Genomic DNA, 71,453 nt, shown 5'->3' with positions numbered 1-71,453 from the left:
CCAATAAAAATAAAAGAGAATTTACCAAAAGTAGCTTGAGCAGGAACACTAATCTCACGCTGGTAAGACCCATGAGAGACCTTGATTTTAATCATGGGTCCCAAAGCCCCAACAGCATCATCCCTTTTCTGGACAAGCATCCCACCAGGCCTCAGTTCCCAATCTATCTCCTCCTTTCCATTTTCTAACAATCCCTTTCTATTTGATCCTTTCATTGTCACCAAACCAACAAAAACTGAAACAAAATAGTTGAATAAAAAAAGGTGGGTTGGGTGGGAGAGGTGAGATTTCCCTTCAAATTAAGCAGTATTGAATAAGCAAGCTATAAAGGGCTGATGAGATTTAAAAAAAGTATGAGAATGTAGGCCTAGAAACCCAACAGAAAAGAACCTGCTTTTGCTTGGTGTGAAATCCAAGAGAACTTTTTCTTCTGGAACATATAAATTACTGGTCAGGTGATTATATAAGAGGTCAGAGCAAATTTTCTTAACTGAGTCAAGTTTTCCAAAGAATCAAATAAATTTATGTTTGAAAGCTACCCAATTACAGATTAGAGAGGTCAATGGTAATTGGGCAATCCTCAAAAATGTGTTTCTTACCATTTCCTAGTGGAGCATTGGTGGAAGTGTGGAACACATGGATCAAATGGAGGTTTTTAGACTGCAATTTAGGGGATGTAGTTGTTCTATTGCTCAAAAGTAGCTTTTGAAATTGCAAGGTGTGAAGATAATATGGTCCCAAGTCCAATTGGATTGGGGACATTTTAAAGTACACCTAGCACATGTTTGGCCTTTGGGCTCACACTATTTAATGGGGCAAAAACATGGATGGTCCATGACCTTGTAAATCTCATTAATGGGTGAGGCGCCCCAAGTCCAATCAATAGGGCATTGGATACCGACATTTGATCACTGATTGAAAGGCTAGGACTACTTGTTACAAAGAGTTTTTAATCATGGGCCATCCATGTTAGAATAGTGAGGTTCCACAAGCATAAGCATGACATGTCACAAATAAAAATGTACTTATGAAGACACTTTTACGATCAATGGTATAAGGTAATCTCAAGGGCCATGTGTGTGAAATCAATATCATTGATCTTGTAGAACATCGCGAGCCGACCCACATGGTCTTGGTATGATTAACCAAACCCTACAATATTTATCCATAATCATTCCTCTAACCACATGATCCCTAATCACCCCCCTTAAAATTTTAAATAATGATTTTATTTGTATTAAAATGATTGATTGCAATGTTTTTTTTTAGTGTTTAACAAGTAATAATTTATTGAAATTTGGAAAACACTTGTAAAATGGAATCCCGTTCATAAAATAAAGACGGACGTGGAAATTTCTGATAATTTGCTCATTTTCACAATGTTTTTGGTATTTATGGGGATCGAGCTCTCTTCGTTGTTGTCTTGCCCATGTGTCACGGTAACAGAGTTCCGTTTTGCTACCAGTCCTCTAATTTATTTTTTTCAATCTTAAAAGTCATGGTTGTGAGGTTTTCTCGAGTTAGTGTTATAGACTTCACTTATTTTTTATTAGTCCTAATAAAATTGAAAACTTTCATAAGAAACTTTGTTGTTGGGCTGAATCATATTTTTAGTATCAAGGTTGCTTCTGCTCTCAAGTAACCCAAAAAAATTTTGGGGATCCAACAAATGAACGGTTTGGATCATCTAACAATACAGCCCCACTAAGTTTTTTGGGTGTACTTTTTATATACGAGCCGACACCATATAACACCTATAACCATTGTTTTTCCTATTTATTTCCTTTCTCCTGTCTTTATGTCCCTATGGTTGTATCATTGACTCCATTAATGGGAGTAAAAAGATTTTATATGGTGTGTGGTCACTCGGTAAAGTCCAGTATTTTAAAAAAAGTACAGTGGGGCCTACTTCTCAGGACAATCCAAACCGTTCCCAAAAGTCATTTCCATAGAATGATCCTAATCCTCGGATCTAAGAAGGGACTACATATTATATAAACCTCTGTAGGATTATCCTGTGGAGATGATTTATGAGGTACGTACAGACCATTTATGTTGTGGCCCAACAAATGAGCGGTTTGGATCGTCCTACGAAGTGGGCCCCAATGTACATTTTGAAAAATACTAGACTTTGAGGCACACAACATATAAAATCTAGTCAGAGTAACGAACCCTCCGTGTCTAGGTCAGAGAATGTAAAAGAAAAAAGTAAAAAATAAATAAATAGAAGTCAAATTATGAAATTAAGTAAACCATATTATCAAGATGGGAAGTGATATGTGCGCCTTTTTTTATTACTTGGGACACCAAAATAAATAAATAGAAGTCAAATTATTGTTAACTTACCAACTTCTCCAAAAGCTAAAGGCGTTATTTATCTTTTATACTTTAACACTCCCCCGCACGTGTGGCCCACTTGGCAAACACGTGGCACATGTGGTCCCACTTTGGGCCGACCATCGCATGTAGGGCTGCAACTCGAGCCGGGTAAAACCCGACCCGCATCGACCCGACCCGAAAATAGCCTGGGTCGGGTTCAGGTTTCATGGGTTTCGGGTCGAGCCGGGTTCAGCATTCAAAAGCCCGCATGAATCTCGGGTCGAGCCGGGTTTGAAGGGGCCCGACCCGACCCGACCCGAGTTACATAAGTTATAGTATGTACATTTTTTTCTATTGTTAGTTAAAAGTTAAAGGGATAATTACATTTACACCCCCTCTAGTTTCTGACACATCCACTTCCACCCCTATAGTTTAAAACGTGACAAATACACCCTTGTAGTTTCAATTTGTTTAAGGTAGGCCCCCTCAGCTGAAGGTTCGTCCATAGATTGAAGGGTTAGGATGATCCGATGGAGCTGATTTTTTGGGCACACCCTAACTATGTCAGGACCCATCAAATGAACGCTTTGGATCATCCAAACAATGTGGGCCCACATTATTTGGATGATTTTTTGCTAGTGTTTGGATTCGGGTAGGGGCCCACATTATTTGGATGATCCAAAGCGTTCATTTGCTGGGTCCTGACATAGATATGGTGTGCCCAAAAAATCAGCTCCATCGGATCATCCTAACCCTTCAATCTATGGATGAACCTTCAGCTGAGGGGGCAAACCTTAAACAAATTGAAACTACAGGGGTGTATTTGTCACCTTTTTTTTTTTTTAATTCCCTAATATCGTACATCTTTTATTGACCCTACTCTAAATCGTATCTACCATATTTGTAGATATCCATCATGTTCCCCAAGTAGATTATCTTGAGCCACCCATGAGTTGGGATAGTCTTGTTTTTTTTTTTTTTGAAAAAAAAAAAACAAGACTATTTTGGAAGCTAGTCAATGATGACCCTCCATGGATTCACCTATGTAAGCCGCAGCTAAAGTCGCAAAAATAAGAGCTTGAATCCCGCTTGTGAATAATCCAAGAAACATGACAGGTATAGGAACCACCAATGTTTGATTACAGCATTGTTTGATTCAAGTGTGATGTGAGTGTAATTACATCATTGTTATTGTTTGATTCAAGTGTAATGTGAGTGTAATTGCTGCTTCTATGAGTTGAGTTGCCTTGCCAAACAAGAATTTTCCTTAAAAATTTGCGTCAACGTGAAAAAACCCGACCCGACCCGAACCGACCCGAGATTTATCATGGGTAGGGCCAGGTTTGGGAATCGTGGGTTTTCCGGAAAAAAAAACCCGACCCGACCCGACCCGAGATATTTCTCGGGTAGGGTTGGGTTCTCCAAAACCCGACCCGCCCGACCCGAGTTGCAGCCCTAATCGCATGTGGATTTTTGCTATCGGGAGGTTTGAACTCGAGACCTTTGGCTTTGATACCATGTTAACTAACCAACTTCTTAAGCTTTTGGAGAAAGGCGTTATTTATCTTTTATACTTTAACAATTATGAACTTAAGTAGACCATATTATCCATATGCGAAGTGATATATGCGCCCCTTTTGATTACTTGGGACACCAAGATAAATAAATAGAAGTCAAATTATGAACTTAAGTAGACCATATTATCCAAATGGGAAGTGATATATGCGCCCCTTTTGATTACTTGGGACACCCAGCAGTGGTGTATGTGGCAATTGATGCTTACTTGACTGAATTAGATGTTAGAGGATTCCGTCTAGACGAAACGGCGAGGAGGAGCTGCTGATCTGCGAGGTTCTGCGGGCCTTGAGGAGATTGGTTAACTTATAGGAATTCTAGGCCCCTTGGTTTATAGTTGATGCGCTTTGCGTCTTAGAGAAGAACACAGAGGGAAGGGAGCGGAAGCGACTCGCCCTATAGAATGAATAGTTATATATCACTTCCCTATCCAAATTTTTTGACTATCTATTCTCCAGAATTCACAAAATTGACAAATGCCTCTCATTAGCCATTATGTTATCTACGAGAAAGAAATACCAACCAGCCAACTAACAGGGTGTGTGTGTATGTGTGTGGCGGGGTGGGAGTGGGGGTGGGGGTGGGGGTGGGGGTGGGGGTGGGGGGTTAGGATTCTCCTATGGAGATAACCTATGGGTTACAAGTAGGCCGAACGGGCGGATTGGGTTACCTGAGGATCATGTGGGTGCGGGTCAAATGGGTTGGATAAAAAATGACCCGCATCCCTAAGGATCAGCACTTCGGTGACCCGCACCTACTGCGGGTGGTAACCCGTAATTTTTTGTCAGAGAGTTTTTTTTTTGGTCGAATAAGGAAATTATAGCAACAAAAACAGAACAAGGGACTTAGAAAAAATGTGAGTACCCCCATTGCAAACGAACCCTTATCCCTTTTATACTAGGTTGCATTTCCTCTTAATCTAGACCATCCATTTCTCTTTTTCTTTTATCTCATGGTTCTTATGAATTGCTTCTCAATGAAGTAACACAAAATGCCTGAAGTACCCGACCCAGCCCATGTTTTGGCGGGTTGGGTGTCCTATGGGTCAATTTTGACGGTTCACTCAATTGCCAACCCATACCCATAAATTTGCGCGTGGGTTGGGTCGACCCGCGGCACGGGTCCATTTTGCAAGGTCTTGTTATAGTCTATTTATGTCGTGGCACATAAATTGAACGGGTTGGATCATCCTACGAAGTGAGCCCACATGAGTTTTTCTAAGGGAAAAATACACTTAGACCCCCTGTGGTTTTGACACATTCAACTTAACCCCTAATGTTTAAAAAGCTACAAGGTGGACCCCCTCAGTTGACGATTTGTCCACAAATTAAAGGGTTAGGATAATCCGATGGATCTGATTTTTTAGGCACAACCTATCTATGTTAGGTCCCATCAAATGAACGCTTTGGATCATCCAAACAATGTGGGCCCATACCCAAATCCAAACACTACCAAAAACACATTGTGCCCACATTGTTTGGATGATCGAAAGCGTTCATTTGATAGGCCCTGACATAGATAGGGTGTGCCCAAAAAAAATCAACTCCATCGGATCATCCTAACCCTTCAATCTGTGAGAGTATTTTTCGCTTCTTTTTTTTCAAATAATGGACTCCAATCCCCTCGAAGACTCGATTTTTTTACTCTCGGCCGAAGATAAAATAACAATTAATAATGGAGCAACGATACGTGCAGATTCGTGTTGGCAATGAAGGAGTCTGTGGCTTTAAATGAAACACCTCTTTAACTTTTAACTAATCCAAATTCGGCCATTGATTCGCAAAGGACGAAACTTAAAAGTTGGAAAGACTGATTTGACAGCCACATGTGGAAAGAGTTTTGAGTTCCGAGGCTTGCAGCTCGACCTTCGATGATTCCTTTTCAGCCATCAATATATATTATATCTCTCATGCGTCCACATGCACTTTCTTTCCACCTCGTTCTTTTCTGGGTTTGAACTTTGAAGAACCACTAGAATCCTTTGCTTGTAACTTGATTATCTTGGACTTTGGTGAAGGAATCGAGAGTGATTTCACAGAAGAAGGCTATATTTCTGCCCTCAGGCTATATTTCTTATTATCCGACCATGTGGGTCATCCCATGATGGCCCACGAGATCATATTTTCTCAACCAAACATGCATGTAGTTCAAAAGCTTAAGTTGTTAAGAGTTGGTCTTATCTTAATCATTCATACTTCAATAATCCCCCTCACCAGTGGCCCCTCTTTTTTGGGTCGCCGTACATGTGGCATAGGTGGGCCCTCTTTTCTGTGGGTCGTGAATTTTGAACATGAAATACTTGTTCGGTTAGAACCCAAGGCCAATAATTTGTATTTCAACAAAAATTTACTTTATTTCCCAGGAAAGACAACAAAACAAAGGCGTAAAGATACTTGTTTTTAGAAAAGACAAACAAAAGAGGATGGAAATATCATTTCCAATGTATATATCCTTTTAGGTCCATGGTGTTTTACGCCCCAAGTATAAAACAGGAGTGCCTATTTTTATCATGACACATTCATATCATAAATGTCTTTAGTGGAATTTGACCAATAGGGGCGCCCTTTGCTCCCTTTTGCAAGGGCGCCTGTGAATCTAGCATTCCTCTATCTAAATATATCTTATCTCCATGTTGGGAAAGTTAACTTCCCACATTTTCATGGGATTCAGTATAAGAAAAAATAGAAAGTTATGCCCTTTAGTTTTTATTTATTTATTTAGAAAACCTATATATTCGTTTGTATTTTGTTTTTCTCATAGTGGAAGATCGTATTCTTGCCATGGAGATAGGCATCCATGCCGAACCACGTAAAACCTCAGTGTGCATCATGTAGTTTGCTTCTTGTTACTTTTCCATGGATTTTCTCAACACATTGGCATGAATTCTATAAAGACGCCAAAAAATATGGTCCTTGTACATTTTCTCTGTTACATCCGAAAAAGATGCTCCTTGTACATCTTCTCCATTACTTCCATAAGATCGAAAAAATCATGGATTTGTAATATATTGTTCTGTTATACACTCCACATTGGCTTAATGTTGACACTTCAAACAATTGAGAAATAATTTTATTAAACTTGTTCATATGATCAAATGACTGGCGTAACTTCTTTCATATGTAAAGTACGTACATAATTGCTACTTGACATGTAGCATGTTTGTGAGTGATTCCGTCATGTAGAGGTCCTCGAGCTTTATGCTTTATCTAGAGTTTCTCATCATACTCGTTATTTACAACATTACGCAGCACATCAATCTCAGGACCTAAGCAAATCACACTCTCATAGCCCTCAAATATTAATCTTTCTAATTATCCTCTAATCTAATAAATTTTTTTTTTTTGAATGGTTCCTCTAATCTAATAATAAGTACTTAGATATAGTTTAAAGCCAGAAGATTAATTAGATATATAAAATCTCAACCATAGTCCAAAAATATGAGTTTCGCCCAAATATGGAAACCATGTGATTTTCACAATGCCATCTTAAATGGGATTTGACCAATGGGGGTACCCTTTGCTATCTTGTTTGCAAGGGCGCCTGTGAGTCTAGACTCCTTCATTTAGATAACATAGTTGATTTGCACACCTATGGCTGTAGTGGAGAAGATGTATAATATATAAGCATCTTTTTGGCATCTTGACCGAATTCATTTATGATATGCTGATGATCATTTCTGTGTTATACAACTCTGATGGATCGAAGATGTATCAAACACAGCAAGAGAATGTTAAATTACTAATTGATTGCTTCTGGTAAAGAAATCAACCAGTCTAAAAGAAAGAGATTTTGAATCTCCAATTCAATGCTTTCAAAGATAATCAGTCAATTTGAGTCTAAGCAAAGGAAACTCAACAGAAAGCCCATATTGGTGCTACTATCTCCAATGACCATTATGCTAACATTCCTCTTGAAAGGATGAAAAACCCTTTTAAGTCGATGAAATCAATTTCATTTTCTACTTCCCTCCACTATTTTTGCTAATCTAAATTATAATACATATCAAATTTATATAGTTAATAGCCTGAGCTATCTAATGTTTCTTTTCTTTTGCTAACTTTCTGAACAAGAAACTTACCTATAAAAATGAAAACAAAAAATAGAAAATTACAAAACCCAGCAATCCACTATATCTTTTAACATAGACTAAAATCCTCTTTAGATAAAAGAAGTGAGAATAAATCAAAAGACTGGACATATTCATATTGATATTCCACATAAATTCTTTCCTAAATTGGGTCCTTAATTTCTAGGATAAAATACCAGTGCTTGTTATGCATGAATATATCATGTTAAATAATAAATAAAAGGCAACATGAAATTCTTTATTATATGATTTCCTTCACTAATAGCATAAAATTGTCAAAACTGGAAAAATGAATATTTAGTGATTAGTAGAGTGTCTTAGAAACAAACTCAAAAGCATTAGTGAGTGCAAAACTGAGTATAATATCTAATATATGCCCAAAATTAAGATTATGGGAAATGATAGAGAAGATGGGAAAGAGAAGCAAATATTAATAAACATTTGAAACTTCAAGAATGCAGTTAGAGATACTGAAGTCCACACCACATCTTGGATTCTTTGTAAGTCCATGGCTCAAGCTCCATGCCTGGAGAAGTTTACTCAAACATCTTTTTTTTTCCTTGACTGGTAAAGAATTGGATTAATAATGAAACTCAGGAAACACCCCCAGGATTGAGATGATCAAGATGCTACAAGCAAACAAAGAAAAATGCAAGAAGAAAAAACCAACCTGGACCAAAACGTCATGGGGCAAGAAACTTGAAAGTCTACAAAGACGCCCTAGCTACCCCTTCCCTAGCCTCACTATTCACCGATCTTCTTACGTGATGAAAAGAGACGAATGATCCCTCCACTCAGTCCAAAATCTCATCCACTGTGCAAACCTCCAAGGATGAGAAACACTTCCACTTAGCCATTTTATTACATTGAAGTCACCTTCCGCTATCTGCTAATTGAGAATATTCGGGGTGAGAATCCTTAATCCTTGATGCACAGCTCTAATCCCCGCCTCATTGGAATCTGTGATTCCAATGGGACTAGAAAACACCCAAATCGTTGCAGCCTTATGGTCTTGAAGGAGACCCCCTATTCCCGGGGCCCTCGATTTCCCAAGCTTGAACCTTCGAAATTCAACTTGAAGACCCCTCTCCCAGGAGGGACCCATGCTTGTGCCACGATCACCCTGCGCTCCTGCATACCTCGGTCCAACCACTCCATAAATCATGAGCTGAAACAAACTTGAAACCGAGAAGATCCCTAACCACTGAGATGGTAATTAAGTGCCATCACCTTGAGACACAGGAAATTCGGGTCTTTTACTAAACCTCTAAACACCCCAGCATTCCTCTCTCTACAAAGCACCCAAATTGTAGTGAGTAGTACTACATTCTATAAAAATCTTACCATTTTTCTGCCAAGGAGCATATGCCCAACTTTCTAAAACCTCTGAAAGTTTGGATGGGAACATCCTGGACTGTACAAACCTACCTACGTAAACATCTATCATCACATAAATGTAACACCTCATTTTTGTTTGAAATACCTTCCAAGACAGATAGATTCCCAACCATTCAAATTAGCCATGTGGATACCTAGGTAAAGTGGAAAATCATTAAAGCCTATAAATCAAACCAGGTTGATATTGCTTCTTCCATCAATTCCTCAAAGAAACTTCCATGTTATGCCAGGGTTTCAACTTCATGCTTATTTTATGGGTCTAAATCAGTCTGCAAAGCAAAGAATGACAACTCCGATAAATTAGAATGGCCTCATCAACAATCCAATGAAAGATTCCTTCCAAGACAACAGATTTATCTTTGGGATGCCCTTCCATCTCCAAAGCATGCGTGACCATTCAATAATGGTTTCTCCTCACTAATATATATGTTGTCTGTTTTCCTAGTTGAGAATCATCTGAACTATTGAACGACCAAAACCTTTGATCACTTAGTTTAGATTTCCCTACAGCCCACCTCCATTCTTCTTCTTGGGTGTTTCCACAAGGTAGAAGTTACAACCTCTCATCTGACACATGATGATTTCAATCTTTCAACACTGGCACCTCTTCTTAATGATCCATGGCAATCAACAATATAACTTTTGTTGTTTGAGTGCACCTGAGAGTCTCATTCTTTCATAACTGATCCAAAATCACCAAGAGTGATATGCATAACTCAATCCTATATCTGAATTGACACGCCGACAATTTTACGAAAAAAAAATAGTTTGACAATTACACTAATCCATATACATACTGTAAGTAAATCCATATAAAGCAGAGCCCATAAACAAGTAAAATATAATTACTCTGATTTGTGCATGATATATATTTTATGTAATTAGAGGCTAGTATTTCATGAAGAAAAGAAGACCAATCAATTGTAATTTATCCAAAGAAGAAAGAAATACTAAAATCAAAGAGAATGCAGCACCATTTATGCTCAGCAGAAGAATCATTCCTTCCATTTGTTTCTGTCATGATTAACTTGGTCGAAAAACCAGATAAGAGAATATTATTCAATTACACCTAAAGCAATAAATTATCATCACTACAAGAAAAACAATTTTTACGGGCGTTTGAAGGAAGTTCATGAGGTGGGTGAAAAAAGACTATTTTCAACCCTCAATATGGGAAAGCAAAGAAACCTAATGCAATGAAAGAAAGGTCTTAACATTCACAAATCAAATGGAGAAATGGAATTAGTATTACCATTTATTGATTGATTTGAATGAAAAAAGGTAACCCTATAAACAAGGAGTCAATAACTTCTCAAACTGAAAATATGCTTGCTTGAAAAATCCAAAAAGGATTTATTCAAAGGACCCAGAAAAAAAGGACAGAAAAATAGAAGAAATTAAAGCATGTTTAAGCCCACATACAATCGGGAGAACGCATAGTGTGCAGAAACACAAACATCATTCTTTTTCCCATTACATGTAAATAATCCATGAAATCAATCTATATGTTCTTGTAGCCCAATCTCGTCCTCTTCCAAGATCTGCACCATGCAAGAGGCAATAGAAATAGAACCCCTAGAGATCTCATCCATATAAGGTTGGAATAGAAAACATGCAATTGGTGTAAGATCAATTGCACTAAAAATAACCATATGGGCTTGTTCTCAAATGGAGAACCATCAGAAATATTACACCAAAACAAGATAACACCATGCATGCATGTAGAATTAAGAAAGAAGCAAACAAACAAACAAACCCACTTGAATGCTCTCTTCATCATCTCACAAATAGGGTGTAGAGGGTTAGAAATCAAAGGAGAAAAACTCATTGTCAATATCCCAAAGAGACGAACTCGGGTAGTCCTCTCCGGCGTACGGCCACACCGACGGCGAAGGTGGGCCCGGGGACTGAGCCTGAGGAAAGGAAGAACTGTTGTGGGAAAGACCTGGATTAGGGTTTACAACTTGTGTGGGTCCCACTGCATTATTTTCAACGGCTGTATCATCATCATCCACGTTTGCATGTGGGTTTTGATCATTTTGTTCTAGTTGATGTTGGTTTATAAGAGGAGGTGGAGGAGGGAAAACGACAGGTAGGGCTGACGTGGCACTCGCCGGAGGGAAAGTGAAAAAAAATCCGGTAGGAGGGCGAGGGAGCAAAGGGCGCAAAGTAGTAGTACTCGAAGAAGAAGAACAATTTTGGTGGGGCCCAGAAACAGAGGGTTGGAGATTGAGCTGAGCACGGGACCCATAAAGAATAATAGCAGCACGATCATAAGCTCGAGCTGCGTCTTCAGCAGTGGCGAAAGTGCCTAGCCATTTTCTAGTTCTTTTTCGAGGCTCTCGAATTTCTGCAACCCATTTTCCCCAGCTCCTTTGACGAACACCTCGATAACGGAATTTACTGTTATCAGGACCCCCTTTTCCTCTACATTTTCTGATATTAGAAGACTCTTCTTCTTTTATTGGGCATTTTTCTTCTGATCCACCGTCCTTGTCTTCCATGAAATGAGTCTGTAATTTTTTTGCCTCGTTGTATGGGAAGAGAAGGGTTTTTTTTTTTTGGTTAGCTTTTTTTTATGGTCTTTGGGTCTATTTCTATGGGTAGAAAGGCGGTGGTCATGTATAAAAAAAATGAGAGAAAGGAGAGAGAGGAAGGTGGTGTGCTCTGTTATTAAGAGGTAGGATTCTCTGAGAGCATAAGACCTAACTCGTGCGTATATTGGGTTTCTATTTTTCTATGATTTTTTTAGTTATGGGGATATTGAGATGGTACATTGGGTTTCTATTTTTCTATGTTTTTAATTTTTTATCGTTATGGGGTTATTGAGATGGATGGTGCAATTGTTACCACGCAGTTGCTTCCTTAGCTGTTGACTTGTTGTGTTGTTCTTTCTTACATAGGAAGTTCTTTGGTTTCTTACCATGTAAGAAAACAGGAATAAGAGAATGGGAATTATATCTCCATCCCCCCCTTTTCTTCATTTTCAGCCCCTCTTTTGTTTGTTTTTTTTTCCCTACATATGGCGGCATTTCACCTGTGGAAATGATTTTTGGGGCACAACCTATTTAGGCTGTGACCCATCTAATGGACGATTTGGATCATCCTATGGTGCGGGCCATACCTAACTTTTTAATAAAGTGAGTAGTGCGATCATCAAATCTAGTAATGCGGATAACATTTCCTGAGATTTTATAGTTCAGTATTTTTTTAAAAGTACTGTATGGTCGACACCATAGGATGATCCAAACCGCCCATTTGATGGGACACGATTTAAGTAGGTTGTGCCCAAAAAATCATTAACATATGATGATCGTAGCCCTTCGATCTACAAAGGATTTTCATTATGAAACCTCTATAGATTGGAGGGATGGGATCATCCTATGGAAATGATTTTTAGTGCACAACCTATTTATGTTGTGGCCCTTCAAATGGACGGTTTGGATCATCCAATTGTGTGGGCCGTACAGTATTTTGAAAAATACTGAAGTTCTAAAATAGAGGCTTACACCATATGAAAAATATCGATAAAAAATGACCAAATCAGTGGTCATATTCACTCCCGTCTTTATTTCCAACACGGAATCCCGTTTTACAAGTGTTTTCCAAATTTTCCTCAGGGGATGATATTTTCACCCCCTGCATTACCCATGCGCTCCTCTTATAACGTGATTTGACGTCAAAAAGTGTTAAAATTGCCCACTGTTCACTTCAAATCACATTATAAGGCTAGCGCATGCGTAATGGAGGGGGGTGAAAATATCATCTCCCTTTTCCTAATTATAAACTGATCTTCCCTTTAAAAGACCTGATCTGCTATGGTTCAGGTTACGTTTTTTAATCAAGCAATAGGAGAAATGATAAAATGAAGGGCGCCCTTGCAAAAACAAGCTGCAAGGGCACCCCATTGGTCCATTTATACAAAGTGGGCACAGAAAATTATGAAATGGGATCAATAAATGCACTTTGTTGATTTTCTGTGCTCATTTAGTGGAGATAAGCCAATTTGGGCGCCATTGTAGCTTTTCTTTTGCAAGGGCGCCCTTCATTTTATCATTCCTCCAATGGAATTTAGAATTTTTTTTCCCCAAACATTTCCATAAAAATCCTGCAACCCGGTTTGGATTTCAATAATTTTCTGGAAAAATTTGGAAAAGAAAAACTTTTTCAAAATTTCGTTGCTTTTCAATTTTTTTACTACATGAAAATTGGTTTACTTCAACTTGATATCCCTGCAAATAAGCCATGACTATATCACCTCTCTCTAAACTGTGGAAATGATTAAAATTTATAGGGAAAAAAAAAATTCCGGGAAATGCTTTTGTAGGCCTCGCTCGATCTGATGATCCTACCCAATGTGATCGTAACAAGTCTGGTATTGTTGTAGGCCTCGCTTGATCTGATGATCCTAGCCTCCCAATCTAACGAGTGAGCCCACTAAACATATGCCGCATGCACATAGACCTGGCAAAATGACCCGTGCCCTAGGTCGACGCAACTCACCCGCAAATTTGTGGGTACGTATAGGTTGACATTTGAGTGACCCGTCAAAATTGAATCGCCCGGTCACCCAACCCGCCAAAACAGAGGTTGGGTTGGGTGAACCCGCAGGTACCCGCAAATCGCTTTTTCTTGTTTTTTTTTTTTTTTTTTTGGGTTTGAGCGGCTGGAATAGTGGAATTAAATTGAACACACCCCCTATTTTTCAAAATGGACGGTACAGCCCACACCATAAGTTGATCCAAATTGTCCATTTGATGGGCCACAACGTAAACAGGTTGTGCCCCCAAAAAATCATTACCATAGGATGATTCTAACCCTCCGATCTAAAATGGGACTCACATTTTGGAAACTCCTATAGATCGGACGGTTGGGATCATCCTGCGGAAATGATTTTTGGGGTACAACCTATTTATGTTGTGGCCCATCAAATGGACGGTTTGGATCATCCTATGGTGTGGGCTGTACTGTCCATTTTTTAAAATTAAGGGGTGAATTCATATATAGAAGGGGGTGAATTTATTACCGCACAAAACAAAACAAAAAACTCTTCAGCAAAAAATTGCGGGTTACCCACGGGTTGACCCAACCCACCCGCAGTGGGTGTGGGTCACTTAAGTGCTGACCTGTGGGGATGCGGGTCATTTTTTACCCAACCCGTTTGACCTACACCCGCATGACCCACGGGTCCCGTTTTCCAGCAGGGATTCTGTCATTTTTAAACGTGATTACTTCATGAACAGAATTTTGTTACCCTTTATTTATATCAATTATACATAGGCGGAAATAATGAAATTGGGTTTAAATTCATAAATGATAATAATACTTCCCTTAGATTGGCCATTTGCAAAAACACTCTATGAATCTAAGAACCATCTGAAAAGATACGTCCATCAACAGATTGCAACAGAAGAGTAATGGTGAGTTATTTTTGTTATGTTTTTACTGTCAATTCTTTTCTTGGACATTATTTTTTGTTTAGGAATCTAAATACATGTTAGTGTTGCTGGTATGAAAGCATGCATAAATTTAGAGTTTGGGATGATGAGAGTTTTTCTCACTTCTAAGCAGTTTTTGTCTTATTCATTTGATTCATCCAAGGTGACTGACCGACTGACTGTTCTCTCTTGCAAAAGCAAAGTTGCCTAGCAAATCCCCAATGTATTTATATTATTTGTAAAAATTTAACTTCAATTTTTACTCTATGCAGTTTGAAGCAACTAATAATAAATCTGCAAAAAATGCCATTACAATGGAGTTTCAATGATCCTTTCAATCTCAAAGTTGATTTACACCACTATTTGGGTATAAATGCCATAAACAAAAGCATTTCTTCTCTATAAGGAGGTCACACTTCATTCCAAATCATCATAGTACAAGCAAAGCCCAAGGCAAAAAAGAAAAACATGATGTTCTTTACTCTTCTTTCAAAATTGGCAGGGAAGAACAAAATTCCAGGCAACATAACAGCAGCCACCACTAACAATAATGCTAATGAAGCGCCTTCAACTGCTGCTACTAATACCTACTAGTAGTACTGCTGCTAAACAACATCAGATTTCAAATGCATATATGGAGTTTATGAGGATTCAACATCTGAATGATCTGGGTTTTCTCTATAGACTTCGACGTCCTCGGGGCTCCACCGGCAGATGAGGAAGAGGCGAAAGGTAGCCATCTTCACCCCAAGCAAACGCTGCAAAAGAGAGAAAAGAGATCACATTTCAGTTCAACATAAACCAAAAAATCACACAAATTCCATTATGCTTTTTTTTTTGAATGATCACAAATTCCATGATGTTATTTCGTAAACATGTACACTTCAGAAAAAGAAAATGTTTGGACTGTAAGATGGACAAACCAGTATCCGAGATGATTCAGGTGATATAGGCTTTCCTTCTTCACACACAACGAAGTCCGAAACTAGCTCTACCACCCCTGCATATCATGAACCAAATCCTCAAACATAAGGACTCAGCACTTTGCGCGTAAAACTGAACAAAATGGCAGTAAGCATACACCTTTGTTCAAGCGAACAGGCATTCCCTGCTTGCGCAAGAAGGGCTCCATTTCATGTGTGAACTGTTCTAAAGGGCCTTCTTTCAGCTCCACCTGAACCAATCAATTATTTACAACATCAACTTTCTGTAGAAATTGAGTGAAATTATTTAGTCGTGACAAGTTAATAATTTGCATCCATGAATACATGAACTCATGACAAAAGTCAAAACGGCTTGGTACCTTTAAAATGACCAGAGAGGAATATGCAAGAGACATACAATGCAATTCTTGTAAAAGTGCATGCTCCCTTTCTTTTTCTTTTCCTTTTTGGAGAGAGGATAACTTAATTAAAAACAGAATGAGAAAGAGGAGTAACGGGATTAAGATGGACCCTACAAAAAAATTGTAAACTAGAAGCATGCTGATGCAAAAGGGGTGACTCACGTCAAAAACATAAATCGCTCATATCTATCCCTTAGCTAGTGATCTTCCATATCACAAGCTAATGCAGGACCAATAGGGAAGATAAACAAATTCTAGTTGAAACTGACATCCAATATCATCTCCTTTTGTTTTGATACCAAATATGATATATAATTATGATGTAGGTGTATCTACGTCGTTCGATGGTCAAGATCATCAAATCTATGATCGGACCAATTCGAGACCTAAGATCAAGCAACGGGCAAGCCAGATCGATGATCGAGCCCGGCATGTTGCCAGATCATGTTTGCTAGATGCCAAACGTCCACATATCAGATCATAAGAGATCAGACGACGCCCAAATCAACAGTCTTTGTTTCACAAGGATCCAAAATTATTAATTTGTTTTAGTTAATTTTATTAAGAGCTTTCCTATTGGCTAGAAAATAGCCTTTTAGTTTTACTTGGATTTTAGTTGGATGAATTTTATTAGGAAGAGTTAGTCGTCCAAGTGATAAGAAGTTTTTGGAAACTTTGAATTTAGAGATGTTTTAGGATGTCATTGTTTGAGTAGAATGAGAGTTTGGTTTAGGTAGGAAATGATCAAAGTAAGCTCTATAAATGAAATTTAGCCTTTTGATTGAAATAAAATTAAGTTTTCGGAATTGGTCCCTTCGAGATTGAATCAAGAACTTTACTTCTTGATAGTTTTATCCCTGTGGAATACAAGGTTCACCGTCAGCTATCAACAAGCATCGTCTTCCACTACTGCTGATCTTCACCTTCCTTTCACCTATAAACCATTCCCAAGATCGCAAAACCCAGCCCTCGTTCCTTCCTTTGACCACCCGAAATCCCAACCTTCTCCCTTACAATTTAGCAACCTTAAAACCTATCCGCAGACTCTCTAAACCCCAGCCCCTTTTCTCACAAATTTCAGCAGCATCCCACCTTTAAACCTCTTTCCAAAACCGCCCCCCTCCCTACACATCTTTCTAAGCAAAACCGCCACCCATTCTTACCCTTGTTTCGACCAAACAACCACCATAATTCTCTAAATTGGCCGCTCAAGATCCCATTCAAGTAAACCAATCCTACAAGTCTTGATTTTTGTTCAACCCCTTTATCTTGTAACCAAAACCCATCTTGCTTAATCTCCTTTAACCAACCCCTTCCTTACATAACCAATTAACAACCTCCAATTCTTGTTAACCACCTCTCCTATGTTTCACCGACCACCTTCTTGACTTTCTCGGAAACAACGCAACAAACCGCGAAGAACCACCTTCTTGCTTCCCATAACCACCTTTAACGTAGAACCTCAATTAATTACCCATAGGATCCCTTCAATAAAGATTTCCACTAGTTTCACATCATTTTCATCCCTTTAAACTGCCCTTTTCATTCCCCTTTCCTCCCGTTTTCCTCTTATTTTAACGAGCCTAATCCCATTATCTTACCCTTAACCTTACCCTTATACTTAAGCTTCCGCTACTGGCCTACGTCAGATTAACAAAGGAAGTCCAATTAAATCTTTAACTTGGGCAAAATTACTCAACAATGTGGTACAAATTGAGTTTTCACACTCTTTCTAAAAATAACTCAGATCTAACCATTAAATGTCTCGAAAATCTCCACTTGGGTTAATCTAGTTGATCTAAGTTGAATTCAAGTTGATCCGAACATTGGAACTTAACATTACTCAAATTAGAAATTCAATGATTGAGATTGAATTAATCCAACTATCAGATTTCATGTCAGATCATATCAAAGTAGAATAAAATTTTGTAATTAAAAATCAAAGATCCAAGAAAATTTCAAATTTTGAGCTAGTAAGAAAGTCGATGGTTTAAATATTATCTTAGGAGGGGATAGAGAAGATAGGGATGATAGTTTCCAGTGTATCACACTAGTGGGCCAAAGGTATCACCCCAAAGGTGGTGTTCAATTCAAAATAAGAAAGAATTGGCCAAATTCTGCTAACAGTATTCCAGTCTCAACCATCTGACCAAACCTTTTCCGTAGCAACGCTTCCTGTCCTTGCAAAGTCATGTTCTTCATATTCTTCAAACAACCTGCAAAAGAAAATGAAAAGAAACACAAATTAAGACAATGGAAGAAAGCATCCATATCCAACAGTGTTCATATATGTACATGCATATAGAGGAATTCTAGCCACTTTCATACTTAGTAATTTAGCATGGTGGCTTTGGATATAGAAACCAGTGAAACGGTTTCCATATGCAAAACCACAACTCAAAAGTTGCAAGGTGGAGTGTGCATATATGGCACTCCCACAATTTGATACATGCCCTCCTGCTATCTGTCGTTTTGTAACATTTAATTTAAATGACCAAAACATAATTAAATATAATGTATCCTGTCCCGATTCCCTTTATGCCATCTTTTGTCCTCACTATACCACCACAAAAGACGTCATTATTGACTTATTGTTGAAAGCTGCTGATTCACTACTATGGCAATGTTTCAACTATTGAGAAGATCTTTGAAGAACTTGGGGTTGATTTTTGTATGAACTTCGTTTTCCTCCGATCAAATGCTCCAGATTTTATGAAATTTAGTAAGTTAGGTTTGGTAGCTTGAAATTCTCTTATATTCCTCAGCTTCGAAGGCATTTCTCTGAATTTCATTCCAACTAAAATATATTTCCATCAATCAATGTGATAAAAATATTCCAAGTCTTGATCAAATCTTCAATATCTACCACTACCTTTAAGGCGAGCTCACCAGTGTTGCTTAGCAGCAAACTCCATTGCAGAATCGTTGCAAACATTGCTGGAGACATGAAATTGAAAGGAATCTCCCAGCAATGGTGAGGTCTTGAGGCAGTGATGGGGTGACAAAAAAAGAATAGTGGTGGCTGTGGTGGCGAGGAAGAAAGATATATTTGGGTATCAGACCAATCAACCAATCATCATAAGTGTATGTGCGTCTAGTGTCATAACATATTGCTTCATATTTTCATATATCTGGGTATGTTAGGTGCTAGGAGAGCTATGTGTAGGGTGTCTGAGTCTTTTCTTCTTTAGATTAGATATAAAGTTAGTGAGGGCATTATACATAGGTTTGGGAGAATTAATGGGGTAGTTGAAGTTGTCTTTGCAATGTTTTGAGTGGCTAGTAAAGAGAAGGCATTAATAGAGGGGTATTTAGAGTGGAGAGGTGGGAGAGTGGTGTGGACTTCGGTCTTATGTTCCCATCTTAAGGAGGATGATTCAGGAGTATCTGAGGTTGTTTTCTCTTCTAGAGTCGGGCCTATATTTATAACTCAAGTCGGGATAACAAGATATGGTGGTTTGGATTTATTAGTCTGATGAGGTTTTCTGGTCTTTTTATAAGGTTTTTTGGGGGTTGGGGGTGGGGAGGGGAACCAATTAGTTGCGCCTACTTATAGGTAATGGTATTTCCCAACTCCTGCAAATCCGTTGCCTTCTGTTGGATTTACACAATAACCAAAAGATGAATCATCCGATACATTGTAATTGGTAGATGCCCAACAGTTGCGCCATGTGCTTCTTCGCCGTAAAAAAAAGGGGTAACAATTTGATGATCTCCTACCCCTTCCCATTGTGGGCTTGTCTTCCCTTTTTTGGCATTTTCTGGTCTATTTCCTCGGTTCAGTTGCAAAACTTCTTGATGCATGGCAAGCTGATCTTTTTTAATGCAATGGTATATTAATAAAAAAAGGAGGAGCAAAGCCCAGGAACCGAGATGGCCGATACAAGCCAAACACAAAGAAAAAGAAAATAAAAGGATACAGAACATAAAAGAATTGAGGGAGAAAGTCAAACAGGTCCAAGGTAAGTCTATTGATACTGAACCGAGCTAACTGATCCATATCATTATTCAAGGACCTTTATATATATATATATATATATATATATATATATATATATATATATATATATATATGTTGGAATTTAACTACGTGACCCCAACCAAGTTAAGGATCTCCTCAATTGCATCTGCGAATCTCCAAGGATAGGTCATGATCTTGTTCATCCAACGGATCACGTGTATGGAGTCTCCTTCAACGATTAGGCACTCTTAATCGTTTGCCTCGACTAAGCAAAACCCATCCAAGAGCGGCTGCACCTCCGCAATGGTTGCGGCAGTCTGGTCCAATGTGCCACATGATAACTCTGTCAGCCTCGCGAAGGAGACCTCCAAAATCAGCCAGCCAAGGGGTCCACAAAATGGACCCGCCAGAGTTTAGCTTAAGGAACCCAAGAGGGATTTTGAATGTGTGTGTGTGTGTGTTTGGGCGTGGGGGGGCACCACCTAGGGGTCATCTTGCACGAGATAGCTTTGTTGTGTGCCTAAGCCGCACCACATCCCAAGCTCTTCTGAAGGTTGTTTTCGATACGAGCATGAAATCCAGGACACCATCCCACCACACTATCAAGGAAAGAATCTGATGACGCAGGCTACAACCACTCTAAGGTAATAAGTTGTTTCCTTATGATGATGCAAGCCGATTCTTCCTACCAATGGAAGAATCTTATGGAACTTAACCCTCATAAAGATGTGGAGGACCATTAGATCGAGCCTCCTATGGAAAACATAGTTGTGGTCAAATAATTAAGGAGCTTATACGGTGTTACATTTCTTGGGTACAGCAAAATCGAAATTCATTGACTTGAGCGGTGATAATTTCAAGAGGGGTTGAAAGCCACAAAGTCATGAGATCTGAAGGGTGTGCTTAGTGGAATGGCTTCTCAGCTAAAGTGTAAGCTCGATCTGATGGCTCGTCCATTGGTAATCCAGGTCCGACAAGGGTAGACGGTATTTATAGATACTATGAAAGAGCGATGACTTGGTTTTCTCTGATCCGATTGGAGTAAAAGATTCTAGAATAAAGTCGGGCTCTTGCTTTGCTCATTGGTTTGAGACTTTGTTCTTCAGTTATTGAGGTATGTTAGTAATGGAAGATGACTCACAAAACGTGAATATGTGATTAGTAGGGGTGTTCATTATTCAGTTATAACCGAAATAACCAACCGAACCGAATTGGTTCGGTTATTTCGGTTTTGTTAATCGGTATTCGGTTTGTTTATGTCCATAACCATTTTTTGGTTTTCGGTTTCGGTTTACGTAAAAAAATTCGGTTGTAACTGAAAAACCGAACTTTGGTTTATTTTGCACCTTTTATAACCGAAAAACAGAAATTTCAGTTATTCACCCCCTTTTTTTACCTGGTTCGGTTATTTCGGTTTGGTTATAACCGAATGAACACCCCTAGTGATTAGCAAGGTTTTAAATTTCGGTTTCGGAGGTAATTTCGGTCCTATCCAAACCGAAATTTTAGGCGAAATCCCGAAATTCGGTAACGGGTGCTCGAAATGTCATTTTTTGGGCAGAAAATTCGGCTGAAATTCTGTAAAGGATTAAAAAATTAATGTTTTGTCTTAAGTTTCGATGAAATTTCGCCTGAAATTTGGTACGTTTCAGGAACGTTTCAGTTTCGGTGTTGACCGAAATCCGAAATTTCGGTCGAAATTTAAAACCTTGGTGATTAGTGGATTTCTGAAGGTAGTAGTTATCCATGGAGATGGGGGAACAGATCAAGGAGGAAAAGATTTGTTCCAGTATGTTTTGGGACATGCCAACAATATTATGGGTGATTTGGCTGAGGTTGAGGATTGGGATTGCTTGGTTTGTTGGACACCAATTCCATTTATAATCCTAGTTGTTCGCCGATGGCGGGTGTTCGATTTATGTTTTCTTTTTTCAATTTTTGTTTAATTGTAAGCCTTATGACCATGTTGTTGACCAAGTCAGTTATCTTGTTTGTAGGTTTTTAGGTTTCAATAAATTGGTTATCAATCAGATTTCAATCAGACCTTACTATTTCTGATTCGATATCAATTTCCTGAACAATGCTCTCAACAACCTGAAATCAATTTTGAGAATCCACCACATGCACTCTCACAATCAATGTCTCAATCCCCCACGGGTGCAATGCGATAAAACAAAAAATTAACTAGATCAAACTAAAGTGAATCACATGAGGGAAATTCCATCTAGCAAGCCAAATTAGGGGCCTCCTAAATGCCAACTAGCATTGTCTAGAACCCAAAGGATCACATACTCGGATGCATAGTTTTAAAACTCCCCCACATCATCACCCTTTTATCTTGCCCGTGTTCTGCATTTTGCCATCGCGTTCCATGATTTGATCCTTCAAATTCGATAAAAAAACTCCTTTGGCCACGTTTCGTGCAGCATCCGCGTTTTTTTAGCACTGCTCAGATGAATGGACAAATAACCAATAATGACCCACCAACGGCTTCAGGGGGCACAAGCATCTCTACTCCAATGACACAGAACCCACGCCATCAAATCTATTTAGAAAACACCGTCCATGACTTGACCCAGAAAGCAGTTTAATACAAACCTCCTTCCAAATGAAAGCCTATCTCCACAACCAAACTAGCAAAGACACCTCTTCACTGAGTCTTACATGCACTACCCTCCAATGGCCAACCCAAATCAAAATCTCAACTATAGTTTTGAACAAAAGGACGAGAGGCACCGCGCCTAGAAAAGATTCCGCCAAATTCATGGGTTCACCATATTTGCTTTGTACCCAGAAGAATCCACATTTGCCCTACAACTCTCTAAGTGAGCATCCTTCCTAATCATAACCTCATCGCTGCCCATGACATGTTCTTTGATCACTACTACAGCACCATTGATTTCAAAGGCATCATCATCAGAGCAAGTCAACACAACCTCTACATTATCCCATGACATGACACCTATTCATTGCTCCATGGTTCACATAGCCAAAATATGAAGACTTCCATTCATCCTCTCTCAATCGAAATCAATCAATGAGAACAGGAAAATTCCAAAACAATTATCTCTTCTTAAGAACCAAATACCTTACTGAACCCACCCTTACTATTCAAAATAGCTCCACTGAATTTCCCTATATATGTAGGCAACACCACTTCTCTTTTTTTCTTCTCTTTATTCTTTCAACCCAAATCATTTGTTTGACATCCTTCTAATCTTTAATCCAGCTCAAATAATCTCTAGAAGCAATCAACTGGCTCAATTACCTATTGACTTAGAAGATCATTAGTTGAGAACTACCTAAAAAGATCTCCACAGGAACACACATACAAGACAAAGAAAAACCGCTTTGATCATTTGTGGAAATAATATAAAAATAATTAATTTTTTGCTAGTGTTGAGAGGGCAAGCCTTGGCGCAACGGTAAGGTTGCTCCATTGTGACCTGGTGGTGACGGAGTCACGGAAACAACCTCTCTACAAAGCAGGAGTAAGGCTGCGTACATCTAGCCCTCTCCAGACCCCGCAATGGCGGGAGCCTCGTGCACTGGGCCGCTCCTTTTTTTAGTGTTGAATATAAAAAAAAATTAATCGCCACATCAAACGGTATTCATTGTAAAATTTAATCAGAAATAGCTTTGAAAATGCTCATGCATTCATGGTGATGAAAAGGACAAACATTAACAGCAGAGCATAGTTTAGACAGGATGAATTGGAACCTCCAACTCAACATATCGGCATAGACAAAAAAGCAACAGATCAATGCAAGATTGGACTAGTAATTCATGGAGACAACACTCAAACATCAGATAAAAATACTGTTGCAATCAGAAGTTGAAGGACTGATACTTCTAATTCATAAATAAATAACAAAAGAAACTTCAACTTTTTAAGTGCGTTATAGCAGAACTTTATAGAGTTACCTTTGGACCTCCTCTTTTGGCAAATTGGTAAAACAAAGCCCAGCATCGCCACATAAAAGCTGAGAAAAATTACAAAACTGCCCATAAGCACTCGAAAATGTGATGCTGATACCTGAAAAGTGGAAACATGGGAGAGAAGGTCTACCTTGGAAACTTTATGAATGCCTGGTTTGACTTCATCAGCAACCGATCGACCCAAGGAAATCTGCATGACTTTGTTTGATCCAAGGAAAAATCTGAAAAAAATAATAGTGGATTCAATTAAGCTGCCCCTGTAATGTGTCATCCCAAAAGTGGATAGACTTAAAACCTATAATATTTGAAAGAAAAGGGAGAAAACTCTCAGTTTAATGACCGCATCATGATTCAATCAGGACAAAACCCTAAAATCACAGGCTTACATTAACAAACTCCATGCATAATAAAGCAGATAAATTTTCACCATTATGCCATAATGTTATTTCAAGAGGAATGATAGATTCACAGGCGCCCTTGCAAAATAAGGGGCAAAGGGCGCCCATATTGGTCAAAAACCATCAAAGACAGTTATGATCATGATTTAAATTCAAAATTTCGACGGGACTGAACTTTAAAACTGAAACTGAAATTTAAAATTTTCAGCAGAAATTATAAGATTTTCATCGAAATTTCCACCAAAACCGAAATTGCCACTGAAATTTTGTTTTCTGCTGAGGCCGAAACCGAATTTTCAATCCTTGGTTATGATTGCAATTTTCTGTTCCATCTTTAATGGTATTTGACCAATGAGGGCTCCCTTTGCCCCCAATGTTGCAAGGGCGCCTGTGAATCAAGCATTCCTCTTATTTCAATTGATTCAGTACACATAATCATGAGATGAGTGCAGGAATGTGATCTTTTGATTAAGTACAAATATATTCATCAATACCTGCTACTAGACTTCTGTCGCTCCCTGAACTCCTTGAATTTCAGATTTCTCATATTCTTGAAAGAGAAGACATAAACAGAACAGTAATCTTCTAATGCTTCCCTTATCGAATTCACTATTGACTCTTTGTGATCCCTTCCCTTTTTCTTTGTCTTTGACAATGTCACTGCGTTAAGTAGATCAAACATTTAAATTGAAATGTTCAGCCACTAGCTATAAGGAAGAAAATGTTCATACCTTCAATATAACATCGCATATCTTCAGCTACTAGCTCATAATGGAAATCAAAGAATTTACTTGTTCATACCTTCAATATTTACATCACACCATTCAGATGTTGGGCATCACAACATGAAGTGCTGAGAATCACTCTCAAAAATTGCATATTTAATTTCTACATGCGTAAAACTATCAAAATACAGCAAAAGAACATTTTGCATCTCCTCCCAATACCCTACTAAACCAAACTCTTGATCTCAACCCTTGATCTAGGCTCCCAAAGTATCAAAGCTAACTCAAAAGAAAACTCAAAAGTTCACATAAATTACAAGTATTGCCCCAAAAATACTACTCACGGTTTGCATTGATAGGACCCAAAAAAGCAAGAAAACAGATTTTGAGAAACTTTCTATAATATATAAATTACACCCTGTCATCATTTTGCGGTATTTTTAGGTTTTCCATGTATTAACCATTTTTAGTGACCATTTTGTGTTCGTTTGAAGAGCATTCGATGTCTTTTAACCACCCTCCCCCTACCCCCAAAATGAACAAAGGATTAAAACACATCAAAACCCCTCAGGTTTACAATTTTGCAAAACCCATTTCTTCCCTAAAACCCCATTGAAAGTTTGAATATTTTAACTATTTTTAAAAAAAAATCTATCATATCATCGTAGCATCTTTTTCAGAACGGAACATTGGAACAGCCAAAACACCAAAACATTCTATTCCAGTGGGCAAAACAAAACGCCCATTGGAAGGGAATTAATAATCGAGAACATCACTAATATCTTGCCACTTCGAAAAGAGAAACACAGTCCAAAAGCTCAATCTTCAAACCATCACTTGTTCGGTCAGCAACTGCATGAACTTCCCTTAGGTAAACTTGTTTAAGCCTTTCACTCTACAAGAATCATAACAAATACCCAATGCCATCCAAACTGTGGAAAAAATCCAAAAATAACCCACCTTACCCATATAAACGGCAAATGATATCAACATTTCAATAAATAAGAAACGATACTAATACCTAGTTTGCGACTCCATAAACTTCCCTTGGGGTAAACTTGTTAAGCCTTCCACTATACAATAATCATAAGAAAGTATTACTACTACCCACTTTGCATGCTGGCCCCTCTATCACGCAAAGAACATTGAACATGTGACTACCTATTTAACATTTGTAAAAATAACTGCACCCCAATACAATACTTCCTCTGTCCATATCAAATTTCAGGTCAAGGTGCTCAACCAAACTAAGACTCTGTAGGAAATTTAACCGGGTAGAACTCACCCCTAAAAGCTAGCCATTAAGGGAAGAGGGTGCCCATTCCTTTATAAGCCCACCACATCCTTTTATTTTTTTCCGACGCCCCAGCTCTGATACCATTTGTAGGAAATTTAACCGGTAGAACTCACCCCTAAACGCTAGCCATTAAGGGGCCATTCCCCCTTATAAGCCCACCAAATCCTTGTATTTCCGATGTGGGATCTTGCTTTTGCATGGAACCCACAACAGATTCTATGACAAGGAGTCAAGAACAACAAAACACAAGGAACCAAACAAGAAATCATTTATTCTTTCCTAAACCTCTCATAATCATATGAATGGTGCTCTCTTCTTCTTTTTTCCCCCTTTTTCCTACTTAATTCCTACTTAAATGGCTGAAGACGTGCAATCTCCCTGATTCACGAAATACCCTTTAACAGAAACACTCTCTATGCTGCATATATGATCTAACTCTACTCTAGTTCAAAGAAATTAAAAAAAAAAATGCAACATACCCAATAAATAGAGAGAAAAAACACGTATTCTAAGCTATAAATAACGAAAAACAGAAACAATTTTCGGGTATAAGTTATTAGAAAGAATCTCTGAATAAGAACCCCCCAAAATATTACCTGCTTTGTTGCGCTTGGACTTGGGCATCTTGAAATGGAGAGAATGCCGCTTTCTCTTCTGTTGTTGGGTTTTGCGTGGGTTTCTTCTGCTTTATATGGGAAGGTTTGTAGATGAAAAATAGGGTTGTTGATGGGCCGGACTCCATGATAGGCTAATTAGGCAAAGCCCATTAGCCCAAGCATTTTAGCCATACGTAAGAATTAAAAAATTTCCGGGTCAAGCAATAGAATTTTGTAGGTAATAAGCCCAACCCTAGAAAACTCATTTCTTTGTGGGAAAATTCTTACCTTGAATGTATGGGAGATGAATTTGACTTGTAGGCCCTCACTCCTCATTAATCAGATTCAAGATCCGCCCAATTATTTTCTTTATATTAATTGTGTGTCTAAGACCTGTAGGACCCACACAGTTGGGTCATTTGAGGCCATGGATTTCATCCTAGAGGTGGCTTCATAGGATTAGCCCACCAGAGGCCCAATGATGACTCATTCATTTGGGCCCATAAAGAGTCCAACAAAACAAATGTTCCTTCAGTATGAGTGAAGTCGGTGGGACCCACCCATCAAATGGAGTAAATTTGTGGGCCCCACTCTATGCATGGTTTTGGGTGGAGATGATGGGCCCACTCATGGGTTTAAAATAGTGGCCCCACCATATGCATGGGTTTGGTTAGGGAGGCTGGGCCTTACCTTATCAGAACACGAGATGTAAAGAACACCCCCGGGAAGAAAATTTCGAGTTTCATTGGGCATGTTTGGATGCCAAGATTTGTTTTTCATGATAAATTGCATGTCTCTACGTGGAGATGCTAAAAATCCAGAACTAAAATCCCGGAACTAGTGGAGAAGTTGCTAAAAAACCAGAAAAGGTTGGTCCTGGTTTTGAGTAGAGTTCTTGGTTTGCCGTTTTTTAGCAACTTCTCCTCGCCGGAAACACTAGTTCCAGAATTTTGTTTTTGGATTTTTAGCCGACTCCAACCTCATCTCTAAGGGTGTCAATTTTGGCTCGAGCTCGGCTCGAATTCTTAACGAGCCGAGCCCGAGTTAGGCCAGGCTCGGCTCGTTAAGAATTTAATATATTTAAATATATATATATATTATATATTAATATATACATTAAAAGGGTTGTCCATGGAGTGAAAGGGGGGAGCAAAATATGTCACTTCATTTTTGGAACCCCATTTGTTACTAGGACCACCCCCCATATTGTAAAAAAAGTAGGGGTGTAAACGAGCCGAGCCAGGCTCGGCTCGGCTCGGTCAAGCTCGAGCCTTACCGAGCTCGAGTTTTATTATGTTCACACTCCTCATCTTCCCTGGACAGCCCTATTAGTGTAATTTGACTACTTTTTTTACACTATGGGGGGTGGTCCTAGTAACAAATGGGGTTCCAAAAATGAAGTGACATATTTTGCCAGCCGAGCCTGGCCTAAATTGGGCTCGTCTCGTTAAGCTTAACGAGCCTGGAGAGCCGGCTCGGCTCGGCTCGTTAAGGATTCGAGCCGAGCTCGAGCGAGCCTCCGAGCCTGAGCCAAAATTGACACCCTTAAAAAAAAGTAGTCAAATTACACTAGTAGGGCTGTCCAGAGAAGATGAGGGGTGTGAACATAATATAACCCGAGCTCGGTAAGGCTCGCGAGCCTGGCCGAGCCGAGCCGAGCCCGATCCCGAGCCTGATTCGAGCTCGAGCCCGAGCCGAGCCTGGCCAAGCTCGGCTCAGCTCGGCTCATTTACACCCCTACTCATCTCTACTTGGAGATTGCCCAAATTATCATGAAAAACAATTTCTGGCAGCCAAACGTGCCTATCATGTTTGCAATTTTCCTTGAAAATAGGAACACTTTTTGACTTGCCCTGTCTAGATTGCAGGAATTTTCTTGAAAAGTTTGGAAAGGGAAATTTTTTCTAAGTTTTCCACTTTTTTTTAAAGGTAGGTTTTCTACTACTTTTTAGACATGAAAAAAGATAACTTGAACCCAGGGCTGCAACAGGGTCGGGTTTTTCAAAGCCCTAGCCCAACCTTGGATCCCATTATCTCGGCCCTGACCCACCCTGACCCTGAGTTAGGGCCAAAAAACCTCAACCCATTGCCCGCCCTACAGGGCTCAGTGCTGGCCCTGGCCCGCCCTGATTGCGCAGGGCCGGGCCGAGCCTAATTGACCCCAGTTCAAATACCTGTTGAGAGTGCCAAAAATAAAGCAACCACTTATCATATAGAACAAAATGATCAATAAACAGAGAAAGGGAACAAAATAAGACAATATGAATTCAACAACATGACGGGTAACAAAGACAATTAATAATAATAATCTAAAGAAACATCAATCCAAGATAATAGAAAATATTAGCAAAAGAAACATGCACAGATGGTTCAATTCTATCATATAAAACTTAGGGTCGGGTCGGGTCAATGTACCCGAGGCATTAACCTAGAACCCGACCCGACCTAAGTCACGGTCTAAAAAAATGAACCCTGACCCGCCTTCAGGGTTGGAAAATCCAGCCCTGACCCTGTTCGGGCTCAGGGCGGGTCAGGGCCAAACTTGCACCCCTACTTGAACCAATCCTATTCAAATTTTATTTAAAGGGATCTTCAACTTAAGGTAAGGTTACTCAGTTACTCTATTATGACCCGGTGGTCATGTGTTCGAGTCACGGAAACAGCCCCTCTCTAGACCCCGTAATGGCGGAGCCTTGTATGCTGGGCTGCCCTTTTTCAATTTAAGATGATATCCTCCAATAACTATAAATATATCATTTCCTCCTAAATTGTGGAAAGAATAAAGTTCCCCGAGAAAAAAAAAATTCCCTCAGAAATGTTTTTCTTGCAATCCAAACAAGACGGAAAAAAATTTCATGAAGAAAATAACTTTCCTGGAATTAACAAAACTCTGAAAACTTAATATTCCATGGAAACAACTTTCCTGAAAAAACAATTTCCACACCTCCAAGCAGCTGCTAAAACCCTCCAGATACAGCCCTTTTCTAATTCCCTCCCTGCCCGTTCCTACACAGCGGAAAAGCCTCATCACTCTACCATTTTCCAGACTCTGCTCTCTCATCCAAGCCCAAAACCTTCCCCCTCCACAACCATTTTTTAGTGATTTCTCCCACCTCACAAAAGCCGCTCACAACCCGTCAATGGCTTCAATAAACCTCGGTTGGATCGGCGAGAACTGGTTCAAAAAACCCCCAACTCCCATCAATCTCATCCCTCTCAACAAAACCCACTTCCAAAAACCCTCAAAACCCCTAAATTTCGCTTTCATCAGCGGCACAAATCTCTTCAAAAAGCCCCCAACTCCCAAACCCCCCTCCAAAACCCCCGGCAAATACAAGCAAATGATCGATCAGTACTTTTGGGAATGTGAAAACCTCCCCGATCTTCGACACGCCCCTGAAGTAGAAAAAATCCTCAAAGAAGACCCGATTATAGAAAAAAAAGAGAACCCTACAGAGGAAGAGATTTTAGAAAATCGTCAATGGTGGGACGAGTTTTCGAACAGTCCTGTTGTGCAATTTTTGAAAAGGGCTGAGGAGATTGCTGATAAGATTAATGAGATGGAGTTGAAAGAGAATTCAAATCCTTATAGGAGAGAGGATAGGAAGCTTTGGAAGGATTTGCCACACGTGCCAGGGCTTGATGGGCGGCCTATGCCTAGGAAGGCAATTAAGACTAGGCAGGAGTCTGATGATAAGTTTTGGGATTTTACTAGGCAGTTCTTTTTTGGGTTGTGGGGGTTCAGGCAGCGGCCTTACCCCCCAGGCCGCCCGATTGATGTTGCACAGGCGATTGGGTATAAGAGGCTTGAGAAGAGATACTATGATTGTGAGTGTTTGAATTTGATTCAATTCATGGTTAGTTTTTATGATTAGGAATGTGATTGATTGTTTTAGTACTTATTGTGTCTTGTTATTGTTTAGATTCAAATGGGTAGGTTTGGGGACACTTTGGATGCAAGCGAAATTGGTTCTTAGTTGCAATGAGATCAGTTGAATTTAATCTTATTTTTTAATTAAACCCACGGCTAGATTAGTACTTCTTGTCTCTTATTGTTGCTTAGATTCAAATGGGTAGGTTTGGTGGCACTTTGGATGCTAGCAAAATTGGTTCTTATTTGCAAATGAGATCAGTTGAATTTAATCTTATTTGCAAATGGAATATTAAGGCCTCTTTGGAAGCCATTAATTATACCATTTCTAAAACTATTTTTACTATTATTTGCAAATAATCATATTTATCTTCAAAGCCATTTGGGGGTATGGTTATTTGCAGGTAATTTTTAGAGGTATCCAAAGAAGCCCTTAATTTTTGAGGAAAGATGTGGGTGTAACTGGATACTATGATGGTAGATGTTCAGGAAAATGCATTAAATTTCACTTCTAATCTTAAATTTTGGTTATGCAATGTACATGCATATTCGTCATGTTTGAGCGAGCGATAATTTATTAGACGAGAAAAAAAAAGTTAAAAACAAGAGAAGAGGCTCCCCAAGGTGTTGCATGGGACTCACCGTCCCACACATGTGCCTAGTTACTGTTATTCTGGTCCAGAAAAATCTAATACTGGAGTGAGGTGTATGTTGGAAACTGTCTCAAGGTCGATATCATCACCCCCCTTGATTTAAATCTAGGTGCAGACGGAGTATCTAAATGATATAGGGCATTATGAGTTGTACTTGATACAGTGTTTTTTTTTCTTTTTTGTTGCTGTTCTGTTTTTATAATATATCTCTCTTTAATGTTCTATGTTATGAGATTTCTGAAGTTTAAGCATCTATTGTTGCTACAGTTATCATGAGGAGTGGTGGATGGTACTATAAGGATCGATTGGGTCGTACAAGGGGACCATTGGAGTTAATAACACTCAAAACTGCCTGGGGTGCTGGGATCATTGATACAGACACTTTCATTTGGGGTGAGGACATGGATGAGTGGTCACCTATAGGCATGGTTTATGGCTTGGAGAAAGCAATTGCCACCTGGGAAGGTTTGTTCACTTTTCAATGCTTGATAAGTTGAACTCTTAAATAAGTAACACGTTTCTTTCTAAAATCTATATAATCTGCATAGATTCTAATCAACTATGATTTGATGATTCTCTCTTCAGTTAGACTAGGTGCTGCCGCAACATCTTTCATTCACAAACTAATGAAGGGTATACCTCCCTGGGTTCCTCTCAAGGGGCATGAGAAGAAGTCCTATAAGCAGCTTCAAGAAGAAGCTATCGAGAGCAAGAGGCGTGATTTAGCTGTACTTGAAGCAAATGGTGGTGTTTGGCCAGGTGTAAGAATTCCTAGTCATGCATTTTTTCTCTGGGCTAGTGGCTCTGAGCTCACACAGATTTTGGAAGAGGACTATATGCCTAACAAGTTCATCCCCAAAGATCTTAGGTATCACTATGCCATTTAATTGCCCTTTGGTTTGGTGTTTTTTTTTTGTTATGTTCCTGAACTTGTTGTCTAACTTCACTTAGTATGGTATTCTGATAAAATAATTCAAGTTCGGGCAACATATATAAAATATCAAAGTTGTCGATTTACTGATAAGATTATTGCTTAGTTGGATACAAGACTTATTGTTTTTTTTTTTTTTTTTTTGAAAATTAAATACTGGACTTATCTGATAAACAGTGCATTTTCGTATATCGTTTGTGTTGCATTTTTTGTTTGAGAATTCTTTGAGGATAAACTTCTTGAAGCTTTTGTGACATTTTTCCAAGGTCTATTTCTCAAAATTTTATACAGGGAAGTGCTTGTTTGTGATGATCTCTAGGAAAACAAGCTTGATTACTCTCCAACTCTCACTTCCGAGTCTAAATCCAACTTAGCCAAAAACCAACTGATAAGGAAAACCTTGAACATTATATGCTTCCTAAAGCACAAAATCTATGGTTGCTGCCCTGTTCTGGTCGTATGATCAAGACTCAAAGGGGTAAAATGACCATTAAAACCCAACTAAATCAGCTTAGTAAAATCCCAGAAAATAATGAATTCATTATAAATAAAAATGACCGACTCCCCATTTTCAAGTCAAACATGTAAAAAGTACCTTACATTTGATAACATGATGGACAAGGAAATAAGTTTCATGTGGAGAAGTCTAACTCGATTCATTCATCACCAAGAAACATAATATATGGTGAATCTCTCCATTTTCCACGATCTAGGATGAATTTACCATTTCCTACCTTTTCCCAAAGTGATAATCGTCTTTAATGTGTTTTTTCATTGCATGGAAAACTGGCTTTTGAGATAGCTTGATGGCACTATGCTTCTCATAATAGAGTACGTGTATCTGATCTCAAATGTAGTTCTTGCAAGAAAAATCTCAGCCAAGTGATTTCCGCTATAGTGGACCTAGCACACTATCATTGTTTACTACCACTCTAGGAGACTTTTACCAAGTATCTGCATCTTATTTGGCATATTAGATTAACATCTTCCATTGATCGATATCCATATGTCATTTTGTTTGTAAGATTTTTTTTTGCTAGTCATAGCTTTTAGGGTTATTGTATGCCACCTGACAAGTATATTATTGCTTGTGTGGCAGGGAACAATTAGCTAAAGTCATCCCTGGTTTGAGGCCATGGGAGGTTCTAAGCATAGAACAAGCAATGGACCAAATAACATACGACGGGGAGTGGTATCGTGAACCACTTGGTTCATACACAACAGGTCCTCCATACATTAGGCATTGGAATAACGATGTGAAGGTACATTCATTTCTCAATTGCTAACCCAATTCTCTATTTAGAGTTTTTTGCTACTTGTTTTCGCCTTATTATTGAAGCTTGAACTACATTTATACCAGCTTTCCAATGTCTTATGTATAGCAATCGTCTGCGCAGCCCAAATTGACATCTATTGGTTATGTCACCAATGTCACCAATATGCACACATTTTTATTTTTATTTTGCCACAATCCCAAAATAAAGAGAAACCTATGAATCCATTGATTCCTCATGACTTTTCTTTACGTTTTTTTTTACATACCTTTTCTAACCAACACCTATGTTGTGATAATCTATATGCAATTTATAATGTTCTTACTTGGTAAGCTTTTCGGCTTGCTGTCAGCTTATGTCTGTTTTACTGCTTCTTAAGTCCTCAGTCCTGATCATGGTATTTTAGTTTATTACTATAATAGATTCCCTACATACTAATTCCTATTTACTATTAGAACCATAGTTTCAAAACTCCCCTGCATCATCATTGGCTTGCCCCTCCGATACACAAAGCCTCCCTACTAATATGTTCTCTAGTTAGAGCATGGTATTATATATTGTCTGATGCATAAAAGGCTTTTACCTTTTAGGTTACCATACATGACATGGAGGGTGTACTGTATGCATCCACATATCATTTCTCTTTATAATGTATCATCCGGTGCACATTATGTATCGGATGACATGGTCTAATAGATGGCAATCGTATTGCAAGTGTCTTGAGTGGCAGAAATATACAAGCATGGGGTTTCTAGATTCCCACATTATTCTCATTTTTCTTCCATTTTAATTCTTGGAGAAAATTCCTAGAGGGATTTTGGGTACGTGTCTCAGGTCACTGTGATATTAATGATGTTACTTCTTATATCCAATTATCTATGAAGTTTGTCGTTTTATACTTTTATACGATATATATAATAGTGTAGCTTTTATTTTGTGCCTCATATATTTTTGTGAATGATGCTGCCATATTGCCTCGGTAGTTGATATTTGGTTACTCGGTCCACAGTCCACACTCCAAAAGGGCCAGATCTCTACATTATTAGTATATATTTGTACCAAATTATTGGTGACAATTTTCATAGAAATAGAACTACAAGTGTCTTCACCTTTTAAAAAAAAAGAACAAGTGTCTTGATTTGTTACACTTAGGCCCTGTTTGTTTTGGATTTTGAGAACCGATTCTTAGTCCAAAACTAATTATTGGACTCAGAATTAAATGAAAATGTGAGTCCAATAATCAGTTTGGACTCACAATAAGGTGCTGTTGTGGATGCTACGTCCCAGTGGATCTGGACCACAAAATCAGCCCACGTCTTACCCTCCTGACATTGCCTCTACCTCTGAGGCCCGTCAAGGGCCATGGTCGTTGTGCCCCTGACAATGCTTTATTTTCTGTTGAGACCATCAAGGACTACCACTACCCTATTTCTCTTCCTCATCTACTTGATTTTCTTCTTGGATCCAAGGAGACAAGCCTTGGATTTACCTGGAACTTACCTCGTAGAATAGTGGTAATTTGCGAGGAGAGACTTAACTCTCGGCATTACCAGGCATTGATCATGCAGATGGGATGTCTGTGAAGTGGGGCCCAGGACCATATGTGTTGCCTACTGTTTACCCACCATACCAATGGTCCTAATTTCACATAATGTGTGCCATATGGAACCTACGGTTGATCATTAGGAAAGAACTTTAACTGACTAAAACTCTTTGCTTATATTTATGATGAATTGAACTCTTTTATGCAGAGAATGTTTAGGATATTTCACAACCTGAGCTATAGAGTCTACAACAAAATGGAGCGGTCTATCCCAGGATTCAATGCTGTAGCAGAGAAAGTCCGAGCAACCGCTGCTGCACGGGAAGCTCGGCGGAAGGGAAAGAGAGCAGCCGAGAAGAGGGCCGAGGCCGAGCTGGCCCTATATGGCGGAAATGCCCGGAATCTATAGCAACACCCCACATTTTCAACGTCTATTCTGTATCCTGAAAGAAGGTTGCTGGTAAAGTGTAGCAAAGTTTCTTGGGTCTGTTTACAGTCCTATATCTGTTCTTATTCTGTTTTTTGCAAGTAATCTTCATAGAATGAATTGCATGCACTCATTGTTTATGGGCAATGGTAAGGGCTACCAAATGGTGTTGAGTTAAAACTTGATTGGATGATTTTAGGCCCTTGATCTAACATGATCAAGACCAATTTAGGGTTCTGCCAAGAAAGGATAACAGTTTGTTTTTGCAATTCTTTATCTTACCCATGAATATATGTTTGAGATAGGACCAAGACCATGTGAGTTGCCTCCGCAATGCTATACAAGATCAGTGGTCTTAGATCGCACATACAAAATCAGAGGAATGGGAGAAGCCGAGAAACTCTACAGATTGGAGGGTTAGGATAATCCTGTGGAGATGATTTTTGGGTCACGGCCTGTCTCTATGTGGGGCCCAACAAATGAATGATCGGGATCACCAAATCATATGGATCTCTGTGTCTAAAAAATTATAATTTGAACTCTCTTAGAGCAAGAAGGCGATCAACCATCTATCAATCGGCATGCATTGTGTTATCAAGATGGCCAGATCGTGAAAATTGAAAAAAATGAAGTATGGAGTCCAATAATTTTTCAAAAGACTACAGTGGGGCCACTTCATTAGATGATCTATACTGTTCATTTGTTGGGCCACAATGTAAATAAGATTTATCCCGAAAATCATTGTCATAAGACGATCTTAGCCCTCTGATCTGCAGAGGGACTACACATAGAAACCTCTATAGATTGGAGGGTTAGGATCATTTGTGATCTAACTAATGAGCGGTTTGGATAATCTTATGAAGTGGGCGCCACTGTACTTTTTTTTTTTTTTTTTTTTGAAAAATACTGGACTTCAGGCGCACACACAAAACCATATAAAATCTCATGAATTGCAACTCCTATTGACTACTCAATCTTGTCAATGCATGATACTAAAAAGATACGGGTATTTACACAAAATACATTGAAAAATACTCAAATAATGACGTTGCTGTTAGTTACTTATCCCATCACTAGTCATTGATCAAAGGGCTAGGATCATTTGATCATAAAGGGCCTTGAGTTGATCAATGGACCCCGCTAATGGCTTGGCTGCTTGGCACCCATAAGATAAGTTTGGATGAAGGTATAATGATATTCCCACTCCATTGTTTCATTTGGGCATCTTTGGCTAGAAGCTGCGAGGCCAGAGAGAAGCTTTGGTAAAAGTAGCTACAAGATCCTAAGCTTCCCACATAAGCTTTGCCCAACACGGCCTATTCGCTTTTTAAATTTTGTTGTGGAGAGCATTCGGAGAAGGAATTGTAAGTCTTTTCTCTTATGAGAACCTTCTCTAACATGAGAAGAATTTGATTGGGTAATTGGACCCACACCACATGAGGACAACAAGATCTGGACCCTTAATTCTTAGGTCTTCTAACTTACAGATTTGACAACTATAGAAATTTAATCTTCACCATCCATCTGTAAGGCCGTGATTAATCACTTTAAATCATTAGTTAGACGCTATTTTCTGGCCGTTTCAACTCCACGATAGGGCCTACCAAATAAAGTCTGGTAGGCCCAAAATTAGGAATAATTTTCCTATTTCTCATAAGAAAGCGAAAAAGCAAAGGAAAAAGACAAAGGTCAAAAGAGTAATTTCATTTCCGTGGCTTTTGTATACACTTGGCTTATAAATATCATTAAAACACAGACAAGTACCATATCTCTCCTCTGCTCGACTCTGAAAAATATGGTGGACACGAATCCTCTGTAAAGCGGAAAAAGACACAGAAAAATCTCGAAATTTCTTTGTGTTTGATCTAGAGAGAGAGGAGTGATTCTTGTTTTTGGCATGGCTTCTCGTAGCCTCATTCTCTTAGCTTTGTTCCTCTCTGTATTTTTCCTCTTCGATTTTGGTTCTGTTTCTGCTTCGAGAGTAGGGTTTTCGGATTCGGATTCTGCTCCGAAAGTTTCGTTAGGTCTGTATTACGAGACTCTGTGCCCTTACTGTTCGAATTTCATTGTGAATTTTCTTGCAAAGATCTTCAAGAACGGGCTTCTTGAAATCGTTGATCTCAATCTCGTCCCGTACGGAAACGCTAGGATCGGATCTAATGAAACCATCGCTTGCCAGGTGCTCTTTCTCTCTTACTACTCTTTCCTTTCCTTCTTGAAAAAATTAAAGTAAAAAAGATTGACTCTTTTACTGTATTCACATGCCAAATGATATCTACACTCTACTTTATTTGGATAGATACTTGTCTAATTGGATGCTGATAGATTTTTTTTCGTGAAATTTTAGCCTTTAACATGGGGGAAATTAAAAGAAAAAGTTAAAGTATTTTACTATATTGACATGCGAAATGATATCTACACTCCGCTTATTTTGATAGTGGCAAGCTTTATTTCATCAGATGCATACTTATCTAATTGCCTGCTGATAGGTTTTTTCATTAAGGAATTTGATATTGGCACTTTCCTAATTTGCTTTTAAATGCTGTTACAATTTCCAAGAGTTCTCAATAGCCTGTCAAGAAAGTACATAGTATAGTGCTGGGTTCCATAAAACAAAAACAAGGAATTTGGATATAATTTCCCCTCTAGCAGCTAATTTTCTTATATTTATGATTAGAGGAATGCTAGAATGATAGGCGCCCTTGCAAAAAATGGGGCAAAGGCTCCCCCCATTGAAAAAAATCCGTTAATGATGGCACAGACAATTACGATCATAACTGTCATTAACCCTTTGCTCCATTTTTTTCAAGGATGCCTTTCTTTCGAGCATTCCTCTTATTATTACATTACGAAGAATAAATAATGGGAAATGATATTCTGATCCCCTTGTTTGGCACTCTACAGTCTATACTTTACACTTTTAAATTTGTTGTTGAGAGCATTTTGGGAATTCTAACAACCTTTAAAAGCTAATCAGAAAAGTATAAATTATGGGGTGTGGTATCATAATTGAACTAAGATTGTGAGAATATCATTTCCCTAAATGAATAAAGGGAAAGGGTAAGAACTTTTTTTTCCCAAACTCCCTTCTACACAGTTTCCGAGTTAGCAGCAAAGGCCCGGCCTTGTGGGTCCCACATGACATATGGATATTTAATACATATACAAGTGCACATCTTGTTTTTGGCAACCAGTTTAAAGGAATGAATGAATGGTGCACTTTGAGAAATCTTTTATCCAGCAACCACATGATGTCAACATGATTTGGACCTCTCATCTAAGTTTCTTCACTTTGAACGTGGCTACGATCAAATCATTGTAACCATTAAACTAAATATATGTTAAGGATTGGCTTGGAACACTAAACAAGTGATCCCCATCTCTACTTTCTCCCAACCTCATTTTTTCTTAAAAGTAAGACATACACAATGTAATTTCCCTAATTATTGACTGATGCTGAATTTTTACAATGACCAAAACACTCATAAAATTACCAAATTCTTAAATAGTGATATACTGCATCTGAAAAGGGAAAAAGGAGATTGTTGTCATTTGCATGAATCACAGTATTTTGGTCAAGTGGGAGATTTTGATTAGTTCAATTAACTTTAGGATTAAAGCAGAGCAGATCTGGCATTTGCACCCCTTGTTCTGGACATCCCCAAAGAAAAAAAAAATAGGATAAGCATGAGAGATTTGCTTTTTTGTTTGGGAAATGGTATATGAAGCCCAAGTTTAGGTTATTTCGAATCCCTCTATTTGTTTGAAATTCTTTAATTGGGTTGCCCAGCTCATTGGGAATTGTAACAGCCAGTGAAAGAGTTTAAAATAAATAGATGGGGTGGCAGTGACTGAAACATGGGGGTTGAAAGTACCATCTTCCAAAGCACGAAGCACATCTGGCCAAATTACAATAATTTTATGAGTATCTGTGGAATATGTGGCAAATGTTGTTTAGTCACTCATTCACACATATGGCTTGTTTTGTATTGATCGAGATAGAGAAATGATCCTATGAGACTGTCTTCTAGAAATATAAAATGAGACAAACCTGTTATAGGAATATGTGATGTGAGAGGTTTATCAGGACCATGCATCAGTAGCTCCCATTGTGGATTAATCTTTTTTTTTTAATGGTCCCATTGTGGATTAATCACAGTCCAAAATTTTCCAATCAAACGATTGAAAAAGTGCCTTTGCCTGTTAAATGTCGGCTATCTATTGATCGGTTAGGATCATCCGGTCTGCCATTTTTGAGCTATGGAGAATCCATTGTGAGGTCCACTAGATGAGTGGTTCCAACCATGTTCTCATCACCACCATTCACATTCAAGAGATTGTTTTATGATAGATTTCTATGTGACCTTATCATAACATCATTACCCATCATAAAGTAAAAATATTCTTATTCTTGAACATATTGAAGTGTATATTCTCTATATTTCACTTCAGAAGCTTGAAAGTATTTGCTTTTGAATGGTTGATAATTTTGTTTACAATGAAGATTTTATTGTAAGTTATTACACTAAATGGTTTCTCTCTGTGTTTCTTGTCAAAGAACGGCATTCTTTTTTTATTCACTGTTTTGCTTTTTTTCAGCATGGCCCATATGAGTGCTTGTTGAATACTGTGGAAGCTTGTGCCATCAAAGTCTGGCCTGAAGTGGTAAGACTCCTAGATGCTTTTCTTCTCTTTTTTTTTAGCTTAGACTCCTTGATGCTTTTTTTTTTATCATTTTCTTTCCAAGCTTTGATGTGGTGCAAACCTAGGGTTCACAGGTTCTTTAAGGAGAACTTTGGAGCATAAGAGTCTATTATTTAGTAAAATCAGGCGCTAACAACTCAAGAACAAATTAAACATTCAGAAAATGATCAAAACATAACTAGGGTTTCGCACCTTTGTTAGCCTTAAAGTTAATTCAACAAGTTAATTGAGCCAAATAAAACAAGCGACAATTAGCTCACACCAAATAAAACCAGAACTATAAATAAGGGTGCAACAATGTTATAAAAGTCTGTCTACAATCTGAAACAATGCGCAAAATGACAATTACTATTTCCCTATGAGTCTAGGGTAGGGTATGGGTAGATGGAAAGCTGATCAAAGGAGAATAAACAACAAAATATGTATCAATAGGGCTACTGAAAAGAAAGTAGGAATGATCTCACCTGATCATGCGTGTCTCGGCCTCAAATTCTGATGTGTAGGAAATCCCAATAAGAGATAGAGCAAGAGAGCCATCTACGACCCGTCATTGTACCAACCACCGGTGTTGCTTGAAACGACAGGGAAAAGTGATGGAACTGAACTGTGGCAGCAGGGGCACTAAGGACTACAAAAGCAGCCAAAGAGATGGTAGAGGAGGGAGGGAATGAGGACTGTTGTTGCTGTTACTGCGGAAGTTAGAGCAGAAAAAGTTGTGTGATAGAAGCAGCTGCAGAGCTGCCTGTCAAGAGGAAAGGAAATATAATATTGATCAGCTGGGGATGATCTAGGAGGGGTGTAAGAGAGGGAAAAGAGGAGGAGGGTAGGCTGCAATCTGCAAATTATGCTGCCCGACAGCTAGAACAGGATGGGAGAATGACATAGGCGAAGACATGCAAAAGCAGTGCTCGGCTCCGAGTTGGTGCTAAAGGAAGTACAGATATGATAGCGAGTAGCCAAAGAGTGCCAGGAACTATTCCATTTATAAGTCACTTCTAATTTTGTAATTGTCAAGTCATGACAATGGTAATGACTCAGATACTTACAACCCTTTTAGCCTTCAACAACAATGTCACAGTTATTGATGGTATTTTGAATTTATCATGAAAATATTGTGATTTTCATTAGATTTGAAAAGAAAAAGAAGATATCACGAGATTTATAATTTTGTTTATTTTCACAAAGTATTGTAGGTTTTGTTTATTTTTTGTTCTAGAAGAAATCCAGAGAAAATATGAACAGCAATTCACTAAAGGGAAAGCTCCTCTAAGAGAAGAGAGCCCAAAGAAGAATTCAAGATATTTGGGCATCAGTGCAGCTTGGAGTGAAATCTATTCGTATAAAGTAAAGTGAGTCCTGGGTAAAAAGTCATACAAGAAAGACTGGCCTTACTAATAGGGCATAGAGAAAATCCAACGAAGAATAGTTGAACTGGAGTAATCGGTATAATGTTCTATTATTAAAAGAAGATAATAAGAGAACCTTAATGGACCAAAAATTTCAACTTCGAAATAAGTTATTTAGGATTTAAAAAAATAGAAGTTACGGAAACATCCATTTTAAGATAAAATGAATATCTAAGTTAACTCATTTTTTGTGACACTTTTTATTCTATTATTTATCAAGTTTCTTATATTCTACTTTTTTGAAGTTTAATTACTTTTTTTTCTAGTTCTTTTTCTTTGAAAATCTGAAAACAACTAAAAGTTTTAAGATCTTCCAACAAAAACTCCTAACAATAAATTCTTGAAGAACAAGATCTTTTTACAATGTATAGTAGAAACACCTATTTGATTTCACAACTGTCATATCCATCGAAAGCAAGATATTCATGATTTTTCAACTCTTGATCTTGAAAAGAACTTAATAACCACAAAAGTTGAAAAAAAAAAACCCATTAATCACTAAAATTTCCAATCGTTCATCCCTCTTCAAAACCTGTAAAAATTGACGCAAAACTGAGATGCAACTGCAGTGATGCTGTAATAACGATAATTGTTTTGTAGCAGAAGATATTAAACAACATAAAAACTCCTAAAAAAGTGATCGATGGCTCAAGAATCTCTTAATAAAAGTTGATTTAATTAGATATTAACAAGAGGAGAAATTTTGTTGGGGGTGAGAGATTCGTTCATTTCTCCACTATACATAACTACAACCGCTTACATGCAATGAAGGATAAAACTAGAAGTAACCAAACTACACGTAATGGGATGCACCATAATAATATGTGTTGTTTCTAACACTACCCTTTGAGCTTTACTGTTCCTTTGAACATGTACTACTTCTGTCTGCTATCTGATTTCTGCTCAAAACAAAGAGTGAAACTATCTCACTGTTCTTCGCTTTTCTCAGACAAAGTGATAGTCAATCCCTATGGGTTTCATCCCAGAGTGAAACACAATATTATGTGATAACTTAATATCGTTTTGATTATTATAAGCAGATTATTAAATATCGAGTCAGAAGTGAAGGCTGTTTTTAACCCCATATCTCAGCATGAAATATATTTTGTGTATGTTACATTGAAATGTTATAATTTCCGCTTAGCTTCAACTTGTTTTAACTCGTTATTTTTTGTTGCAGCACCAGCATTTTGCTTTCATTTATTGTGTTGAGACTTTAGTCATCGAGCGTAAGTACAATGATTGGGAATCTTGTTTCCAAAAAACTGGTTTGGGTTCACAACTGCTTGTCGATTGTTTCAACAGTGGAAATGGGAAAAAGGTTGATTCCATTCTCTTGTCTATTCTTCCATATGTTGATCATTGTAGGAAATATTTAGCTTCAATTATAATGATGGCTGTTTATTTTTTGATGAAAAATATATGATTAGGTAGCTATCATCTTCTCTGGAACATTCTACATCTTCTAACATCTTCTACACGATTCCACATTATTCACTACAGCTATACACAAAGGAAACAATAGAATGTTCCTAAACCTGTATAACTCTAGCATATAGAATAATACTCATGATCTTGTATGAGTCTCTACTTCTCCATACCATTTTATACCCTTTTATGAGAGGTTACACCCTCTCATGATTACCAAATTAAACTATGAGGCCAATTAGTAACGTCTCCTATTTAGTCAACTAACTAGGATAAAGCAGAAAATGTTAAAATACAATGAAAAATATTAAAACTTCTCACAAGACTAATAACCATCTTCATCCATGTTTCCACAAATTGGAAGTTATTTTCACCATGATCGAGGTGTTATGCTTCTTCTTGTTGTTGAATCTTTTAATTCTTTATCAACAAAAGCCGCTGAAATCAAATTAAGATCCTATCCAGTTATTCAATCGAGATTCTTCAGATCTCATAGAACCAAAATAATTTAGAAGATGAGATAAAGACATGCTTTTCAAACGCTAAGGCCCATTTGGATGTTAAAAGAAATTGTCTTACTTTTAGCGTTGTAACATGATCAATCTCCAATATTGACATTTGTGAAACAACCAATTACTCCAAAAGCTTAAGCTGTTGAAGATGGCGATATTTAATCTTTTATGCTTTAACGCTCCCCCTCACATGTAGCCCCTCTTTTTAAGGTTGGCCTACACGTGGCACATGTGGCTCCTCTTTTGGGTTGGCCATTACATGTCAATTTGTAATATCAAGGAGTTTTGAACCCAGGACCTTTGCTCTGATACCATGTGAAACAACCAATTACTCCAAAAGCTTAAGCTGTTGAAGATGGCGATATTTAATCTTTTATACTTTAACACCATTTTTGCTGCATTGTTAATGTAAGAAATGATTAGAACAACCTTTGCTCTAATACCATGCGAAACAACCAATTACTCCAAAAGCTTAAAGCTGTTGAAGATGGCGATATTTAATCTTTTATACTTTAACACCATTTTTTCTGCGTTGTTAACGTAAGAAATGATTAGAACGACACTCCTCCTGGTAAAAATTGCCATGAGCATGCTTGTGTACTTCAATGTTATTGTTAATTTTTTTATTTTATGCATATTTTGTTTCCTCTTTATTAGGTCTGACATGGTGATTATAATTTTTATGCAGCTTGAATTACAATATGCAAATGAAACTGGTCATCTTAATCCTCCTCATACATATGTTCCTTGGGTAGTAGTAGATGGTCAACCACTTAATGAGGTTTGTTCTTTAACTTGTGGGACATCCTTGAAGTTTATATCATGAGTCATATATATTGAAACTTGCAGTATTTTGCTAGCTCTACTTGACCTTATTGTCTTTTTTCTTTTCTTTTTTGAATGGCTCTACTGTATTGTCTTAAGTGTGCACATGGTTTTGAAGTGGCCTTTTTCTCTTTCAATATTGCAAATGAAGATAGACTTCTAGTTTCATAGCGTATAATCTGGAAGCATTAATAAAATTGACTATTTTTTAATAAAATTGACTATCAGTTCATTTATTTATTTTTTTCTGTAAGAAATTTCCTTACTAGTATTGCAGCCAAAGTGGCTTTAAAAATAGAAAACAGAAAAAAAAAATCTTTTGGAACCAAGCTAGAATGTCGCAAAAATACTGGTTTAATGTTTTTTGAGACTAAGGTAATGGTATTTTCTTTTACTGATTCTTATTGCGGAGAAGGTAACGGTAGATTATCCATTTGTGGCTGACTTTTCTACTTGGGAAGAAACATTTTATCATTGAGCAACATGAAATAAGAAAGAACTTCATGACTTGCCACAAACTTTAGTACAGATCTTTTTGATGAGTAAAGTTGTTTGGGTCGAGACTTTTTAAAGATTTTCAACCCTCCTTTTAGAATTTTTCTCTGGTGATATGTCAAATACCATTCATATCAGCATTAATTGGGTGTATTACAAACGATTAAAAACAATATTTGTGAACAAAACATACACTGTTAATGTAAAAGAAAAGGGAAAATCACTTGGAGGAGGCCACCCGAGTCATGGCAATTAAAGTGAAAGTAGATTGGAGAAGGGATGAGGAGGAGCAAGAAAGTCCATAGGATTTGAAGTCTAACCCCATGAAGTCCATAGCTTTACATATATAACGAGGCTAAAAAACAATAATACTATTAAATCATTAATGATAATGTGCCCTGTCATAATCCATAATCCATAATCCATATTATAACCCACATCATAACCAATAAAACTAACCACTAAAAACACATTCTAATCTCAACAAGTACAACAAGGGGTAGGGAATTTATTTAAGCTTCCAATGTAAGGGCTTTTTATAACTAATATATCTAATATTTTGAAACGTAGCTATGCATAAGTCAAATTTTAACATCCATTTTGCATTGCATTCCACAATGTGGGTATGCCGTATGACATGTATGCATTGTGGTACTCTTCAACCAGTTAGTCCTTTAGGTTTGTTTGTTGCTCACAAGAAGGATATCAATAGAGTCAAAGACCCATCACTTTGTTCAATATTCACTTGATAGACTTCTGATAAAGAATTGTAATTTCTCTTCTTCTAGGACTATGAGAATTTCAAAACCTACGTCTGCAAGGCTTACAAAGGTACTCCGCCCGAGGCTTGCAAGGCTTTGCCACTTGGCATCATCCCAGAGAAGAAAGCCGATCTGCTCGATAGAGTATGTTACTCTGAAGAGATACTACACTCTTCAGTAATTTCAATGAGACGCCAAATGGAGATACCAGCAATGCGTAAGTGAAGTTTCAGATTATACTGTTATGGTGTTATTTAACAGAGGAGGATCTAAACCTTATCGGCCGACATATTTGTCCTAGTAATTTATCTTATAAAATAACTGGTTGGCTAAATAAAGGAGATATTAGAATGTTATTGCTTGGTTGGTGTGCTCCTTCAGTGTTGTAAAGAAACTGTCTGTTCTGTGCTTTTGAATCATATCTGTAAACAGCTCTCCTGAAATATGAACTTTTAGATCATAAGAAATATCTTGGAACTTCTTCCTTCTACATTTTCAAATTATCCCAATGAAGTTCCGCAAAATAAAAAGATTTTTCTCTAATTGTGATTCTCAAAGCACATCAATTGAGAAAAACCCCAGTTGTATTCAATTGGAATTCACACTTCAAGCAGCTGAGAAATTTCATATGATCTTAGGTAGGTGATACTGTGTTTAATAACTTTGGGCATGTTTGACAACTATGAAAAAAAAATTCCGTTAGTGCTGAGCATGGACGGGGTTGGAAAACAAGGAAAACAAAAATCCTATTTTAAACAGGGATTTCTTATTCTTTGTTTAACAACTGCATCACATGCTCTCCTCATTCGCGGGCCCTCTAAAATCTCTCTCACCAGCCCTCCCTACCCTTCTTTCACCTTTGGTAGACAAATACGGTTTCCAAACATCCCCTTGGGTCTTGAGGAATGGTTTGAAGAAAACGTGATGCCTGCCCGTGGATGGAGTATAAGACCAACTCGGTATGAATAGATAACAAGTTCAACTAGTGTCGAGCACTAACAGGGAACATCTACGAAGGATGGGTGTCTATAGTATTGCAAGTTAGGCATAACTTGATCTTATTTGCCAAATACTATGGGCATAACCGTTCATTAGTTGGGCCACAACCTAAATAGTCTGTACCCCATAGATCATCTCCTTAGGATGATCCTAACCCTCCGCATCATAGAAACCTCTACAGATCGAAGGGTTAGGATCTTCCAATGGAGATGGTGATCTATGAGTTACAACCTATTTACGTTCCCCTAAACAGAAAAAACGGTATGGTTCATCCTATGAAGTGGGCCCCACTGTACTTGTTTAAAAAATGCAGACTTCACGCGTACACGGCATATGAACTTTAAATTCTGAGTTAGATTCCAAGATTAAAATGCAATGGGAGCTCTAACATTAATACATAATTAATGCTCCATAAATTTATAGGGAAATGATTTCAGTGCTCCAATGTTTTGATAAACATGCGCTCCACATGCTTGTCGTGTAGTATTTATGGGCTTTAAGAGCTTTTTGAAAACCGTAATATTCGTCTGACAGCCCTTTAAATGCTACACGACAAAAATTTGAGCGCATGTTTATCAAAACATCTCTTATATCTAATGCTCAAACACATTGTTCCTACGTTGGAAATTTATAATTTCTTATTTCTAGTGCCAATAGAAAATTTTAGTGATATAAGATAGAAGAGAGTATCTTCTTAGAAAATGTTGTTCAAAATTAGGTTAGAAATAATTTTAGTTTTGATCATCATTATCATATATCGAGGCATGGTTGTGTACTGATGATCTACTTTCCAAGCCAATCCTTTCGCCATTGTCATAGGCACAAGCATTGAGACAAATTAACTGTAACTTTGTGCTTTCTTATTTGCAAGGAATTTTAGAGAATGAAAAATTTCATAACTAACAAAATGAATAGATCCGCGAGCTCATGCTGAGGGAGACAGAGAGGGAAGGGGGTACTTCCTACTGGAGGTGAGAGGTTGATGAGCAAAGAAGGTGAAGGAAACTGCCAGATCTGTCGATTTCCAATTACTTATTTCCACAGCATATTTTGAAATCAGATTTTTTTTCACTGTCAGTCGCTGATTTGGAAATCCAATGATTTGATCCGGATCCAAATCACAATGCAAAAAGGGCTGCAAATGTGAGAAATCCAAATCAAAATCTTCTCGGCATCCAAATGGCCCCTAATATCATATCGAGGAATGCTAGACTGAAGGGAGCCCTTACAATAATGAGATGAAAGAGCTCCCCATATAAAAAATAGAGGAATGTTAGATTGAAGGGCGCCCTTGTAAAAATCAGCTCCAAGGGCTGGAGCTGATTTTTGCAAGGACGCCCTTCATTCCTCTATCATTCATCTAAAAAATGTCATGGCTAATCTACTACTATATAGCTACAGAAAAAAGGAATTTCTTTTCTTTTTCTGTGAGATTTACACATCGCATTACTCTTTTACCATTAACTCCTGATATCTAACATCTATCTCTATGAGAAATTATTTGAGGGTAAAATTGTAATCTACATACAAAAAGTACCTACCCGGGTACTTGTCTATGACAATTACGAAAAAAAACTACTAAGAAGAGGTAAAGACATATGACAATGACGAAAGAACTACTTTATATTACTCATGTAGGACACTTGCAAATTATTGACGGATTCCGGGCACCTGAAGAGGAACAATAATTATGGAAACCTCTATCAATTGGAAGGCTAGGATCAGCCTATATCAATTGGAGGGCTAGGATCAACCTATGGAAATGATTTTACGGGCACAACCGATTGATGTTGTGTTCCATCACATGGACGGTTTGGATCAACCTATAACCAGCTATAGATCGGAGGGTTCAGATCAACCTATGAAAATTATTTTTGGGGCACAACCTATGTAGGCAGTGGCCCATCTAATGGACGGTTTGGATCATCCTATGGTACGGGCCATACCGTACATTTTTAATAAAGTGAGGAGTGCGATCATTAAAATACAATGAGTAGTGCCATTATAAAATATGGTAGTGAGGACATTAGCACTATATATAATTTGAAACCATTGTTGTTACTTAGATGTTCCCACGCGGGTCGGGTTCAACCCGAATTTGGGTTGGGTCGGGTTAAGCTTTTTCGCAAATCGAGTTGGGTTGGGTTGGGAAAAATCAACCTGAATTGGAAATCAGGTCGGGTCGGGTTGGGCTGGGATGTCGGGCAACCTGACCCGACCTGAAACCCGAATTTGGGTTCCATCTGAAGAAGTTCTGTATATGTGTTTTTCTTTTTCAACATTGAAATAGTCTCCACAGTTCACAATGGACAGTTTGGATAATCCTATGGTGCGGGCCATACTGTACTTTAATAAAGTGAGGAGTGTGATTATCAAAATATAGTAGTGCGGATAACATTTCCCTTTGTTAATTGTTAGTCCCTGTTTGGTTTGAATTTTGAGAACCGATTGTGAGTTAAAAACTAATTATTGGTGACTCACTATTGGTTCTCAAAATCCAAAACAACCCAACTTGAGTTGAGGTGGTCAACAATTGGTACCATAACAAATCGGGTCAACCCGACCCAACCCAACCCGAATTGGAAATCAGGTTAGGTCGGGTTGGAAATCGGGAACTACTTTTCCTTATTCACTATGTGCGGGTCAAATTACGGAAAGTTTGATATTACAAATGCAGGACACCTGCAAAAATATTGACGAATTCTGGGCACTTTAAGAGGAACAACAATTATCGATATCTCTATAGATTGGCGGGCTACGATCAGCCTAAGGAAATTATTTTATGGGCACAACCTATTTATGTTGTATTCCATCACATGGACGGTTTAGATCAAGCTATGATTTGGTCTGTACAATTCTTTGTCGGCATGGGTTTTTTTTGCTAGTATAAATATAAGAGCGCCAACCGTAAGACTTACTGCTGTCATTGTCCATCATACATCTATCTAACTTCACAACAAATGCAACGAAGGGAGTGTCAATATCATTTCCTGTAGGAGTAATTAAATACTCTCCCCCTCTCTCTCTGCTACCTTCGGAGATTTTTTCGATCTGATTCAAACAAAAGGAAGAAGAAGAAGAGATGGCATTGTTAGAGACCTTCTTCAGAGAGAGAAAATTCCCATTCATATTCTCCTTTGCAGTTCTACTCATCTGCGTCTCCGTTCTTCTCCTCACCAACAATCGATTCTCTTACCTCACCACAAACGATCTCGAAAAATCTCAGCAAATTCCCTCTCCAAAACCAAATCAAATCAGATCTCCCATCTCAAACCCTAACCAGAAAGAAAAAGAATCAGATTCCAGAATCGACGATCTTTCTGATGGAGTTGAATTGAAATGGGAAATCTGTACATTTGCAGGGGCGATTGATTACATTCCGTGTCTTGATAATTGGAAAGCAATAAAGGAGCTGAAATCGAGGCGGCACATGGAGCATCGAGAGAGGCACTGCCCTAACCCTAGGTTGAGATGTTTGGTTCCTCTTCCTCAGGGGTATAAGATCCCCGTTCATTGGCCTAAGAGCAGGGACATGGTGAGATTGTAGTTTGGTAAGCTTCCCTTGGGTTTTTTTATTTCTGAATTTTCGTGAATTTTGATGTTTTTCTTGTTCATCTGTTATGGTTGTTATCAAGTTTAGTTGCTTGATTGAAGTTGAAATTGAGAAGTTGGAGGAATGAGATTCAAAAATTTCAATTTTAGACCAAATTTGTACTCAACATTACACAGTGAGTTGCTAAAGCATGGTTAAATACTATGGTTAATAGAAACTTCCTAGTTGGATAGGAAGCTCGCTTCAGAAGCTAAGTTCTTCTCGCTTCCCAAATTTAGGGGAAGCACGCTTCCCAGACGCTTCCTATGTATTTCCTTTTAATATTCTTCATAAAAGAATATTTTCTCCTTTTAATGAGGTTGAAGGAGCATATTTCCAAAACAAGTGCATTTAAAAACTAAAAAATCATCTCCAGGTTCAAATGAAAATTACATGGACCATTTTCCAAAAACTTAACATCAAATATAGCAGTGTTTAAAAACGCGGATGTCGCACAGAATGCGGCTGAAGAAAATCCTAGTTGACTCGGCATGATGCGGCTGAGTACTCGGTTAACGCGGTCATAATTCAGGAGAGTCAAAGGAATTTTTATTGACTCTGTAGGGCAAAACACGGAATGCGGCCAAGGTAAAAGGGAGTTGACTCGGGGGAGTCAAAGTTTTAAAACTGTGAATATATGTGAATAAAACATGTGAAACTGTAAATTACTAAAACTTGTAACTCTAATTAGTCACAAAGTCAATTCTACTTGTAATCTTTATGTATATTAATCATTCCTCCCTGACCTACTATAATCATACTTTGTGTAAGTACTTCTTGTTCGCTTCCATTGAGGCTTATTACATATTTCATGTTGACTTTTAATGACGCTTCCCACACATTTTCTCTTTATTTTCTTTTTCGCTTTTCGCTTTTCGCTTCCTGCGTTTTCTCTTTTCTAAACCCTTCACTTCCTGCTTTCACTTCCCGCATCGCTTCTTGCACTCGCTTCCCACTTTGACAACTAATAAATACTGTGTTTCAACTTATGCTATTATGTGCTTTACTCTTCTTTTTCTTCTTTTTATAGATGGAATAGTAATAAAGTATAGAAAAAAAGGGGTGAAAATTGACCTTTTTATTTTTATTCTTATTTTTACTCTAGGTTATCAAATGACTCCACAGTTCAGTTTCCCAAGGCAGATTCACTGAAGTCACAAAACTTCTCCACATTGTGTTTTCTTCATCACAAAAACTAACTTGATAATGTTTCATGCTCAGCTACAGTTTCTTGGTTATTTCATTTGTACTTCAGAAACATTGCAGTAATGTTAATACAGTAAGACTGTATGAACTTTTAGTTGTCACCTACACCATATATTATTTGTTCTTCAGCACAAATGTTGATAGGTTACTGTTAAAAAGAGTTTGATGTAGCCATTAAAAAAAGAAAAAAAGAGAGAGTTTGATGTATGCGCTTTCTGTCAGTATGACCTAATAAAGAAATTGTGAAATCTTCCTTCCAAATCTGAATTACTTGGTCTCTACTAACACAGTTGGATGCTATTTTTTCTGTAGTTGCTGTAACACATCAAGACAAGTTAGATGACATGAATTCTATTTTCTGTTTGTCAGATTTGGTTTGATAATGTCCCTCATCCAAAACTTGTTGAGTACAAGAAAGACCAAAACTGGGTGAAAAGGTCTGATGACTATCTCGTTTTTCCTGGGGGAGGAACTCAGTTTAAAGATGGAGTGACAAGCTACATTAAGTTTATGGAGGAGGTACTAGGTGCATTTGCGGGTTTCAATGACCTGATGTTGTCATTCAAAACTGGAAGTCATGGAATTGCAATACATTTGATATCGGCTAGTGCATGGATCTACTTAATCAATTATTTAATGTTTGCTCTCATATCTTTTATTCTCACAGATCTTACCAGCTATTGAATGGGGGAAGCACACTAGAGTTATCTTAGATGTTGGTTGCGGTGTTGCTAGCTTTGGTGGCTACTTGATGGATAAAGATGTCATTACCATGTCACTTGCCCCAAAGGACGAGCATGAAGCTCAAATCCAATTTGCTCTTGAGCGAGGAATTCCTGCTATTCTCTCAGTCATTGGGACACAAAAGCTCACTTTTCCCGATAATGTTTATGATATAGTGCATTGTGCACGATGTAGGGTTCACTGGGATGCAGATGGTGGGTTTGACATCTATGTTTTATATAGGGAGATGATATTTTCACTCCCCCTTCATTACTCATGCGCTCCCCTAATAACGTGATTTGACGTGAAAAGTGGGCAACTTTAACGTTTTTTTTTGACATCAAATCACGTTATAAGGGGGGTGCATGCGTAATGCGCCGGGGGGGGGGGGGGTCGTGGCTTTTTATATCTGTGTTTTTTTCTTTGTATAAGAAGTAGATCTTAATTTCTTTTTTCTTTTTTTTTGATTTCTCAAAATGGTCCATTCCCTTTTTGTGTAGTCCATTATGAAAAAAATCTAGTGATTTCATTAATCTATTTTTTATTCAAATTGTAGGTGGAATGCCATTGATGGAGCTCAATAGGATTCTTAGGCCTGGAGGATTTTTCATATGGTCTGCGACACCAGTTTATCGTGATGACACGAGAGACCAGAATGTCTGGAATGGTTTGTGATGTTTTCAGTTGTGCCTGCCTATGTGTATTAAAAAATGAATACATATGAATTCAATAATTTCTGTGGTGACTTTATTTCACATCTAAGCATCTGCATCGCTTTTTTTGTGTGTTGAAGTTAATATGTTACTATAACATTGCAAAATATATCACTTTGGTACAGAATTAAAGTTTCTTATTGTTCATGCATGCTATGTTCTGAAGGGATTAGTATGGTGAACTTTCAATACCTCACAAATAAAAAATTCAGAACCTAACATGTGTAAACTACAAAAACTGAGAAAAACTAACTTTGCTCTCCACTTGGTTTGGACATCGGTCATGTTGGCCCGAAATTGACCAACTCAAAACTAAAATGGATCGACCTCGACTGAAATTTGGACCCAAATTTTGTAACGATTTTACTGCCCTTGACCTACATACCGATCGTGTGGATTGAAACTGAATTAAATCAACCAACATGTGAAACCATGGTACATGCTGATGTATCGGAATCAACACCAATTTTGGGGGTTGTTTAATGATCTAATATGTGATTGTTTGGATCTGTTACAAAAATCATCTTCGATTGATTTTGCATGTAAAATCCATCATACGATTGCAACAATTGGTGTTTAAAGCGTGGATCTGTTATGACCATGCAAAATCGACATTGTGACTGGAATTGCTGTGAACAATTTAATTGCTGAACCCCTAATTGATGGATTTTCAAAACAAACAACCAGGCACTGAATAGAATTAGTCTCTTAGGTGACAAAACCAAGTTTTAAAATTTTGGTTTGGTCGTAACGGAAATGGAAATGTTTCGGATTCAGTTGGAAATTTCAGTGGAAATCCTGTAAATTCACGGAAATGTATGAAAACAGATGCAAATGATGGAAGTTTTAGATGAAACTTCAGAAAATGCTAGACTAAACACAAAAACCCCATCACATAAACAGTACAATGATCCATAATAGTTTAATAACATTGAACGGCTTGTGACATGGTGTGCATCAGTGCATGTATGATAATTCAGTACATACCACATTTCACATGTAATTATATAAATATGTATACATAGTACATCCATCACATTCTACACGCAATTCATATAAATATTATTATGTTACACGTACCGATATAGTATAAAATCAATTCACTTACGATTTTGGTTTTGGTATTCGTTTCACTTTCGGTATTATTTTGGCGGGGATGGAAATAGAAACATTTCTCTCAATTCATGTCGGTTTCGGTAGAAATTAATCATGACAAAAACTAACAATTGGCACATCATCCAATTGCTCTCTTTTAGGTCATGTACCGCTGCCTGATGGTTTTCCCATCCAAGAATTCAGAAAATAATATCTATATGGTGCATGCATGTGCATCGCTTGTGCAGCCCAAAAAGTACACTGTGGCCCGCATATATGGATGATCTAAATCATTCATTTTTTGGTCCCTGCTATAGATAAGGCGTGCCCCAAATAATTTGGTCCATAAGATGATCCTAACCCTTCGATTTATGGCCCCTATTTTTTGGTGGGACAGTATTGAAAAACTCCACAAATCACAGGGTTAAGATCATCATATGGCCCCCATTTTTGGGGTATGGCCTATAATGCTTCGTTTGGTTGCACAAAAGCTAGGCAGCCGTCGGAGTTTTGTTTGGATTTGGCATGCTATTCCACGTTTGGTTGCCAAAATGCATTGGACTCCCATTGATTCCCTTGGATTTCTCTCATGTAATGATGACTCGTCTCTTTCTTGTCCCCTTATTCCAAAAGCAAAGAATTATGATTGAACTTTCTAGGGAATGATGCTCTCTCTCTATCTCTCTCTCCTCTCTCCATATTGGTAATGACACCCCCTACTTTTTCTCCTACTCTCCCATTATTTGCCGCGCAACCAAACACTACTACACAATTTTCCGAGGTAATTCTAGGCAAATCAAAATTCTTGTCTCTTCCCTTTGACTTCCTATTCCACTACTCTCCGAGCCAGTCCAAGCAACCAAACGTAGCATAAATGAATGGTATAGATCGCCCATTCATGTGGGCCCTAATGTCCTTTTTCTGTTGCACATGCATGCATCATATGAAAATTTTTCTAGAAAAAGCTGCTCTCATTGTCCCAATTTATTATGCCGAAGGTTTTAGGTATTGATTTCGGCATGCGCTTTGGTCACGATGGAAATGGAAACATGTCAATTTCGGATGGAAATTTTGGCAGTCCCTAAATTTACAGAAATTTGTGTAAATGATGAACATTTAAGATGAAACTTTTGGAAGTGCTAGTATAAGCACAAATACACACTAAAATGCTATCATGTAAGGCAAAAAAACCACCTATAGTTGCTTAACAACATCGAACACCTGATAATTTAACACATCACATTTCACATGTAATTCATATAAATATTTATACATGTCTAGTATAAGCACAAATACATGCTAAAAAGTTATCATGTAAGGAAAAAAAACCACCTATAGTTGTTTAACAACATTGAACACCTGATAATTTAACACATCACATTTCACATGTAATTCATATAAATATTTATACATGCACAACGTATCACATGCCAATTCATATAAATATAATTATGTAGCACATACTGTTACTTTATATCACTAATGAACTCGTGGTTTCACTTTTGCTGGGTGTTTCTGTTTAGGTATGGATTTTGTTGGGGATAGAAACACAAACATTTCAGTCGTTTTGTATCAGTGTTGATAGAAATTTAAAACTCTGACTAGACCCCATAATTTTTATATTCACTCCTCTGCCTCTGAGTACGATCTCACTTGCGGACAGTCATTGCTGAATGAATTTGACGTGGAAGCCTCTACCTATGTCCTCCATTTTCAACTCATCTTTTTATTTGCATGAAGTTGAATGATTAAACATAGAAAATGATATCATCATTCCGTAATTTATGCGTCAACAGATTATTATGTGCATGTTCAAACCAATAGCTTTGGTGGAAAAGTTGGTATTCCTTGCATTCCTAATTATTGCTAACTAAAACTGGAGATCCATATTTTTGTTGATTCCCGCAGCTATGGTAGCTTTGACAGAATCTATTTGCTGGAAGATGGTGGTAAAGACTGTAGACTCAGCTGGAATCGGAGTTGTAATTTATCAGAAACCTGTCTCAAATTCTTGCTATAATGAGAGGAAAGAAAATACCCCTCCTTTGTGTGATCAAAGGGATATGCTCAGCAATCCATGGTATGTTCTGTCAAACCATACCATCATTTACTAGTCCATTTATATGGTTGTTTGTTTCTATTATGACTTTTCATTTATTTTTTCACAACGGCAGGTACATGCCCCTTGACAGTTGTCTTCTTCAACTTCCGGTTAACTCAAGCCTGGAACACAACTGGCCCAAACCCTGGCCAGAAAGGCTTAGCAGTAAACCTTCCAGTGTATCCATGGAACCAAGCAATAGATTTAATGTGGAAAGCATTTATGAGGACACAGACAATTGGGCCACACTTGTATCGAGTGTTTATTTGAAAGACCTAGCTATAAACTGGTCTAGCATTCAGAATGTAATGGATATGAATGCTGGCTATGGCGGGTAAGGGACATAATAAATGAAGTTGGATAACATTCACTCTATTTTCATAGTTAGGCAAAGTGATATAGGTTTCATTTTCCTAGCTATTTAGATTCCTGTGAATCTTTAAATTTTACAGATTTATTCTTCTAATAAATCTGAAATTATTTCCTTCATTTTAGTCGTAAAGTCTATGTAATCTCTTACGATGCACTACTTACAGGTAATGGTATATAAGTTTGCAATAGCTAGCAATAGTTGCTGTCTTATGTTGTGCATGCATGATATCCTGTCGTGGATAGAATTAAGAAGGAAATTAGAAGTGTATCCCCACAACTCCCATAAACATGATAAGAAACAAATTAGAAGTATGTTATGAGGTCACCCAATATGATGGACCCCATCTTAATTACTTGTGAAAAACATAATGAGCAGTATAAAAGAATACTTAACTACCCAATCTCTTAACACTAACCTCAAGCTGGAGTATATATATCATCCATGCCCATCATCAACAAATAATATCAAACTGACTACAACCAATTACTTTTGTGATATATCTGCAGAGTGGATATTCGTTTGCTGGTAACCTTTTCACAAACAAAATGACTATTTATTTCAATATGCTTAGTTCCCTCATAGAATATTGGATTACTAGCAATAGAAGTAGTAGCTTGGTTGTCACAGAACATCTTGATAGGCTTGTTAGCCTCAAAACCCATCTCTTCTTTTTTTTGAAAGTTGACAAAAGTATATATATACTATGAGAATTACATTGGGGACCAGAGGTTCCAGCTTGCATTTACATAGCATATCTGGTCAAGAGCATACTCCTGAACCATAAGGTAGAACAAAGCTAGAAACTACTTACAATTTCATCGATAAAGATAACTATTCAATCCTTCCATTTGCACTGCAAATACCATCTAAATAAACAAAGCTAACAAACTTCCCAGCAAACCAACTATCATTCCTTCTTAACTCCAGACTCCCTGAGGACAAGTAATGCTCTCAACAAAAAGATGCCACCAAAAGCGAAAGACCAGGGTCTCTCAAGCTGATGGGAATCTACTCGTTTCATATGCCCCATATGCCCCATATGCCCCACTGCTTCCAAAGTATTTGAAGCTTGGTGAAGAATCTACCTCGTTTCATTCACTCTCATACTTCCTCTGGAGAAATTTTGATATGTCAACCCAAACAGTCATTTCATCTAAGAGACTACCATAATAAAATGCCTCAAAAAGCGAAAGACAAAAAGTCTCTCAAGCTTAACGAGGATCTTCATCGTTTAATTCACTCCCATGGTCTCTCCTGAGAAAATTTAATAACTCCATTAAACAGACAACCTACCATTGAAACAACCGCCCTCCCATAGTCCTATGATCATCTCCAACAAACCTCATCCTAACATCCAAAGAATATAACCCTCCTTTCAACCTATCCTGCTTAGAGAAACTGAAAATGCAACCAAGATTATATCCCAACTAAACTCTAGAGCCATAACTTTATCCGCTAACAACAGCAAGAGCCTTAATGCAACAGACTCAAAACATCCGCTAACTGTTAGTGGCAGATCTTGTTACCATACCAAAATCACCTAAGACTGAAAAAAGAGCAGAAAAGAAGTTACCCTAAAACAAAAGCCCTAAACACAAACTATGTACAGAAGGAGGGCCGGACTTCTACTTCTTGAGAGTATTCAACTCTCGCCCCCCTTCTCCATCCACTTTTTCTTTTTCCTTTTTCTACCGCCGGTCCTTTCTTCCATACCAAGGAACATGAGCGGTGTCCTAACTCCTAATATGGATGCTCATTAATCTAAATTAAACAATTTAATGACCTGCTCTCTATTGGTACCATATTGATTTGAGTTTTTTACATCTTATCAGATTTGCTGCCGCACTTATTAATCAACCTCTTTGGGTAATGAACGTTGTTCCAGTTGACGGGGCAGATACCCTACCTGTTATTTTTGACAGAGGGCTGATTGGAATTTACCATGACTGGTGTGAGGCTTTTAATACATACCCTCGAACTTATGATCTCCTACATGCTAGTCATCTATTTGGAAATATTAGAGAAAGGTACAACACTCTTGCCTATATATTGTAACCTAGTGCATGAAAGTTCTGGATGGTGACATTTCGCTTCCTTGCAGGTGTAACATTGTAGAGGTATTTGTGGAAATGGACCGGATTTTGAGACCCGGTGGATGGGTTTTGGTTTATGACACAATGGCAGTGATTCAAAAGCTAAATCCCATAATGCAGTCACTTCACTGGGATACTACGATTCATGATCAGCAATTCCTTGTTGGTAATAAAGGTTTTTGGCGCCCTCGTGATGCAGGATCTGAATCTTGAGGAAAGGTGCCGTTTTCTCCCATCTCTCCCACTTTATTATCTTACATGGTCAATTCTTAATGTCATTCTGTTCAGCTACTTTCTGCCTTTTGTTGCAAGGGGTGTTCAGTCACATGTTGTAATTCATATTCTATTATTATATTAAGACATTCAGTGCTTATGTGCATTTGATGCTTGAGAGAATGGTTGCAGATCCACTTGCGGCAATCGGTTTGATAACCTTCCAGATCATATTGCATCATATTTATTTCTGATGCTATTGATCATATCAAATAAAACAATTGGTTTGAGATAAATATAGATTTATGTGATGGCATGGTCATAGTAGTCGCGAGCAATCAAATATTGTGCATCTTTCATGATTTTCGCCACTCTTTCTGATTCAAAGTTGGTACAGCATTATTTTTATTTGGTACAATGGTACTGTTGTCATATTTTCATGCTCATTTTATTCGTCATTCTCCATCTTACACGGATTCTTTTGAATGGGCGAAGTACCTGTGTCAGACTCGTGTCGGTTTCTAATACTTGAGGATTCTTTGCGACACTTCTCGATTGTATACTACTACCACAACCTTACAATCACCACATGTTTTGAGCTTTATTCATCTTAATTGTAAGTTTATTTTATGTGGAATTTAAGAATTATATTTAAATTTTCAATATATTACTTGTTATAACTATATTATTATGTAAAAAATTAAAATTTGATAACTGATTAAACTATTTTTGGTGAATCCACAAATCTTTCCACTTGAGGTTTGCCGCATTGATGCAACTTAGCCTCTAAATATCTCCTGTTGCTTGGCATGACTTATTTTTCTCTATGATAAGGGTTTCATTGTTAGATTAGAATAGTAATGTTGTTAAATTATCTGAGTAAGGCCCTGTTTGTTTTGGATTATGAGAATCGATTGTGCGTCCAAAACTAATTAACAAAATCTAAAACAAACAGGGCCTAAGTGTCTGCCTGCAATGATTCTACCAAATGCACCATATGAATTGCAACATGGGGTGTCAAACCTTCATGTGGATGTGAACTCTCCTTGCCGTGTTCACACAGATAAGTTTTTTCTTACATCAATTCAAACATCCTTCATTGGCTCAAGTTGTGAATGAATATAATGATTGGTGTTAGCTACAAGATCCTTGATTTGTCAAATAGTATGACCATTGAGCTATTAACAATGATAATCAATATAAAAGAATTCAAATCTAAAACCTAACTAAAAAATAATAGTTCACTAAAGCATATATTGATAATGTTTATCATATGTATGAGGGTGTTACTATTACTGTACTTCAAAAGCTCTCTCATCTCAGGGGGTTTTGAAATTAAAATTTTCCCTGCTAGCTCATCCGACTAGGAACCAACGGGGTAACTAGATTTGGAGGAGAAATGACAACCACAAGCCCACAAAACCACTGTTAACGGAGAAATGAGGGAGTTTTTGAAGTGCAGTAAAGCAGGAAAGAAAAAAAAATCCGCCTCTGTTTGGTTGCACAATATATACCAGGTTTTGTTTGTGGTTTCTTTCTGCCATGTCAGCAAAATACCTTCTTTTGTTGCATTTAGTATTTCAATGTACCACGAGGTTGACAGCCAAACACTACTTACTCTACAAGGTAACTACGAGTATATTACTTGGCTTATCTCGTCCCCTGACTCTACGAGGTAACTGCCTGTAACCAAACTAATCCGTGCACAAGAAAAATGAACGAAGATAAGACTCTGTTTGGTTTCCACATGGTTGGCATCCTCAACGATGTCTCAAGTAGAAAAATGTTTTTTTGGTAACTTTTGGTGTTTTGAAAGCCAATTTATCACCATAATCCCTAGAGATTACCAGACAAGATTCAAGGCTAATTAACTCTTGCCTAGTGAAGTGGCACTCATGTTCCCTACTTATACGTTCGGTGCCTTCCTCCTCAAAAACAAGGAAAAATTCCTCAAGTAGAATTTGCTTTTTCTTTTTGGAAAAATTGCCAATGGGGGACACCAAAATATGAGATATGCCAACGTTGGACACTCTTTTGAAAAAATATAAAAGGGGGTCGAAAATGGGGTATCAAGTACTTACACAGTGAAAATCTGACCAAAATGCCCCTACAGGTTATCAAGTTTAAAAAGGGTTATCAAGTATGTAAACAGGGGTTACCAAGTCTAGAAGGGGGTTACCAAGTACATAAACAGGGATTATCAAGTTCATAAAGACTTGATAACCCTTTGTGAGACACAATAACCCTGTTGAGAACTTGATATCCCTGAGCGAGATTTGATAACCTTGTTTAGGTTGGAGTTGTTAAATCATATTTAGACCTGTTAACCAGTTGATGACCCTTTTTTAGACTTGGTAACCAACCACTAGGGGCATTTTGGTCAGGTTTTTCCGCAAATTCCATTTTCGACCCCCATTTTTAATTTTTCAAAAGAGTGTCCCCCATTGGCAATTCTCGTATTTTGCTGCCCTCCATTTGCAATTTTTCCTCTCTCTCTCTCTCTCTCTATATATATATATATATATATATATATATATATATATATATATATATATATATATTGGTATTGACACTCCCTCCCATTACTTTTACTAGATTGGCAACCAAACACTACTTATCACTATTCTACGAGGTAAGGGGAGATGATAAATTCACACCCTCTTTAGGATTAGTCTCACCCCTTTAACATGAATTGACGTCAAAGAGCATAAAAGAGGAGGGTAATGTGAATAGACTTTAACGCTTTTTTTTTTAATGTCAAATCACGTTAAAGGAGTGCGAGTAATCCCTACAGAGGGTGCGAATTTTTCATCTCCCAAGATAAATCCTAGGTAGATCATCCTCCCTATTGACTATTTATACCACTAACCTACAAGGTAAATTATCTGCATCCAAAAGGAGCCAATGTAGGTTATTTTCAAGATGATAATCTCCTCACTTGTACCAAGGAAGGTTATGTTTGTCATTTTATTAAAAAACTAGCGTGATTCTTGAGAATTACATGAGATATAGAGAGTACAAAGAACAAATCCGGAGATGAGATACTCTGTCGGTGACTACGTTAACATTGAGTCAAAACAAGTGGGGCTCACTTAAATATCTTCCCCTTATTCCCGGTCTCTCTTTTCTTCTCTCTCTTCTCTGCCGACTGTACCTCTAGTCTGATCAAATTACATAAAGAGGGCTCTTTGTCACCTAAGAGTTTACACCAAAATTCCGCTAATTCACTCAAGGTGAGCTGAAGGTGTTCATGTCATTTCGACCACCTAAATGTTCTTTGCTCTATCCTACTCGAAGGCTATGATGATGGAATCAGAACTGGTCATCCTCTGGGTCCCACCGTAGATGGGGCCATGCAATTTTTTTGAAATTTTCGGCAGCTGGCATTGAAAATAGAGTTGCTTTGAAAGTGCCATTGTATGGGAAACAAGTCCAAAATACTCCTTACACCGGTTTTAACTTGTTTCAAACACTTCTTCTCTCTCATTTCCCATGTTACCATTGAGAATACTCCATTTCTAATGTTGCCTTGCCTCCTTCCTTCGTGAAATCCAACTAGAAATCGAAACCAACAGCCTTATCTTTTGTCTTTGGGTATTTTTCTCCTTGAAAACCATAAATTAGAGTAAATGAAAAATAGGCAAATTATTTTAAAAAAGAAACTATTGATATAGAAAATAATGTACTTGTGGGTATTTAAATAACAAAGTATATACCTAATAAAACCAAGGAAATGATATATTCTTCCCCGGACCACCCCCTTGCAGAGGGATGGCCCATGAAGAAAAGGGGTCGAATATATCTCTTCCCCAAAGGCTAAAACCCCCTGGCTGATATCTACACGACCATGTTTTGATAATTAGATGACTCATCATCTTGTTTTACACTTTTCTAATTGGCTGCACAGAGCTATTTTGGAAATGTAATTGCTTTTAAAAGCTGTTTAGAAAAGTGTAAAACAAGGTGATTGAGTGTAAAACAAGGTGAATAAAAGAGTTTTATTAGTTATTGTGTGTTATTCTAATATTTTAGGGCTTAGTGCTATCTTTATGTTGTATAATCAATTGTCACTCGAGTGAATATCAGATAAAAGTGGGGCTCATCATGTGTCACAAAAATTTTAATTGGGAAGAGTCGTTGATACATTTGGAGTTTCTTTTAAGAGTTCAAGACTAAAGTAATTAGGAGTCTATATTTCACGTAAATAAGTGTCCATGATTTAGTGAATTTAGATCCTATGTCAATCGTTTGGGCCTTTTGAGAGATATTGAATGAAATTTAATGGTCGCAGCCCTTGCGAACTTTGAAATGTGACGCATCAAGCTTGAATGTGACTACTAGGAACCCAAGAGTGATTCTAGGTCTTCTTCTTTCCCTCTATTGTTTCTTTTTATTTATTTAATTTCAGTTCGTGAATTTTAGTTTCTATGGTGTCTCAAGAAAACAACCTATAGCCAATCACCATCCTTTCTTTCACTTGTGCTTCCAACCTATTTTCCTAAGTTTGCACCACCCACAACCCCTTCTTGATGCTTATTCTTCTTTAATCAATCAGAAATCCAAGTTTCTAATTTTCTGAATGAAATCTAGCATCTACGACCCGACAAATTGTAAAAATAAGGTTCCTTTTTACTGAGCGTCCCACATAAGCAATTCTCATACAAGCCATCATCAATGAAATCATTTCCCACATCAGCAAGTGTTGTAATTCTCACCATACACATCAAATTCCATTGTAACATTTGAAAGTTCATAGAACAATGAATATCATCACGAAAATTCAGGAAATCTAGTGCTTTCAGATCTTATCTCATGAAGATCATATAAAAACAATAAGGTATCCTCTTGTCATGAGTATGATCATAAAAGAATAATACAAGTAGGTTACCAATATGATTTCAAGTATCATTTTGCAGGTCTCTCTTATGCCTTAATCCATTATACTTTAGGGAAAAAGCACTCTTCTTAGTGCAAAAGCATCAAATCATTTGAGAAAAAAAGCACATACGAGGTTGACCATACTCAATAGCTTGGACCCACCATTTGTTCCTTGAGTGCCCATTGAACATCTTTAAAGCGACTTTAAAATAAAATTTCGTGAGCATAAATTAGACTACAATTACAAGAATAGAATGAAAGTTGCGAAACTTAAAGAAGAGCCTTCAGCTACAGACAAGAAATAATGAAAAAAGAAAAACAGACCAACCATGGCCATCATAAATTTGCTACCATAATACATAATTTATTATAAAACTAAGATTAAAGCAATGCTCTTGCGTATGCAAGTTCTAGAAGATGGGTCATCGCCCCACGCTCAACCAGATTATTGGTATTTTTTAAAGTAATATGGAGTAAACTACTGATAGGTAATCGGCCGTATCTCCTTGTATTTGCAATGAATACACTATGTACCCATCAATATCTTAAAAAAGGAGAAAAAAACACTATAAAACACAAATAATTTATACACACACATAGAGAGAACTGCTAGAAAGACAACCACGTATACACATAAATAGGGGACTGATATTCACACTACAATATTTTGATGATGGCACTACTTTGTTTTACACTTTCATAATATGATGTTATTGATGTTATATATCTTGATTGCTCAAACTGCCGTGGAAAGCTAATTAAAAAGGTGTCAAACAAAGTAGTGCCATTATCAAAATATGGTGTTGTGGATGAGTCATCTCTCTATCTTTCTCTCTCTCCCCCCCCTAAACTGCCCTCGCAAAAGGGAGCTGCAAGGGCGCCCCCATTGGATCCACATCACCAAAGTACAGTTATTATTATGTGGATCCATTGGGGATGCCCTGCGACTGGTTTTAGCCATGAAGTTAGCATTATATATTAATAGAGGAATGCTGAACTGAGGGTGACATTGCAAAAAAAAATGCACCCCCATTGGTTGGACCTCACCAAAGTGCATTTAATGTTCTTTGACATTTAAATTTTATAAATGCACTTTGTGACGTCTTATCTGGTAGTGAAATTATCAGAAGCCTACATATTTTGTTAATGACACTACTTTTTATTACATTTTAAAAGTGTAAAACAAAGTGAGCAGTTCCCTTATCAATCATGGTGTGTGTGCGTGTGGAGGGGAGAGAGAGAGAGAGAGAGAGGGTTAATCAAATATATCATCCAATAATAAGATAACATATGCAAAAAATGGTAAATGGTATGGATGGTTGAGCAGTTCCAATCATGTGTGGGCTTTTAGGAAAGGTGAATCTGGGGTAAATGCAGAACCCTGCGTCTGCCTTTCCTTGCACTTTCACTCGTGAGGTATTTTAATGCATGTGGTGTCTTACATGGAGGCCAATGAGGCAATATTTTAAGTATATATTCCTTTCAACCTCACTTTAATAGCAATACTGCCGGGACTGTAGACAAGACTAGACGGTGCAGTTTCTTAAAAATAAAAAAACCCCGTTCAGTAGCAATGACAGTGCAAGATAACCCACCAACAAACCCATCCATCTCTCTCTCTCTATCTCTCTCTAGATATGTCATGACAAAAGATGCAATTCAGATTTTCTCATTCTCTCTATCTACCATGATTTTTGCTCTTTTGGCTCAGCTCCCTACAAGACATAGATATAGTATCGAGTAAAAGGGTGAGATCGATGGTCCGGAAGGAAAAGAATCTTGCTCCTTTTCTAGACATAGGTATGTGATTTAGGGTTTGAGTTATATGATTTAGATATAGAAAGTGATAAAAATAAATGGATGAAATCTCTCTCAAACCAATCATTGGTCTTCTTAGCCATGAGAAAGTAGGAAAATTATAGTAATTGAAAATGGGCCGCTCCAAATCAAAATTTTAAGTGGAAAAGAAGATTTAATTATCAGTGTTTGAGCTAGAAAAATAGAAAGATCCTGTATTAGTGATGGAAATGTGGGTGAAATCTCAACCCAGTTTGAGAGAGAGAGAGAGAGAGAGAGAGAGAGAGAGAGAGAGAGAGAGAGAGAGAGAGAGAGAGAGAGAGAGAGTATTTGAGTTTTGTCTTTTGATTCATGGATTTTCTCTGTGGGATAAAAAATAAAATTTAGTAACCACAAATGGATGAAATCTCAACCCAGTTTGAGAGAAATAAAGTGTTGGGGTTTTGTTGTTTGATTCATGGCTTTTTTCTGAAGGCAAAATAATAAAATTTAGTAACCAGAAATGGGTGAAATCTCAGTAAAATTGTGAGGAAAGAATATTGATATTTTCTTCGTATGATCATACACATGGGCTGTTGAGATAGAATAAAATAAACAAGGCTTTTGTAAATGAAGAAATGGGTGAAACCCAATAGAATTGGCCATTTTAAAGGAAGAAGATGGCAAGTTTTACCTATTTAATTGTTAACTTTTGAGATAAAACTAAAAAAAGGCATTACTACTACTAGAGTAAAATCTCAAACCAGTTAGTGAGTTTTCTTGGTATAATCATGGGTTTTCTGATCAAGATAAAAAGATAGACAAGAAATATTTTTATGGGTAAAATCTCAATCCAGTTAGTGAGAGGAAAAGAAGATGATTTTGTATTTTCTTGGTATAAGCATAGGTATACTATACTACTATGAAAGGATAGAGATCTCTAATCACATTTAGAGGAGAAGAAGCAGCTGAAAGAGGAGAAGATAAGTGATTAGTGACGGTCTAATCACGTTTTTGCAGGTTTGATAGTTATTTCGTGATTGGATGTTTTGTCTTAACACATACAATAGAACATGTATTTGGGATAAACAAATGGTAGGCTGTTTCCATACGAAGTGGTTGTTAATAGAATAACAAGAAGAGAAAAAAAATGACATTATTTTAGTTTTTAAACGTTTCCATCATGAGAAGATAGAAGAAGGAGAGAGAGAGAGACCAATCTCAAATCTATTTGCAGGGTGCAAATGCAAGTGTCAGTGGCACACGTGTGAAATCAAACCTGAAAAAACCTCGCGTGAGAGTAGCCGATGTCCAGTAACACTAGTGCTTCTTGCTAACTTGCGCGGCACTAATCAGCACCAAGGCCAAAGAGCACTCACATCACTAGGTTAAACTGGAACGAATTCAACACTAAGGATGAAAAAATAAGACGAACAAGTAAATGGGTTTTAGTCAAATTTGAATTTTATTAATCATAACAAAAGAAATGGAAACAATTTTTAATGGTCTTTTTTATTCATGGATTGATGAAATTATTGAGTGAGAAGAAGAAGAAGAAGGAAAAACAGATTGTTGGGTCTTTATCCAAATTGAATTTTATTAGTAGCACCAAAAAAAGAAACAAGTTTTAGTGCCTATTTATACATGGATTGATGAAATCTTAGAGAGATGATCAAACAGACTAATGGGTTCTTCTCCAAATTGAATTTTATTAGTAGCAACAAAAAAAGAAACTAGTTTTAGTGCCTATTTATACATGGATTGATGAAATCTTAGAGAGAAGATCAAAGAGACTAATGGGTTCTTCTCCAAATTGAATTTTATTAGTTTTAAACAAAAATAAATAAATTGAGAAACAAGTTTTAGTATCTTGTTTATTCATGGATTGATGAAATTCTCTAGAGAAGATGAATATACTGAAACAAATAAGAACTAATGCATAGAGATAATAACTTATATATAATAAGAAAATAGAGACCTAAACTTAAGTGGTTGTATTAATGGAAGGAGATAATATATCATATTCATATTTTTCTGAAAATAACAAGGAAAAAAAAAAACACTATACGGGAGTAGAAGAAGAACCGACACCTGCCGACGTGGCACCGGCAGTTTCAGACACAACAGCGGCGGAAGAAGAAGAACAACCAACACCGTCCCCATCACCACGTGTCACTCCCGTATTGGACGGATTACTAGCAGGAAGACGCTTCCTCTTCTTCTTCTCATACGGAATCCCCCTAGCTTTGGCCTGACTTTCCCTCACCTCCCTTAGATAAATCCTGACCGCTCGTGCCCCAAACGGGTTTGACTCAGGCCTACCTCCGTTCTCTTCATAGGCAGCTCTCAGCCGTCCGATCAAAGCATCGAGACTACCCCAAGCTTGTCTGAGAGGACAAGCACATGGGGCAGGAGGGTTTGGGTGTCCGAAGAAAGGGCACCCGGAAGAGTGCACCTTTGTTTTGCCAAACTGGTCTAGGTACTTTAGGAATTCTATAACGTGAGCCCCACTACACCTCGCTAGGGTTAATGGGGGTTTGTGGTTTTTGAGGTATTGGAGGAAGGTGTTCCAGTCTCGGCGTTTTTGTGACTCGTATCGACTCGGTGGGGCTGAGTTGGATGACTCAGTGGCGGTTGTGGGTACTGTTGGTGGGACTGTGGTTCCATCAGTGGGGGTTGAATTCATATTGGAGAGGATTTTTTAGGAAATGGGTTTTTTTTTGTTGGGTTTTGATGGGGAGGGGGGTGATTGGGGGGATTTTTGGGGGTGCTATGGATCTTTCATTGGGGAAGAAGGGAGGAGGGTTTTTTTGGATTTTGATCGTTTTTCTTTCATCTTCTTCTTATTCTCCTCTTCGTTTTTTTTTTCTTGTGGGTTTTTCCTGGTTTTGCTTGGTTGTGAGAGATGAAGAGGGTTTGGCGATGGTGGGGGAGAGGAGGAGAAGAAGAGAGAGAAAGTTGAGAGGGGAGATGGGACGTAAAAAGGGGATGTAAGGATGAATGAGTGAGTGAGTGAATGAATGAATGCCCTACTAATTCACGTGGTGGCCCCTCTCGACGTGACCCCGTTCCCTATTTTCCGTTTTCTTGTATTATCTTTCACACCTCTCTCTCTCTCTCTCATGTTTGTGCAATAAATGGGGTTAAGCCTCTCTTCTATCTCCCCTCTCTTCAGACTCTCTCCTGTCTACCATTTCTCTCCCTTGTCTCTCAAGTCTCAACTCCACTTTTCTATCTCCTCTGTTTGAATGGGTCTCTCTCTCTCTCTCTCTAATGTTTGTGTAATGAATGGGTCTTGCTAAGGTCTCATGCTTGTGTAGAGGGAGATCTTAGTGGTCCACTAGTTTCAATGGGTGGAAATATGGGCTACATTTTACTCACATGGGACCCATGCAATATATGTGGGTCCCATCTTTTCCAACAAGAACTAGAGACTGCCTAAATTTTTAGTCAAACAAGACTATCGATAATTTTTTGTTTATAACTTGATAGGGGGTTACTTTCAAGGTTGTTCCAAATATGGTGTAAAAGTTCCATTTCGGGAAGGGTTATGCTTGGGAAATGATGGGGAATAATTTAGAAAAGATGGATTTGTTTTTCTATTCACACCTTATATATTTCCTAAATATACACATATTTATTTTAGAATAAGATAATAAAAAGGTGTGGAAGGGTTGTCAAGTGCATGTATTGTTTTCCTAAATTGGATTGTGAATCAAATTTTTGTTACAATATCATTTCCAATGATTTTGAATTTTCACAGGATTTACAATTAATGTATGATAAATCAGCAAATAATTTGTTAAATTCATATATTGAATTCTAAAAATACAGGTTTAACTCAATGTTGGGGTAAATTAACACCCAATAAAAGGCAAACACGTGGCACGCTATGGGCTCAGACGCATTGGGGCAAAAGGATGATTCCACACACCTCATATATGGAAGCCCTACGAACCCTTGGTTGAAGCCCCAAAGCTCGCCGTCAGACGAGTCAATCTTGGAAACCAACCATTCTAGGAAAGTCAACTATAGAGGATATCTATGCAATCCTATATTCCAGGAAACAGACTCCACACGAGAGGGAAATCTTGTGAACTCACCAAATGCGGGAAAGATTCTCCTCCAATGAGAAAAGGGCCCTTGAGAGGCAACTTTTGTTACCTGCCTAATCGGCCATAATGGAAATAAACAAAGACAAAATAGAAAGAGAAGGGAAGGAAGGTTGATTCGAGGCAACCGGACCTCCTAATGGCTCGATTCGAGAGGAACCATGACTCTCCTACAAAGTCACCTTTGATGTAAAATTATCTTCTCCTCCATTTCATTCAAATACACTTCTTAAATACAAACAAAAGGTAGTTCCACATCACTACTCCATTAACCCACTTACATGACACATAACAAATAACTAACACCGCACTTATCACTTACATGACACATAACAAGTAACTAACACCACAAATCTAAAATGAAAAATCCTACAATAACTACTTTTTAACTAAATCACATACACCATAAAAAGTACGTATCAACTTTCCTCACTACTCCCGGATTCTCATCCTATATAAACCTTTCAAATGCTTAAAGATATGGATTCTGCATTCAGTATTCTTACCCATTCATATGTATATGTTGCTGGTCACTAACTTAAGCATTAGAGGGCCATCATGGAGAACAAACTTTGCATGATCTTATGATCATTTGTTTGTGTACAATGGCAGCTCTTCTTCATCTCTGGGGACATCTCAGTTGTATCCAAATTTTTGCCGCAACACAACATTCTTGCAAAAGAAATTCACATGTCCATGTAGGTATGAAGGCCAACAATATGTTACAGTTTTTAGTGGGGCCTGCACCTAGCCTGGTGTGAGACACGTTTAAAGGGCCTAATCTAATGCGCATGCATTCCAACAGCTTTGGAGCTTTTGGCATATTGGTTAGGTACCTAACATTTGATATCAGAGCGGTCATCGCGTCCTTCATGCGAGTCACGAAAGGGCGACATGTGGAGATGACAATCTATAAGGGGCTACCTGGTAAAAAAGCCAAAGTGAATGCTGCCAAATTGAAGTTACCACATAGCGGGCCGTCGTGGAAGGGGCAACATATGGAAAGGGCTACATGGAAAAAATACTAGAGTAGAAGCCATCATAGAGTGTGGCACTGAGGACGATGGATGTGAAAGCACGGTGAAATGTTACACTCCTAATTGGGGCCTGCCTAGGCTTGTGAGTGGAGGGACCCAGTGGCACAAGTTTAAAGGGAATCACCTAATGTGTTGGAACAGCTCGGGTGCTTTTGGAACATTGGTTAGGTATATAACACGGTAGAACAGAGCAGACTCTTGGACAAGATGAAACAAATCAAAAAAGAAGTAAAAGTTATTTTTTCCATCTTTTCCACTGAGCATCGCTGATGAATCAATTAGAGTAGCAATAAACTTCATGAGATTTTTACTGATCAAGATCTCTATTTGAAATTGCTCAACTAATGTAGATAGTTTGAGCCATCCTATTTAGTAGAATTAGGATTGGAGATGGTGGCAAGATACTAAGATCATAGTTGTTAACTCATGACTTGATTTGTGATTCGATTTCTTAATTTTATGACTCGCGACTCGACTTGACTCGCAACTCATAATAGTTTTTGACAAGAACAAAAATTTAGCTGAAAAAATATAATTATATATCAAAAGATGAAGCATACAAAAAAAAAAAAAAACTCAATAGTACATAGATAAGGCTGTAAGCCAAAAATATAAATAACTATATGCTTGTAAC

The 71,453-nt window shown here is 37.8% G+C and overlaps 6 protein-coding genes across 8 annotated transcripts in view; 3 read left to right on the top strand and 3 right to left on the bottom strand.

Moving 5' to 3' along the window:
* Positions 1-724, bottom strand: part of LOC143849196 (BAG family molecular chaperone regulator 4-like) — an 18,004-nt gene extending 17,280 nt beyond the window's left edge. Inside the window, exons 1-3 of one of the 2 annotated variants that reach the window (XM_077358258.1) lie at positions 600-724; positions 391-430; positions 26-235 (exon numbers count right to left, since the gene is read on the bottom strand). In XM_077358258.1, the coding sequence (XP_077214373.1) occupies positions 26-235; positions 391-430; positions 600-602 (253 nt within the window). In that variant the 5' untranslated portion in view covers positions 603-724. The remainder of the gene's footprint in view (positions 1-25; positions 236-390; positions 431-599) is intronic. The other variant, XM_077358259.1, reaches the window with a different exon arrangement.
* Positions 725-15,112: 14,388 nt separating this feature from the next.
* LOC143848794 (uncharacterized) lies at positions 15,113-27,211 on the bottom strand. The gene is made up of 8 exons (XM_077357856.1): positions 27,079-27,211; positions 24,955-25,120; positions 24,193-24,283; positions 24,048-24,106; positions 18,318-18,378; positions 15,901-15,991; positions 15,741-15,817; positions 15,113-15,575 (listed from the first exon to the last, which is right to left on the bottom strand). Exons 1-8 carry the CDS (start codon positions 27,104-27,106, stop codon positions 15,459-15,461), a joined length of 690 nt encoding a protein of 229 aa, XP_077213971.1. The 5' UTR covers positions 27,107-27,211; the 3' UTR covers positions 15,113-15,458.
* A 2,840-nt stretch (positions 27,212-30,051) lies between these two features.
* Positions 30,052-36,046, top strand: LOC143849165 (histone-lysine N-methyltransferase ATXR3-like protein). Its single transcript, XM_077358214.1, has 5 exons — positions 30,052-30,906; positions 31,870-32,067; positions 32,188-32,470; positions 33,633-33,795; positions 35,559-36,046. Exons 1-5 carry the CDS (start codon positions 30,219-30,221, stop codon positions 35,757-35,759), a joined length of 1,533 nt encoding a protein of 510 aa, XP_077214329.1. The 5' UTR covers positions 30,052-30,218; the 3' UTR covers positions 35,760-36,046.
* Positions 36,047-37,540: 1,494 nt separating this feature from the next.
* On the top strand, positions 37,541-46,398 carry LOC143849166 (gamma-interferon-responsive lysosomal thiol protein-like). 2 transcript variants are annotated; one of them, XM_077358215.1, is made up of 5 exons: positions 37,544-37,956; positions 40,377-40,442; positions 43,068-43,208; positions 44,516-44,608; positions 45,936-46,398. In XM_077358215.1, the coding sequence occupies exons 1-5, from the start codon at positions 37,675-37,677 to the stop codon at positions 46,131-46,133; spliced, it is 780 nt and encodes a 259-aa protein (XP_077214330.1). In that variant the 5' UTR covers positions 37,544-37,674; the 3' UTR covers positions 46,134-46,398. The 2 variants fall into 2 exon arrangements, with proteins under 2 accessions (XP_077214331.1, XP_077214330.1); XM_077358216.1 differs by lacking the exon at positions 44,516-44,608 and having other exon boundaries at positions 37,541-37,956.
* A 3,487-nt stretch (positions 46,399-49,885) lies between these two features.
* On the top strand, positions 49,886-59,182 carry LOC143848202 (S-adenosyl-L-methionine-dependent methyltransferases superfamily protein). Its single transcript, XM_077357084.1, has 8 exons — positions 49,886-50,442; positions 52,075-52,224; positions 52,373-52,643; positions 52,985-53,095; positions 56,145-56,316; positions 56,411-56,671; positions 58,543-58,737; positions 58,812-59,182. The coding sequence occupies exons 1-8, from the start codon at positions 49,990-49,992 to the stop codon at positions 59,014-59,016; spliced, it is 1,818 nt and encodes a 605-aa protein (XP_077213199.1). The 5' UTR covers positions 49,886-49,989; the 3' UTR covers positions 59,017-59,182.
* Positions 59,183-67,643: 8,461 nt separating this feature from the next.
* On the bottom strand, positions 67,644-68,420 carry LOC143849044 (protein LIGHT-DEPENDENT SHORT HYPOCOTYLS 5-like). The gene has a single exon (XM_077358094.1). The coding sequence runs from the start codon at positions 68,354-68,356 to the stop codon at positions 67,733-67,735; it is 624 nt and encodes a 207-aa protein (XP_077214209.1). The 5' UTR covers positions 68,357-68,420; the 3' UTR covers positions 67,644-67,732.
* Positions 68,421-71,453: the final 3,033 nt, after the last annotated feature.

This window comes from Tasmannia lanceolata, unplaced genomic scaffold, assembly GCF_043159265.1.
Source record: "Tasmannia lanceolata isolate RefF3 unplaced genomic scaffold, GAP_Taslan_0.1 ptg000016l, whole genome shotgun sequence".
Taxonomy (NCBI): Eukaryota; Viridiplantae; Streptophyta; class Magnoliopsida; order Canellales; family Winteraceae; genus Tasmannia; species Tasmannia lanceolata.
This window is presented reverse-complemented; position numbering and strand designations above follow the sequence as displayed.

What these genes read in the sequence shown, in the direction of transcription:
- LOC143849044 (XM_077358094.1), bottom strand. Translation starts at nt 68,356, where the DNA reads ATGAATTCAACCCCCACTGATGGAACCACAGTCCCACCAACAGTACCC.
- LOC143849166 (XM_077358215.1), top strand. Translation starts at nt 37,675, where the DNA reads ATGGCTTCTCGTAGCCTCATTCTCTTAGCTTTGTTCCTCTCTGTATTT. An exon ending in TCAAAGTCTGGCCTGAAGTG is followed by an intron (nt 40,443 to 43,067) that starts GTAAGACTCCTA and finishes TTTTTGTTGCAG; the next exon opens with CACCAGCATTTTGCTTTCAT. An exon ending in ACAGTGGAAATGGGAAAAAG is followed by an intron (nt 43,209 to 44,515) that starts GTTGATTCCATT and finishes ATTTTTATGCAG; the next exon opens with CTTGAATTACAATATGCAAA.
- LOC143848794 (XM_077357856.1), bottom strand. Translation starts at nt 27,106, where the DNA reads ATGCCCAAGTCCAAGCGCAACAAAGCAG. An exon ending in GCATTCATAAAGTTTCCAAG is followed by an intron (nt 24,107 to 24,192) that starts GTAGACCTTCTC and finishes AATTTTTCTCAG; the next exon opens with CTTTTATGTGGCGATGCTGG. An exon ending in GAAGCGTTGCTACGGAAAAG is followed by an intron (nt 15,992 to 18,317) that starts GTTTGGTCAGAT and finishes TGATTGGTTCAG; the next exon opens with GTGGAGCTGAAAGAAGGCCC.
- LOC143849165 (XM_077358214.1), top strand. Translation starts at nt 30,219, where the DNA reads ATGGCTTCAATAAACCTCGGTTGGATCGGCGAGAACTGGTTCAAAAAA. An exon ending in TGAGAAGAGATACTATGATT is followed by an intron (nt 30,907 to 31,869) that starts GTGAGTGTTTGA and finishes TTGTTGCTACAG; the next exon opens with TTATCATGAGGAGTGGTGGA. An exon ending in ATTGGAATAACGATGTGAAG is followed by an intron (nt 33,796 to 35,558) that starts GTACATTCATTT and finishes TCTTTTATGCAG; the next exon opens with AGAATGTTTAGGATATTTCA.
- LOC143848202 (XM_077357084.1), top strand. Translation starts at nt 49,990, where the DNA reads ATGGCATTGTTAGAGACCTTCTTCAGAGAGAGAAAATTCCCATTCATA. An exon ending in GGCCTAAGAGCAGGGACATG is followed by an intron (nt 50,443 to 52,074) that starts GTGAGATTGTAG and finishes TCTGTTTGTCAG; the next exon opens with ATTTGGTTTGATAATGTCCC. An exon ending in ATGAATGCTGGCTATGGCGG is followed by an intron (nt 56,672 to 58,542) that starts GTAAGGGACATA and finishes ACATCTTATCAG; the next exon opens with ATTTGCTGCCGCACTTATTA.